The following is a 72,089-nucleotide window of genomic DNA, read 5'->3' as shown; positions in this document are numbered from 1 at the left end:
ACAATAAAGCCAGAATAAATTATATGTCATCATCTTCTTCCTGTTCTTTTTATAAGCACCAGATAGACTAAGCTTTTCTCAAGGACTGGGAGACTGAGTTTCCACATCCTTGTTACCCTGATGGTCAACATATGTCCTGGCAGGAAGAGAGCATCCTAGTGCCATACAGTAATAGAATATACTATGTAGACTTCTTGTCAAAATCAGTATGCTGTTTAGAAAGGAATGTGAACAAACAGGATAGAGCGTCAGCAAGAGTATAATTCTCTGGTTTGGGTGTTCAGCTGGCATAGTGGTGTCCTGATTCTTGTCTCTGCTATCAGAAATCTGATGTTTATTTCACAACTTCTTAATATAAAACACATGGAAAGTTCATCAGTGGCTCAATCCTATCAGTGGTCATTTGGTCTTTGACAAGATGGAAACTTGATTGTTCTTGTGCACACCAAAACCGATAAGCTGCATATTTGCTACCCTGAGCCAATGCTCTGTCATGTTTTTGACAAAATGCTGTACTTTGGTGAACTTTGTTCATTATAATACCAAGCCACACCTACATCCCAAAAGCTACCTGGCTCCCAGGTGCAACCACCCCTCACTGAGCATGCACTCTGAATTTCTCTGAGCCTCTGCCTTTAAATAAAAGCAAGAAAATTTTGCACCAATTCTAACCAAGATATGCATGACTAGAGTCACTCAAGCTCTGCCTGAAACAAATTGGCTTAAGAGAGAGAGGATGTGAGGGAAGATACCATTTCAAAGGATACTTTCTAACTGGAATAGTTTTGACATAGAGAGGACTGAGTAGCCAGACACTGCAGGATCCATTGTGGAATTGTGGAATTTTGCAGGACCAGTTAAGGAATTAAGGAGCAGATCAACAAACACATAAAGACCTTTCAAAGGAGACAGACATGCAAATAGAAAATAATTTTGAGTTTCATTTAAAATGAGTTTTGAATTGCCATTTAAAATAGAAATGGAGGATGAATTCTTATTTTAAACCTTTAAGTGCATAATTTTGTTTTTGTTTGTGGCTTTTTGACAACCATAGTGTGTTGAAAAAAATTATCCTAATTAGCAGTGATTCCATTTATTGGCTTTTTATGTCAACTTATTATATTTTTTTTCTTTAAAATCCATGAAGTCCTGAAAATGAATCAGTGTTTTGATGCTGACTTGCCTGCAAAGCTCAGTTACTGTATCTGTGTTTCAGGTCCTCAGTTTTCCATTGTGATCTACTTCTGGGATGTAGCTATTTCAACATCCATCAATTTCTAATAAAGAGACTTGTTTATGGGCCTAATAAACACAAAGAACATTATGGAATCATGAAACAGCTAATTAACTTTGTGAATTTAAAGTGCTATGTTTGCACATGAAAACTAATTACTGATTATATGGATTCCTGAATCAAACTTCCTTCCTTTTTCTCATCATATGGTTGTTAACCGTGTAACTTACATTCAACAGATTTGTAGTATTTTTCCCTTACTTTTCTAAAGAGAATGATGGAGTTCATACTTAAAAAAATGTATTATCTACATACTTTGAATGTCATGTCTCATTGTCACTTATGTTTCACACTGCTACAATTTATTCACATTTTATCTTGATGAGTTACACTCATCACAGATTTATTCAAGAGGCTTGTTGTCAGTACAACTGAAGAAAAAGTCTGCTAGAATTTAAAGCTAAATTGTGCCTAGACTTGAGGCAACATGGGGAAATCAAATAGGACTCTTCCCTCTCTGTGTGTGGCTTACTTAAAGGCTGCTCTGCCTGATGTTGAACGGAGCAGAATTATGCCACTCAGAGTGAGGGAAGGGTGGGCAGTGATAGTGATACTTTCCTTGAGTATGTGAGTAAGGAACAGCGAGGCAAACATCCCATGTCCTACCAACAATCAGTAATTGCACACCCCAATTCAGTAGCAGACTAAAAGTATTAATAACATATCAGTCTATTGCAGTATATTACAAAAACTTCGGGAATGGCTGTGCTCCAAGAATTTTCCAAAACTCCTTTACACCTTCTCATGGCTTTGTTGCTGTGTCACACCCTATTTGGTACTATTATTATAATCAAAATTGAATCTGTTGTGAAGTTATCCCTGCCCAGACATTGGTATGGAAGTGTGCAAAGTACATTATATTGATAAAGAACAAAGATACTGGACAGGGTCATTAAGTAAAATAAAGGCATTTATGAAGACTAGAGAGACAATAGGGATAGGTTACTGGCACTACTTGCAGAAGTAGAAGTCCAGACTGCAGTTCTGCTGCAAACTGATGTGGCAGAAGCATTTAGCAAAGCAGAGAGACAGGACAGCGTATTGGGTTTATGTGGCAAAGTTTTCGAAGTAGGAGGCTGCAGAGGTGACTTCTGTGAGAAGAATCAAGGTCAGTGAAGCAGGAGAGCAGGAGGTGCTCCAGGCACACAGCAGAAGTTTCTCTGCAGCCTGTGGAGAGGGCCCTGGTGGATCAGGCTGTCCCCCTGCATGCAGGTCCCACATGGAGCAGATCTCCATGCCACAGCCCGTGGAGGAGCCCCCGCTGGAGCAGGAGGATGTGGCCTGGAGGAGGCTGCAGCCCATGGAGAGCCCCCACAGGCTCAGTTTGGGAAAGACGGCACCCCGTGGGAGGCACCCCATGTGGAGCAGGGGCAGAGAGTGACTATGAAGGAGCAGCAGAAGCAAAGTTTTATGGACTGACCACAACCCCAATTCCACCATTCCCTTGTGCCACTTGGAGAGAAGGAGGTGGAAGAGGACAGATAGGGGGAAGGCGTTTTTGGTTTCTTTACTTTGTTTCTCACTTCTCTAGCTTGTTAGTAATAGGCAATAAATTTCTCAAATCTTGCTATGCTGAGACTGTTTTGTCCATGACGATAATTGTTGAGTGATGTCCCTGTCCTTATCTCAACCCTTGAGCCCTTTTCATCATATTTTCTCCCCCTTTCCCTTTGAGAAGGCAGTGTTAGAGAGCAGTTGTGGTGGAGTTCAGCTACCTAGATGAGGAAAAAACATCATGGAAGGACATTCCTCACAGGAGCTACAGAAGGAAGACTGCTACTCTCTGAAATGGCGAAAGTGTTCATTATTTGCTGTAGCATTATATCGAAGTGTACACTACCTTATTCCTTCAACAGCTGTTGGGAAAACAGTATGAAAACAGTATGGGTGGCAAAGGTAGAGAAGGTGAAATCAGCTCTGAATGAGCTTTTCAGAAATTAGCAATGGAGAGTGAGGAGCAAGGTCCCTTTATCTCAGGAGCCATAAAGTCATGAATCAACATTAACAAAACAGAGAAAAGACCAGTGGTCTCACTCCTTAAAAAATGTCTGTCACTCCTCTAAGTTTTCTGGAAAATAAGTTTCATAATAAAATTTATTTTTTCTTTTTTTTTTCTCTTTTTTTCACCAGCAAAGTAAGGATATCCCCAGAAGGTCACTGACTTTTTTTTTTAAAAGCAAAGCAAAACAAAACAAACAAACAATAAAGTTAAAGAAGATTAAAGACTGTGTGTGAGTCTGTTATGAAACTGTTGCAGACACAGAATATGCCACAATGACTAGTCTTAACAGAAGTGAACATAAAGTACAGAAAACAATTATCCTGATCAAATTCATCCCTGAAATGAAACATTACATTTTTACATTTAATCTGCAATCAGCATTGCTATATCGGGGGGGGGGGGGGAAGAAAAACACGACACATATTTTTATCTTTTTTAAAGGTTTGAGAATGTAAAACCTTTGAAGTAGAAAGTATAAGAAAACTAAGAGTATTCTGCCAAAATGATAACTGATGGAGGTTGTGATAACTCTCCCTGGAAACATGTACAGGGACATCTCAAGAAAGACTCATTAATCAGAGAACAGAAAAGTAGTAATGGGTTTGAACTGTGGAAATACAATCTTAGATTGGATATTAGACATATCTGTCAAAATACAAGCTTGTTTAAACAAAGACTCTTCCAGCATACTTAACACTGCTACACAAATCTCTCTTTTTTTTTTTTTTCATTTGATGTTAACATCTTATTGTTTTTTCTTTCTTTTCCTTCCTTCCTTCCTCCCTTCCTCCCTCCCTTCCTCCCTTCTTTCTCCCTTCCTCTCTTCCTCCCTTCCTCTCTTTCTCTCTCTTTCTCTCTCTTTCTCTCTCTTTCTCTCTCTTTCTCTCTCTCTTTTTCTATTTCTTCCTTCCTTCCTTCTTCTCTCCTATTTCTTTTTCTTTTTCTTCTTTTTTTTTTTTTTTTTTAATTTTCTTTTTCATTTGATTCATTCGTTACTTAAGTTTCTCATTAGTTGTAGGCTTTATTTTATGCATTTGCTTTAACATGAAATTCCAAAGCCTTCTGCTTATCTAAACTACTACATAGGCTTGAAAATCAAACCACACAGATGGTGAGGCCAAGCTCAGTTGCCACGTTAACCTGCTTTTACCAATACAATACTAGATCCAATCTCCTCTCCTTCCTTCTTGGTGTCAGGTTTCTCATTGCTCAAGACAATCATATACCTTGATGCTCTTCACCCATAAATGCCTTTATTGACCTCAACTGTCTTTAAAGAAATATGCTGGACCTTTAAAATATGTCTGCTCTAAAAAGAGTAAAGTAAACATCCGTCACCATAAAAGAAGGCCCCAAAAATCACATAGGCAAATTACTTCCAGAAGCAACCCTTCTGAATTTCCTTTCAGGAAGCTGTAAAGGTGGTCTCACAGGGAGTGAGATAATAATTCTAAATAGTATACAAAAAGCTAGTATGGTATAAGGACTTCATTGTAAATTAACCATTCTGGTAACTCCTTATAGTGGCAGAAGTATTCCTACATGCTTCTTGCTTATGATGAATACAAGACTTCATTTAGGTACAGTCCTTGCCTAGAACAGAGCTTTCTATCCTCCTCTCCACACACATCATGACACTCTACGCAGATCACAGTCAGAGCTATGAAGTTGAACGCTGAGGGGCTACATCTCAAACTCCATCATGAAATTCTGATTTCACACTTGAGATTGTTCCACACTTCTCTGATTACAGACTTTATATCCTAAAGACATAATCTTGGGTATGCAATGGGTTGTTTACTAGGCTCTATTGCACTATAGCACAAGACCTTGGCTGTCTGAGGATAACCTGAAGAATAATGATATTACTGAGCTGATTGGGAAAATGAGTTTACCAATCTGGGTAGCACAGAGGACTCTGGAAGCTATAAGAAGGTATAGCAAATGGTAAATAACTCTATTTAGTGATGCTTCAGTTCTGAAATAGGTTCTTACCCAGCCCCTGAAAATATATAAAAGAAAGAAAAAGAGAAAATTGTAATTGGACATGTCAGCAGATTTGTACAGTCTCCTCTTGCTAGTGGAAACGTATCAAGCAAAATATTTTTCATCTTTCAGATCATTTCAGTTTCAAAGCAGGATCAATGTTCAAAGAGATTTTTAACTATTATATTTCAGGACAAACACTACCTCTACCCTAACTGTGAAATTAATAAGGAATGTAGCACTGAAGAAATCTGCTTTGTGCTGGGGCTGCTGACATGAGTGGGAATAATTGTTGCAGCATTGCACCCAGAAGAAATCGTATGAGAAAACAGATTTGTAGCTGCAAAACACTAAATGCCAAGTGAACCTGCCTGAATGCTTAATTGCTTCTGTAGTGGTTTCACAGTGATAACTAGTTATGTTCCAACACACCACTCTCTCGCTCCCCCTCCTCTGAAGAACAAGGGGAGAAAATATTGTGAAAAAAAGTTTCATGTGTTGAGATAAGGACAGGGAGATCACTCACCCATTACTGTCATGGGTAAAACCATCTTAGCACAGGGAGATTAATACAATTTATTACCTATCTCTAGTAGACTAGAGCAGAGAGAAACTAAAAACAAACTAAAAAACCCTTCCCCCTATCCACCTTCTTCTGCCTTCTCCCCACAATCAATGCAGGAAAACAGGGTATGAGGGTTGTGGTCAGTTCATAATACTTTATCATGTACCACTCACTCCTTCATGGTCACTGTCTGCCCCTGCTCCAATGTTGCATCCTTCCCATGGGATACCATCCTTCCCAAACTGATCCTGTGTGGGCTTCCCACAGACTGCAGTTCTTCAAGAACTGCTCCAAATATGGGTCCATAAAGCACAATTAATCCTTCAGGAATGGACAGAACCAACACGTGTCCCCCACAGGTGGCAGCTTTGTCCAGCCCTCTTGCTCCTGTGTGGGCTCCTCTCCATGGGCTGCAGCTCCTGCCCGGGGCCTGCTCTTGTGGGGGCTCTCCATGGACTGCAGCCTCCTCCAGGCCACATCCACCTGCTCTACCGGGGGCTCTTCCATGGGCTGCACAGTGGAGATCTGGTCCACTGTGGGACCCATGGGCTGTAGGGGGACAGCCTGATCCACCAGGGGCCTCTCCACAGGCCACAGAGGAACTGCTGCTGCGTGCCTGGAGCACCTCCTGCCCTCCTGCTGCACTGACCTTGGTGTCTGCAGGGCTGGTTCTGTCTACATTTTCTCACTCTTCTCTACACGCTGCTGTTGCACAGCAGTTCCACCCTCCACCCCCTCACCCCCCTTTCTTAAATCTGCTCTAACAGAGGCACAGCCAGTGGTGTCACTCATTGGCTCAGCTCTGGCCAGTACTGGGCCAATTTGGAGCTGTTTGGAACTGACTCTGATCTGACATGGGGCAGCTTCAGGGCTCTTCTCACTGAGGCTACCCCTGCCAACCCTCTGCTACCAAAATCTTGCTACATAAGCCCAAAACAGCTTCTCAAAAAATTTGTTTACTAGGCAATAAATTACAGTACTGCCTTCATAAAAATTGTCTCCAATGAAAGAAGATGAATTCTCTCCTAATAAAAGCTGTATTTCCTTATTAATTTTTGAGGTTTTGTAAAGTCCAAATAAGCTTCAATCCTGAGTAAATCAGAAATACCCAGCACTGGACTGTGGAAGTATTACCCAGTGTGTGAAACTATATACCCAGTGGAGGTATTAAAACATCTATAGCTGTGTTATGAACCTATAAGTTACAAATATCTTTTCTATAATTTGATACATGGCTTCAGGGACCTACCAATGAATGATTCAGTGTTAGTAGTTCAGAGGAGGACATCTAAGCTGTTACAAATTTCAAGAGTCTTTTTAAATTTTGAGATGAAAACATGACAGCTTCAGAGTAGACATGGGGACAGCAAACACAGATAAACCTGGTTTCCTTGCCTTCCGCTCCCAACAATTAGAAGGGTGGCATGATTAGGCTCAGAGGGTTGCAGTCAATTGGTCGTAATCTACCTGGAGGCCAGTAACAAGTGGAGTAATTGTCGTGGTTCCGCTCGAGTGGGCAGCCGAGCACCACCACAGCCGCTCTCTCACTCCCCCTCCTCAAAGAGGAATGGGGAGAAAATATGTGAAAAAGGGCTCAAGGGTTGAGATAAGGACGAGAAAATCATGCAATAATTATTGTAACGGGCAAAACAGACTCAGCAAAAGAAGATAGCAAGATTTATTGCTCATTACTAACAAGCTAGAGAAGTGAGAAACAAAGGAAAGAAAACAAAAGCACCTTCCCCCCCATCCACCCTCTTCCACCTCCTCCCCCCGAGTGGCGCAGGGGAACGGGGGGTTATGGTCAGTCTACAGCACTTCTTCTCTGCCACTCCTTCTCGGTCACTCTCGTCCCCTGTGCTGTGGGGTCCCTCCCACAGGATGCAGTCCTTGATGAACTGATCCAGCATGGGCTTCCCACAGGCAGCAGCTCTTCCAGAACTGCTCCAGATATGGGTCCGTACCACGGGGTCCATCCCTCAGGAGAAAACTGCTCCAATCTGGCTCCCCTATGGGCAGCAGCTCCTGCCAGGTCACCTGCTCCTGCGTGGTCTCCTCTCCACAGGCTACAGGTCTGGCCCGGAATCTGCTCCAGCAGGGGTCTTCCACAGGTGGCAGCCTCTGTCGGTGCAGGGCCACCTGCTCCACCATGGTCTCCTCCACGGGCTGCAGGGGGACATCCTGCTTCACCATGGTCCTCACCACAGGCCGCAGGGGACTTCTGCTCCGGCGCCTGGAGCACCTCTCCCCCTCCTTCTACACTGACCTTGGCACCTGCAAGGCTGTTTTCTCACTCCCTTCACTCTCCCGGCTGCTGTGTGGCGCAGCATTTTTTTCCGTCTCAAATATGCTCTCACAGAGGTGCAAAACAACATCGCTTATTGGCTCAGCTCTGGAAAACAATGGGGCCCTTCCCAAACATGGGGCAGCTTCTAGATCTTTCTCACAGAAACCACCCCTATGGCCCCCTGCTACCAAAACCTTGCCACGTAAACCCACTACAGTAATGCAGGGATCTTTATTGATTCTCAGAACTGTTCTGCTTATGCTTATTATCTTTATCAGTGATTTCTTTATTAGTGGAGGAGATGATGGAATGCACTCTTATCATTTATGCAGATGCCATCAAATTGGAGGAGGCAATTACCTGGGAGGATAGGTCTGCTTCTAGAGAAATGGGCCAACAGAAACCTTATGAAATTAGCAAGGACATATGCAAATCCCTGTACCTAAGGAGGAAAACCCCTTGTGATAAAGGCAAGTTGTTGCCTGACTGTATAGGGAGCAACTCTGCAGAAAACCCCGTGGAGTTCTGGTAGACAGCAAGATGAGCATAAGCCAGCAATGACCTGGCAGGAAACAGGGGCAAAAGCCTCCTAGACTGTGCTAACAGGAGCGGAACCTGCACACCAGGGAAGGGATTATCCTTCTCTACTCACACTTTGGACATCTCAAATACTGCATCCAGTTTTGGGCTCATATTACAAGACATCAATTAACTGGAGTGTGTTCAGCATAGGACCACCACAGTGGCTTGGTGCTGGGGCACTTGCCCTGTGAGTAGAGGCTGAGAGAGCTGGGCTTGCTCAGCCTGGAGAAAAAGCTTCAGGGGGAGTGAGCAGCAGTGTCCTATCACATAATGGGAAAAAATATTACCGTAATATCTATGTGGAATATTTATTTTCACTTTAATTTCCATTAATTTAATATTTGTAAGTATTTTAGAAACTAAATGCCATAATGTTAGACCACAAAGTTAAGAAAGAGGGGGGAAGAAAGTTGTAAAGCTATCAATATCAAATTATACTAATTATATTAGACTAAAACAGGGCTTTATCACATGTTAATTTATCAGATTAGAATGTGAATGTGGTAAGTAATAATGCTGTTTTGACAGTGAATGATAAGGAGATTTTGGTAGAATATTTATGAGCTTGTGTTTTTTTCTGGATTGAATATTTTTAAGGTCACCATGACACTGAAGAATTTTGACAAGATATTGTGATCCGAAAGATGGATTTAGATATCAAAGTGATGTAAATTAGATGAATTCATGAAAGACAAATATATCAAGGGCTATTAAGCACAAAGATATCAATTCTTACTCAAGAAGTCAGACAGCTTAAAGCTGAGAGGTTATACCCAAGAAGTATCACTGTCTGCTTGTGCTATTCTTAAATTCTTTTTTATAAGCACCATAAAATAATTACAGATGAAGAGAGGATACTATATTAACTGGAACTTTAGTGTGACCTAAAATGTACATTCTGATATCTGAGATAATATGACTACCTCTAAACTTAAATGAAGATGTAGATTAGGTGATGGAGGTTATAAAGGGGCATATACAAACAATATCTCTTTAGAGCTTTGTGGAAAGTCCCTCTTAAAATATGTTAAACATTTTCTTTGACCAAGCCAAGAAAATTGCAGATCTGACATGATAATAAACTGATAACAAGATTTTGCCTTGGATTATTTTTTTTTTTCCCCAGGCATAGAAATGTCCGTTTTCCTCTTCATTTGTGTGACTTTCTGTAGTAATTAAGATATTAGAGGCCAGAATGTCAGCCTAAACTACAGAAAATATTAAACTGCAAAATATCAGTTTCATTACACTGAAAAATGTTTTATTTCAATAAGTACTTTAATAAATACATTTCACTTTCCTTTAAATAATGTAATTCTAAATATTCAATTCAAAAGTTCACATTTAAGGAACATATTTTATAAAGAAAACAAAACATTCTACATTTTAGGACTGATCTTACTCTGTTTTTTGGTATTTTTAGGACTATAATATAGGACTTTTTATATAATTAACTGTTTTAAATATTCTTTCACCATCAGAAGTTTTTAGAAAAGAGATGTCAAACTAGTGGTCATATTTATTACAGTGGAAAAGGCTTGCTTAAAAAAAAAAAAAAAAAAAAAAAAAAGTGTGCAAAATAGTATGAACTTTTGGCTGTGACAATAAGGCAAAGATGAGCTATGTGAGAGGAGATTAATGAATGTGTCCAGAAAGCAATGAGAAAGAATGACTTTAAAAATCTCTTTTTCCATGTGGTAGTGTGTCCTGTTGAAGTAATGATTAGCATCTTAACCTTACTGAAATTAATAACAAAGGTTTTATCAAATCAAATGGAGAATAGTTTTCAGCCTAATTGTGATGTCATAATGTCTATACGATTGGCACAGGCTACTGCTTTTGCAATATGAGAGCCTTTCCCAGTAGTGGAAATTCATTGTAGACTAAAGTCTTCATATATAATATCCTGGGACCAAAAGCAGCCCAACTGTACCAGCACACTGCTGTATCTGAATTTTGAATCCATGGTGGGAGTGCTATGCCAAATCATATGGCCTTTTTGTCTTAGACAGAAGCTAAAAAGGTTTCTGTGCATTGCACTCCACTCCAATACTCAGTTTAGTCATGCCTTACATGTGAACTCTTAACTACTACATTCATCATATTTAGGACATTTCATAAATATCAAGTAACATACGTGGCTCTTTACAAACTCCTAAAATCTCTGTTGTATGCAGTTATAAAGACTGACCACACTAGTATGTTTTGGCAAACACCTCACTCAAAAATAGCTTAAATGAATCACAGAATTACAAAATGTTTGAGTATGGAAAGGACTTTTGGAGATCATCTAGTCCAACCCCTTTGCTCAAATCAGGACTGGCTGGAACAGGTCTGCATCCAGTTGACCTCTGAATATTTCCAAGGATGGAGACTCCTCAATCTCACTGGGCAACCTGTTCCAGTGCTCAGTCACCCTCAAAGTAGATATATACATATTTCTTAATGTTTAAATGTAATTTCCTCTATTTAAATTTGTGCCATTGCCTCTTGTCTTCTCCAGGCTAAAGAATCCCATATCTCTCAGCTCTCTTAACATGTCTCTCTTCTCATGTGAAAGACACTCCAGTCCTTTAGACATCTTAGTGCCCCTCTGCTGGACTTGTTCCATTATGTCAATATCCTTCCAGCACTGGGCACAGCACTCTAGATGTGTCACACATGGTCTGAATAGATGGGAAGGATCACCTCCTCTGACCTGCTATCAGTGCTCCTGGGCCTAATGAAACCTGGGATGCTTTTTGCCTTTACTTCAAGATCCCATATTCAACTTGGTGTCTGCCAGGTCCCTCTCTGCAAAGCTGCTTTCCAGCCAGTTGTGCCCCAGCCTGTGTTGGTGCATGGGGCTATTCCTCCCCACGTGCAGGACTTTGCACTTCCATTTATTCAACTTAACAAGGTTCCTGACAGTCCACTTCTCTAGACTCTCAAAGTCCCTCTGAATGTCAGCACAACCATCTGGTCTATCAACTGCTCTTCCCAGTTTTGTATCATGTGCAAGCCTGTTTTTATAGATTGTCCCACCATTTACGTCAATAATGAAGACGTCTAATAGGATTGAATCCAGTACTGACTGTTGAGTTGCATCATTAGTGAGTGGATGCTGTCTGCCAACCATTCACAGTGCTTTGAGGCAGGCAGTTCTGCCAGTTTTCCATCCACCTCACTGTTCACTATCTAGTTCATACTTCTTCAGTTTGCCCTTGAGTGTGTTATAGAAAACAGTATCAAAACCTGGCTGAAGTCAAGATAAATATCTACTACTCTACCCTCATACAATAAACTAATTATTTTGTTATAGAATGCTACCAGGTTGGTCAAGCATGATTTTTTTTTTTAAATCTATTTATTTATTTATTTTAATATATGCTAACTACTCTAAATTACCTTATTGTCCTTACTGTATTTGGAAATGATTTCCAGGAATATTAACTCAATTGTTTTCTCAGGGACCAGGATAAGGTTTATTGACCTTCCCCTCCTTCATTTCCTGAAGATAGGAGTGAAGAAAAGAATTTGGGTTGAGGATTTTGGAATGAGAATAAACTATTATCCCCAATGCTACAGTATATTTCAAGACAAAAAGCAGCATTGTAACTAAACCTGAAGCTTCTGCTTATCTTTTTAAACTGTAAAATGTTATTTATTTCAGATGAATAATTTGAGTCAACATAAATATCAACATGTATAACCTACTATTTCAAATCTCTCAGATTTCAAAAAATAATCCATCGAATTTAAAATACTTGCATTATGTAAGCAAATATACTCTTTTTTTCTCTTGAAGACTATAACAGTCATTTAATTTAGTGTCATCACAAATAGCTTAGCCTTATGATATTACTGAATTCTTTTTTTAAAGATGACTTTTTCTAGAAGAACATGCCTTGCAGATAGAGAAGATTTATATGTCCTGTAGAACTGCTGCCCTATAACAACAATGGCTATTATTTCTAACTAATGCTCTGATAATGAAGAAAAAGACGAACATTATAAGATAATATATACAAATGGAAACAAAATACAGACTCATTTGTACCCTTCTGACAGCAAATAAGAGCCAGGGAACAATGACAAGACAATCCAGGGTCTAAGGAACATCCCTCCAAGAGTTTAATCTCATCCAGCTTTAGACATGTAAAAGGATAGCAAATAATCTAGCCTTTCTCTAGATCTAGGGGAAAAAAATAAATATATATATTTATTATATATGTATATATATACACACACATATATATACATATGTATCATATATATATATGTAGCATTGTCTCTTTCACAGACATATCTATTTTGGAGTGGACTCAATCACATTCTAGCTAAAATTAGAAGATATGAATCTCACCCCTCTTTTGCAGCTTCAGGGAATTGTTTGTATATCTTTATATTAAATTTAGAGCTATATGGTCAGGATAACATATTTTGTCTCAAAAGATCGGGGAAAATATGTTAAAATGTATGATTTTTTAATATAAATATAGTGCATCCAAGATGAAATGAGAGCTGTTGTTAGCAGAATCCTGCATAAACCATTCAATATGTGCCAGCAGATCCAAATGCAGGAACAGGACCAAAATTAATACCAGAGGTTGTGATGGTACCAGCTGTGCTTTCAACACTTTTATATTTACACACAAGCAAGATGAGTGAATTACAAAGGCGAAAAATAAACCGTTACATTAATAACAGGCTACAAAGCACTCAGACTGCCTAAGGAAATATGCAGTTGATGGATGATGTAGATTTCTGATGACAGATGAATTGTCTACATTTCCATTCTAGATTATGTTTCCTAGGTAAATGAATACTGTCACTGATTTGTCTCATCAATCCTGTCAGTTTGATGAAACTGGCCACAGCAGGAACTTACTTGGTGAAATTTTAAAAATATACCTGAAGCTAGCTGTACTCTCAGATATATAACTCCTTCTGAATTCTGCCCTAGTTGCTCTTGTGTTTTTCAGGAATTAACTTTGCCAAGAATAAGATATTTTACAGATATTCTATAAAGATATTAGTTAATTTTCCTGTGCATTTTGTTTATCTTTTCAGTGTGTGATATAATAAGAAGCAAAACAAAAAATAAGTCATCAAAACCAGACTAGGCAGTGGATAAATCTCCCAATCCAATCTATCTAATCTATGGATCCAAGATGATCCAATGCGATCAACTGAAGCCCTAAGATGGCACTCCTTAAACATAAATTTTGGAGACAGCTCTGTTTTATTATTCAAAATGCAAGCAAATACACTGGGGAATGCTGTTTTTGAGACAGCTTTCATAACTACCCCCATAACACGAAGAAATTCAAAAATTCAAGCACTTTGTATTTGGAAAGGGTATTTCTAAGCAGTTAATCCAGATGTGTCATTCCAGTCTCTTTGCTAGGTAGGTATGTTTTGTTTAAAAATTCATTATTTCTAGGCTTTTTTACAATTTTTTGAAAGTTGATTTTTAATTATTTTTCAGGATCAGTAAAGAGCTGTTATCTGCCCCAAAACAAACTTTGTGTTGCCTTCATTAACCTCTCAGATCCTTCTTCCCTCATTAACAGCATCTGTTTCCCTTTTGTATTTTTTATGCTGAAAGTCATCTTCCTCACTCCCAAAGATTCAGTAGGTAAATCAACACAAACCAGGGGATCAAACAAGCTGGAAAGAGAGGAGAAAACCGTAGCATGAGAAGATTCTTCTGAAGCTTCAGTACATTATCATTGTTGGTCCAGAATGTCTTCAGTTTCCGACATCGCTCTTCTGTTATTTTGGAAATGAAAATGAGCACATATTTTTCTTTTTTCTACCTTTTTTTTTTTTTTTCTTCAATATACTCAAACAATCTGCATGTTTTCACAGTATCTTTTTTTTTTTTTTTTTTTTTTTTTTTTTTTTTTTTGAGTCTTTTAAGAGGCAGAATGATATAATGATGGATAAGGAGAAAAATCAAACACTGCATTATGTCATAGAGTCCTTAACAAGATGAGACCTGATGTAGACAATAATTATTGTCTGACCAATAATTAGTTGACCCATGTTCCAGATGAAGCTACAAATGAAAATGAAGCCTAAATAAATAATAATAATAATAAAACATTTTACACATTTTCCATTAAATTAAAGCTCTAAATGCAACTCCTAGGAGTTGGGGTCATTATATCAATACTTGATATTCTCTTGAGGAGTCACAGTTTATAAACTAAGGAATGAGACCCAAATACTGTGCACAACTTTAATCTGCGGCAATTAATCTGCCTCCAGTATTTTTCATGCTCTTTAATAGAAAGCTGTATCCATATTATTTAGTTTGGATCTTTAAAGATCAGAAGCATTTCTCAGTGTGATTAAACTGTGAAAAGTATTTGAAACTAATTGCTTCTGACAACTGCCATTAGACATATATTTGCAAATACATTTTTTAATTCCTTAATAGTGAGAAATGTCTGTTATCTTTTGAACTTTTGAGCAATAAGAAAAGAACACTTTTGTTTTAACTGTTTCAGCACTAGCTAAGAGAACAAATGATAAACTTCTATCAAAGGAAGCAGTACCGGACAAGCAGAATGTGCTGACTGACTGTATATGTTGGTGACAATGAGACTATGAGAAGACAGAAGAAATGACACCTATGTTTTTACAAAAACCTGTTTAAAGACTTGCTCAATACATAAGTCTAGCAATCCCATTTTTAATATTGTACATGCAAGACAAACTTTGCTGTTTTACTACTATTTATCAATTTAATAATTCAGAATACATTACATTCTGATGTCTCATAAAATATTTTTACACCTTTTGCCAGGTGATGCACCAAACCATAGTATGCATTATGGTAAATAAGCACTACAATTAAATTACCAGATGATATTTCTCAAATGAAGCAATCATTCATTGTATTTTCTGAAATGGAATTTCTGTACTTTGTTAATTTCTTGTGCTGAACTTGTAGAAGACTGAGTTGCACAGTTACTTTAAAACCTCCCCAAATTTACCAGCTAAGGTTTGTTGACATAAGTATAAATTATTTAAAACAAAACAAAACAAAACAAAACACAAAAGTTATCTTCTTCAAAAATTTAAATGCTTAACTAATGAAACAAACAAACAAACAAAAACAAATATACACCAAAGGAAAAACAAACAAACAAACAAACAAACAACAAAAGGTAGAAGAAAGGGAGAATTATCATTCACATTTGAATTACATGGAATGAAGCTGAGAAAAAAAAATGTCATTATGAGACAAATAATGAAACAACCTTTCCAGATGCTTTTCTCTCCCCATTGATTCTAGATGACTTTGATTAGCTGCCTTACTTTTAGATGGCAATCATTAACTGGGGTGCATCTCATTAAAAGATTTCCCCTGAATCAGAAAGTTTCTATCTCTACCAAGTATTGGTTCAATACCTGATGCAGCCTTGCTCTTTACTCACAGGTCTTTCTCTTTACTATTTTGTCTCTAAACTGTTTCAAGTGATGAACCAATGGAGTGCCCTTCATCACAACTTCTATTGAAGCTAAGTTACTCTACAGACAGATTGGACATTACATGAAGAGTGATAGTGCCAAAAGAATGTAAAGTGAATCCCTTTGTCAATGTGCACTTAATAAGCCTAGATAAAATAAAATGGGCATCCTTGCTTCCTCATTTCCAGAGACCTTTAGTTAGGTCATAAGAATACTAATTTTATTTGGAACAAGCAATGATAATCCTCAATGAGAAGAAATCTATTTCATTGCCAAGCTTCAGATCCTATCCAGGTTATTCAAATAAAGCAAATATTTCAAAAGGAAAGATCTCTTTCCATCCTCTGCCCAACCTTCTCATGTCATTCTTTAAGTAGCATTTGTAATGAACCTGATGGAGAGATGTATCTTGAGTCCCTATGGATTAGGATCAGCAGGAAGGCCAACAAGGCAAGCATCCTGGTGGGGGCCTGTTATAGACCACCAAACCAGGATGAGGAGACTGATGAGGAGTTATATAAGGAGCTGACAGAAGTTGCGCTTGTTCTTGTGGGGGACTTAAACTTCCCAGATATATCCTGGAAGCACAACACAGCCCAGAGAAAGCAGTCTAGGAGGTTTCTGGAAAGCATGGAAGATAGCTTCCTGACACAGCTGGTTAGTGAGCCTACCAGGGGAGGTGCCCCCGCTAGACCTTCTGTTCACAAACAGAGAAGGACTGGTGGGAGATGTGGTGGTTGGAAACTGTCTTGGGCAGAGTGACCATGAAATGGTAGAGTTCTCCATTCTTGGAGAAGCCAGGAAGGGGACCAGTAAAACCCCTGTATTGGACTTCCGCAGGGCCGACTTTTAGCTGTTCAGGACACTGGTTGGTCGAGTCCCTTGGGAGGCGGTTCTGAAGGGCAGAGGGGTACAGGAAGGCTGGGCGCTCTTCAAGAGGGAAATCTTAATGGCGCAGGAGCAGTTTGTCCCCACGTACCCAAAGACGAGCTGGTATGGAAGAAGACCGGCCTGGCTGAACAGGGAATTGTGGCTTGAGCTTAGGAGAAACAAGAGGGTTTATAATATTTGGAAAAGAGGATGGGCCACTCAGGAGGACTATAAGGATGTTGTGAGGCTGTGCAGGGACAAAATTCAAAAAGCCAAAGCTCATCTGGAGCTCAATCTGGCTACTGCCGTCAAAGACAACAAAAAATGTTTTTATAAATACATCAACATAAAAAGGAGGACTAAGGAGAATCTCCATCCTTTACTGGATGTTGGGGGGGGAACTTAGTTACAAGAGATGAGGAAAAGGCTGAGGTGCTTAATGCCTTCTTTGCTTCAGTCTTTAGCAGCAAAACCAGTTGCTCTCTGGATACCCTGAACTGGTGGAAGGGGATGGGGAGCAGAATGTGGCCCTCACTATCCATGAGGAAATGGTTGGCGACCTGCTACAGCACTTGGATGTACGCAAGTCAATGGGGCCAGATGGGATCCACCTGAGGATACTGAGAGAACTGGTGGAGGAGCTGGCCAAGCCACTTTCCATCATTTATCAGCAATCCTGGCTATCGGGGGAGGTCCCAGTAGACTGGCAGCTAGCAAACGTGATGCCTGTCTACAAGAAAGGCCAGAAGGTAGAACCAGGGAACTATAGGCCTGCTAGTTTGACCTCAGTGCCAGGGAAACTCATGGAGCACATTATCTTGAGTGTCATCATGTGGCACTTGCAGGGCAACTAGGTGATCAGGCCCAGTCAGCATGGGTTTATGAAAGGCAGGTCCTGCTTGATGAACCTGATCTCCTTCTATGACGAAGTGACGCGCTTGGTGGATGAGGGAAAGGCTGTGGATGTGGTCTACCTTGACTTCAGTAAGGCCTTTGACGCCATTCCCCGCACTATTCTCCTCAAGAAACTGTCTGCTCGTGGCTTGGACTGGCGTAGGCTTTGTTGGGTTAAAAGCTGGCTGGATAGCCGGGCCCAAAGAGTTGTGGTGAATGGAGTCAAATCCAGTTGGAGGCCGGTCACTAGTGGCATTCCCCAGGGCTTGGTACTGGGGCCAGTCCTCTTTAATATATTGATCAATGATCTGGATGAGGGGATCGAATGCACCCTCAGTAAGTTTGCAGATGACACCAAGTTAGGTGCGTGTGTCAATCTGCTCGAGGGTAGGAAGGCTCTGCAGGAGGATCTGGATAGGCTGGACTGATGGGCTGAGGTCAACTGTATGAAGTTCAACCAGGCCAAGTGCCGGGTCCTGCACTTGGGACACAACAACCCCAAGCAGTGCTACAGGCTGGGAGATGAGTGGTTGGAAAGCTGCCTGGCAGAGAAGGACCTGGGAGTATTGGTGGATAGTTGGCTGAATATGAGCCAGCAGTGTGCTCAGGTGTCCAGGAAGGCCAACAGCACCCTGGCTTGCATAAGAAGCAGTGTGGCCAGCAGGTCTAGGGAAGTGATTGTCTCCCTGTACTCAGCTCTGGTGAGGCCGCATGTTGAGTACTGTATTCAGTTTTGGGCCCCTCACTACAAGAAGGACATTGAGGTGCTCGAGTGAGTCCAGAGTAGGGTGACAAAGCTGGTGAGGGGTCTGGAGAACAAGTCTTATGAGGAGCAGCTGATGGAGCTGGGATTGTTCAGGCTAGAGAAGAGGAGGCTCAGGGGCGACCTTATCACTCTCTATAAGTACATTAAAGGAGGCTTTGGCGAAGTGGGGGTTGGTCTATTCTCCCATGTGCCTGGTTGAACTTAGTGATATAGTATAGTGGAGGACTTGTTAGTGTTAGGTCAGAGGTTGGACTCTATGATCTTGAGGTCTCTTCCAACCTAAACAATTCTGTGATTCTGTGCTTCTGTGATTACCCCCATTGTACCCCTATTTTTTATTGCTTTCTAATACCTATATAGAAGAACATAACTAGATGTGTATACAATGCTAGTACTGATACCAGAATCTACTTCAAACTAATTTTTATTTTTAACCTTTCATTAAATAAGTCATTAACATGTTGGACAAAAACCACTAAAATGGTTTCATCCCATGTAAATCTGAATTTACCATGTGTATATTTGAATTTTTCAAGTATCCAGTGTCTGATCACTGATTCTAGAATAAAATTTTGTTTCAGTTCAGTAGAATTTTCTATGAGCATTTTAACTAATAAAGCTCAAATTATTTATTAATCTATGTCTTTTCCCATCTCATTGGATTATAATATTCACATGTTCTTTCCTCTAACATTTTTTCTAAACCTCTGAGTCATTCTCACAGGGTATTTCTACACCTGCCTTCAACCCAGCCTCTATTTCTCTTCCTTCTATATTCCTGACTGTTAAAACTTTTCTCATTTCTATGTCTTTTTTCTTTCAGAAAAGAAGATATAAAGAATTGTAGAGATGTGAACTGACTCGTCAGCTAGTATTCTGACCATCCAGCCATTTTCGCTTAGAATGAGTAACAGCCAAATTCTTTGGACTTTTCTCCATAGAAACATTAATTTGACCCTTTATTTTAACCAGCTGAAGACATTTATGAAATGTGTGGTAACTGGTATCTCTGAAAATTATATGTTAGATTTGCTTGAACTTGAAAATAGGGTGAAGTGACAAAAAGATCTTAGTATCAGGCAAACCCCATTTTTAGACAATTGGACTAAAAACCAAGCAAGCAAGAAAGCAAACACAAAAATAGCTTCCCAAAACAAACCACTCACCCTGTAAAACAAACAACAACAAACCAGTTAAAAATCACCAGAATTCTCTGTTAATAAAGCAATTAACAGTCAATTTAGCAAGAAATATGCCAGGGTTTGGAAATTGTTATGTATTTAGGAGAAATAATTTTGATGCTTGCATCTTGGTTTTGGCTGGAATAGAGTTTTCTTCCCAGTAGTCAGTATGGTGCTGTGTCTTGGACTTAGGATGAAAATAATGGTGATTACACACCAATGTTTTAGCTGTTGCAGAGCAGTGCTTACAGAGAGACAAGGACTTTTCAGCTTGTCATGCTGCCTTGCCAGTAAGGAGGCTGAGGGTGCAGAAGAAACTGAGAGGGGACAGACCCAGACTAACCAAAGGGATATTCCATATGATATGGTGTCATGCTGAACAATAAAACTGCAGGCAGTTGGCTGGGGAGAGGTTACTGGTTCTCAGAGGCTGGCTGGGCATTAGTTGCATGGTGGTGAGCAATTGTATATTGCATCACTTGTTTCTTCCCCCTCCACTTTTTTTTTTTTTTTTTTTTTTTTTTTTTTTTTTTTTTTCTGTTAAACTGCCTTTATCTCAACTCACAAGTTTTACTTGTGTTCTCCTCTTTCTCTTCCCCATCCCACTGTCCCACTGAGAGGGGCTGGTGGATGGAGTGATTGAATGGCTGTGTGGTGCTTAGCTGCCTGTCAGGTATAGTTTAATATTGACAGAATGGAGACATGAAAAAATGCAAAAGATTGATTTGAAGAAATCCAAAGATTGAACGATAGATTCCTTTAAGAATTGCATGGAATAAACCCTAAAGGGAAGAGGCGCCCAAGAATGGTGGTTAATATTCAAGGATCCTCCATTCGTGAGACTGGTCCCTCTCAAGAAGCCAGATGTCAGTCAAAAATTCCATGAGGCCTGAATGGAAGAACAAGAGCTCCTAGCCAAATTCAAACATAAAAAGGAAGTATACAGAAGGTAAACATCAGGGGGAAAGTCTAGAGCCAAGAAGATATACCCTTGTGTAAGGGAATCCGGTCAGGAAACACCTGAAGAAAACTGGAATTACATAAGCCGCTGCGCCCTGATTGAATACATCTACAAGTGTTGAGGCAGCTGGCTGATGTCATTTTGGGCCATTTTCAATATCACTGGAATATCCATGTAATATTGAGTATTCATGAATATCCATGACTGTGAGAGGTACTCAAGACTGGAGGAAAGCAAATGTCACTCCTTGGGGAGCTGGGAGTTGGCCTCTTCTCGCAAATAACTAGCAACAGAGAGAATGGCCTCAAGTTGTGCCGGGAAGGTTCCAGTTGGAAATTAGGTGAAATTTCTTCTCAGAAAGAGTAGTCAGGCAAAAAACAAACAAACAAACAAACAACAACAACAAAAAACACCTTAAACATATAATATTGAAGAAAAAGCACTAAAGCACTAGAACATTTTTTTCTTTTTCCAAACAGATTCCAATTCTCAACATTTTCATTAATATGAACTTTATCAACTACACACATTAGTTCTGTGCATAGTTACATATGGGGTGAAAGCACAAGACAGTCTGACCTAGGGTAACATGCATTTGCCTTCACCTCACTTGCAGAAGTTATTTTTGTTTGTTTCTTTTTATGTCTGTTTTAACATAGAGTCTAGAAACCTGGCATAGTATAAACTGACTTAATTAAGTTCCATTTATGTCAGCTGCATCTGATATTGTAACAGACTCAATTTATTTACTGTGAAGTAATCACATTCAGATTTCTGGAACATAATTCGCAATACTTTCTTTCCAAAGGATTTAAACTGTCACCCATCCTCTCCCCTGCCCTCCGCCCCCCTTGGGATAATAAGAGGGTTGGCCTCTTATTGCAGATAACCAGTGATAGAACTAGAGGGAATGGCCTCAAATCATGCCAGGGAAGGTTCTGGTTGGAAATTAGGAGACATTTTTTCTCAGAAAGAGTAGTCAGGCATTAGAATGGGTTGCTCAGAGAGGTGGTGGCTTCACCACCCCTGGGGGGTTTTAAGAAGAGGTTGGACTTGATACTTAGGGACACAGTTTAGTGGGTGATATTGGTGGTAAGGGGATGGTTGGACCAGATGATTTTGTGATCTTGGAGGTTTTTTCCAATTTTAATGATTCAATGATTCTATGATTCTATGATTCTTTATCCTTCCTTCTTATTTATCCAAATAAAAGGCTTGATGCAATGTAGCATATTAGATTAAAAAAAAAAAAAAAAAAAAAAGTGAGAAGTAAGTAATTTCAATCTATTTGACCAAACAATAAAGTTCTTGCACTTTTTTTAACCTGTCTTTAACGACAGTAACCAATAGAAAGTACACACTTCTCCAATGCTTTTGTGAAACTGATAACATGTGGATCCTTTTTGCAACTTTAAATTTCTTTCACATCTTATGTGTGCTGTCTTATCAAGTCAGCTGCACAATAGCTGTGTGAAAACATCAAATTAACTGGATTTCAAACATTTCCCAAAGCCTGCTAATCACATCCTTTATGAAGCAGTCTCTTTGTAAGCATGCTTAAATTTAATAAATGCTCAAAATACATAGTTTTACCTATTGAGTTATAGAATCATAGAATATCCCGAGTAGGAAGGGACCCATAAGGATCATCAAGTCCAACTCCTGGCACCACACAGTTCTGCCCATGTGATACATAGAGTTTAATCAGAAAAGAGGGTGGAGTAGATGGCATTAATTCAGTATGACCATAACAATTCCTTGAGCTTTGCAATATGACCACACATATCTCTTCTATACATGGTGATCCAAGTGGGGAGCTGTGCAAAGATGAACTGTCAGGGAAGCTGTGGTCATACTAGCTTTAAGTGATATGTATGAAATTATCTTCCCTACTGACTAAGACTAATACTGAAAATGAAATAAATAAATAGGTTGATAAATAGATAAATAAATAGCATTTATTTACAAGAACTAATTCCTTTTATTCACAAGAACTAATGCCACCTTTGCCTTTCAGTTAGTCCATCCTAACAGTGAGCATCTGGGGACACTCTACCACAGTTCCTTCTAGGAGTCCTTCTAGACTAGACCAGTTCCTTTTGTTGGCCATCTTCCTTTTGACTTCCCATTGCAAGGGATGATAGTGTGAACTTGGATAGTCTTGCAGATTACATTTATGGCAAATAGAGACCAGGCCAACTCACTAAAAAGCTGTAAGAAAGAATATATCACTGAGTAAAAATCCACAGTGAAAGAGTGACTGCTTGCCTGGTTAAAAAAATAAAAAATAAAAAAATAAATCATTTCTACCAATGAATGTGCTTAAATGTAACTTTTTAGCAAACAGCTAACTCAATCTCCCTTGTGGGAGCCTCCTCCCAGTGCGATATCTGTCTCCATCTCCTCCATTTTGTGTAATTAAGCAAAATACAGATCCTTGGGAATCTCCTGACTTTACATTTCATTTTTAGTTTCCATTATTTCAAATACACTGTTTTGGTCTTCTCTGTCCTTTTCCACTCTGTTATTTTCTGTTAAAATCATATCCAACTGAATATCCACTGTATGCAAAATATTGTCTGTTTGATGGCTATTTGGATGGATATGCCACCCTTCCCACATCTCTTATTCTTGTCCAGTCTGTTTTTTCCATTCTTCTTCCTGCAACATCATTTTTATTTATTTTTTTATTTTCTAAGCCAGTTTTATTTCAATTCTTTTCAGCTTTTATTTCCCACATTTCTTCCTTGGTTGTTGTGATTCTTGTTCTTTATTATCTGCCTTTCATCAATGACTTGAAGCTCTTGTTTTGTTACAATCTTATCAGTCTTTGTGGAATACTCTGTCATTTTACTTTTTTGCTTCCTTTTACCCTTACTATCAAACAGAAGAATTAACATAAGAGACAGCACTGTATATCCATCCTGTTCTTGTCTCTCATTTTTGACATCTTTATTCCAGAAAACAAGTATGTCACTGCATTTTTGCCTTTGTTAAGAATATGTCTTTTCAAGGAACAGCAAACCCACCAGCTTGCTCTAAAATCGTCCAATCTAACCTCCTCCAGTTACATTTATTATTCAAATACAAAGAGACCTAAAGGGCCCAGAATCCTCAGTCTTGATTGTTTTGGATTGATTTTTAAGTAGACATTGCAAAAATACAGTCCCGTATATATATAGTCCTTTGAAGGCCTAAGAAGATGAGCATCGCAAGAGAGTAAAGGACATGGAAACACCTTACAGGCACATGCACACATATGCATCCATACCTACACAATCAGAGTCAGAGCTAACAAACCCCATTATCACAGTCAAACTTTGTTCTCAGAAACACCCTGTGTTGCAGCAAGGAGGCAGAGGAACTCTCAGCAGATAAGACAACATGAGTACAATCCCTTTAAACATTTTATGCATTGGCTTTTGTTCCCATCTCAGCCTACTTGAAATTGTGAGTAAAGTAGCAGTAGATAACAATTAGAGAGCAGGCTATTTGCTACTATATGAGAAAAAATGCTAACCCTTCCACTTCTCTACTTTTCTGAGTAAAGGCTTCCTCTCCAGACAATATGGTGAAAAAGTACATGACCAGTAATATTAGCAATTGTAAAAGTAATAGTAGACTTTATAGACAAAAGAAACATCATGGTTAGCATGTTACTAAAAAGGGGGAAAAAAGGTAATTTATGAGGGGGAAAAAAAAAAAAAAAAACACATCAGTTTTGTTGAAGGAAAAGAGCACATTAGTTTTCTGGATTTATAATCTCATAGCACTAACTGGTCAGAGGAAAAATATCAGGCCCCTGGTGATGGACAATAATGTTCATTTTTGTTTGTTTGTTTTGTTCTTTTTTTTTTTTGTGTGTGTGTGTGTGTTTTTTTTCTTTTATTTGTGTCTGAGAAAAATGGTGTTCTTTCATTTAAAACACAAAGTTGTATTTAAAATCATAAAATTCCTATGCCAATTAGATTTTTATTTTTTTTTCCCCAGGATAAACTAAATTGCTCCCTCTCTTTCCGTCATGGCCCTGCTGATGTCATATCTGCATTTGCACTGGCAGCTGTGCTATTTTATGTTGTTTGTGTGACAAGTGAGGCACATATCCCAGCGGTCAAATACACGCAACTTCAAAAAGCAGCAGAGGTCCTTCAAATATTGCACCTGAGCTAGCCAAAAGTCCTCAGGGATCCTCTGCCATATGTGTTTACAGGTATGGTTAAGAGTTTTATTAAAGGGCATTATTTATTATATATTTCATGATTTCTCAGAAATTGGCTTGTGCTGTTCTATTTCTTTTTGTTGATTGTGCTGTGTTGGTATGCCTGACATTAACATTATTTAGTAGTCTTCCTTTAACACACAAAAAAATCTTGCATCCATCTTTAATAGACCATTTTCAGATCTCAATATTTCCTTTCTAAGTACAGTATCTTTGCTCTTCAGGGCAACTGGAGCTTTATTTCATATATGTATTACATATATTATATATTTATTGCATTATATGTATTACATATATTACATATTTACAATAGTAGCAGCACTCCTGAAAGATGTTCTTCAGATAACAAGCATAAGAATCTCTTGTACCCCAAAGAGATTCTGGTCTGCATTAACTGTTCTTACAGTTACACACAAAAGAAACACCTCGGAGGCAAGTCCGAGTAAAACACTGAAAAAAAAATGAACTAATTGTGCATCCCAGAAGCCGTATACCCCACTGTTATAATGAACATCCTGGCCCTTCATATTTCACTTTTCCATCCACTGAGCTACCAAACCTGTTTTCAAACATGGCTGAATTCTCTCTATGCCAGGAAATGTGCCTGCATATATAGACCTGACTGTGGATATGTATTCAGTAAGAAAGGTGAGGAAAAGAAAGGAGAAAAACAAGTTTTACTCTTTGGCTTCCAGCAGTGCATTACATTCATCAATATACATTCCCAGTATAGCACAGTATTTCCTCTTCTTAGTCCCTTTACTTTAGGAGGAGATTTGTCAGAGAATTTGTCTCTGCAGCTAAAATCACAGCAGAGCCTTGTCCCTGTTGCAAGGCCAGTACAAAAGAGTACAAAGCCCTTCCATTCACGGAAATGCAACTATGTTGCCAGGCTTAGGATCTTTTATAAAGGTGAGACAATAACATAGTGATGGAAATATTGTTAGGCTACAACACCATGTTCTGGAAAGACTGGGAACAAGAACAGGAGAATTAGCTGCAGGACTATACATTGTTGTACTATACACCATTTAGTACATCGTTTAGTATTCTCTACTACTAATATAGGATACTACCTTTAGTATCCTCTACTTTTTTTTTTTTTTTTTCCTGACTTATCACCAGAAAAGGACTATTCATAAACTAAGTACAAACCAATGCAAATGACTAATATAAAAACAACAACAACAAAACAGCTGTAGTTCAAAAGGACAATGGCTTCTTTTGCTACATCTCCTAAGTAGAGCCCATCATCATGTCCAGTGTAAAGTCAAAACAGGTATACCTATGCATATTTCTTCAAATCTTTGCATCTGGGTACAAAAGAAAGACAGGGATCTCCTGGAAAGAGTCCAGTGGAGGGCAACAAAGATGATACAGGGCCTGGAGCATCTCCCCTATGCGGAAAGGCTGAGAGACCTGGGTATGTTCAGCCTTGAGAAAAGAAGACTGAGAGGGGATCTTATTAATGTTTATAAATACTTTAAGTGTGGGAGACAAAGGGATATGGTCAACCTTTTTTTCAGTGTTATGTGGGGACAGGACAAGGGTCAATGGCCAAAAGTGGATCAGAGGAAGTTCCACACCAATACGCAAAAGAACTTCTTAATGGTGAGGGTGACAGAGCACTGGAACAGGCTGCCCAGGGAGGCTGTGGAGTCTCCTACACTGTAGATATTATATATACATATATATATATATATGTAGATATATAGATATAGATATATACGTAGATATATAGATATAGATGATATAGATAGATATAGATAGATAGATATAGATATAGATGATTAGATATAGATATATAGATATAGATATAGATTAGATAGAGATAGAGATAGAGATAGAGATAGAGATAGAGATAGAGATAGAGATAGAGATAGAGATAGAGATAGAGATAGATAGAGATAGAGATAGAGATAGAGATAGAGATAGAGATAGAGATAGAGATAGAGATAGAGATAGAGATAGAGATAGAGATAGAGATAGAGATAGAGATAGAGATAGAGATAGGCACCCACCTGGATACCTTCCTGTGCAACCTGCTGTAGGGAATGCATTTTGGCAGGGGGGTTGGACCAGATGATCTCTTGAGGTCCCTTCCAACCACTAAAATGCTGTGAGTTTGTGATTCTGTGATACTCTATACACTTATAACAGTCTTTTCATCTTACCTATTTTAGCTTTTTCCACCTAATATTCTTATGCATTGCCATAATAATCTACCACTGCAGTTTGTTTCATGACCTCCTCTGGCATCACCAACCGTAGAACTGGTTTCTTCTGTATGTAGAAGATTTCTAATTACATTTAACAAACTTAATGGAGACATTACCATACTCCTTCATCAGCCATCAGAAACAAATGATTCTGAGAACTACTTCCTAGTATGTATATATATAAGTATAAATAACTATTTTATCATTAATTCTATTTTCTCAGCCAAAGTGGATGACTGACCTGCCAGAACAGGAACTGCATATAAAAAATAATAATAACAATAAAATAAGAAGAAGAAGAAGAAGAAGAAGAAGAAGAAGAAGAAGAAGAAGAAGAAGAAGAAGAAGAAGAAGAAGAAGAAGAACAAGAACAAGAACAAGAACAAGAACAAGAATTAATCATAATTTTTGACTGTACAAACAATAGTATGAGAATGATAAAATTTTATTATTATCTAATTACTATCTAGATTGTTGTATTCTGTTATGTTTGAATAGCAAACTTTCAGTCTTAAAATGTAAATTTGCAGTATTTACCACAATAAATAGTATTTCTGGACAAACTGGCAAGCCTTGTCTACTGCTAATGATCATCTTGCATTAATACGAAGGGTAAAGAATTGAAAGTTTTGGTACAATATGCCCCATTGTTAACACAGTCATGTCTATGAAACTGTACTCGAACAACATTATTTTACATCCAATGTGAAAGAAATACAATGGTATCACAGCATGACCTTATGAAAGTATTTCTCAGATTTATAAAACTAATTTATCAATTTATTCTTTTTGAAATCACTCTGTAAAATAATTTATAAGTAGACTTCACAAATACTAAACTAATTTTGCTATTTTTTTTGTCACATGACCTTCTTTCTCCAAATAACTAAAGAATAATAAGACCCACAAAAAGAAATCCTCACTTCGAAAGTTCACTTTTTTTTTTTTCTGTTTGCAAACTTAATGTAGCCTTTGTGAGTGTGTTTTTGTTAATTATTGCATACACTGATTTTCATAAAAAATATGATTTAACCTTCAGTAAAAATATAAATATAAATTCTTTTTAACACCAAGCTCCACACATATTATTTCACTCATGATTCAGTATCTTACTTTTTGAAACTGATGTATTGGTCCTTTTACACTAAAATCTCTGAAACGGCAAATATTAAAGTGCAATAAACTAACTTGAAATGACACTTTAATAGATTGTAATTGGCATGTACAAATGTCTCCTGCAGGAGTGGCAAGTTCTACAAGACTGAGATATTGATCATTAACACAATGATCCATGTCAAAAGCACCTCAGTTTATCATAATTTCATTTCCCTAATGACATAAGTAAGCATTTTAATTCAGCAGATACTCAATAAATCAGTGTGATACTGCATCTGAATGCTGTCAGAAAGAACATGACTTTGTTGAAGGAAGAGGTAAAATAGCTTCAGCAAACCCTATGAGAATAGCAGAAAAGTATGCCATAATCATGATAAGATGGTACAGTTAATAAATGTCTCTATTTTAACCAAGGAATTCCAGATTTTTTTCATGACAGTACAACTCAAAATTTGATTCTTTGTCTTTTTATTTTTTTATTCTCAGGGAACCACTTGAAGTTGTATAAATCGGTGTATCTAAGTGATAACAACAGAGCTGTGTGTAAATAAACATTTTTATCCTTATAACTGCTGCTCAGTCACTTTGCAAAATGGCTTCAAGGGTGAAAAAAGAGTTGAGGGTAAAAAAGCTATGTCTAAACATCAAGAGTAGGAAAAAACAACAGTAGTAGTAGGGGAAATCCCTCTGCTCAGATTTACACTACACTATCACTTTAAAATGAGGAGATAAACTGCACTGTGATCTGTGCTGAGGAAAGAAGAGGCAAACAGACTGATAGCACAAAAGGGTGTACACAGAGGTGTGTGACCAAAGTGAAGGTTTGTCACCAGTGGTGCTCTGACAAGTATCCATCATTCAAGAGAGGACAAGTGTTAGCCCTGCCAATAGGGAACACTCAGACATAAGAGATTGTATGAGAGAGTGAAAGCCACAGCAAACATAACAGGCATTAGTTGAGTAAAAACACATTCTGTAGAGAGTGAGTGAGCTGTTCAGAGAGAATCGTCTTGTCAGAAAGCGATGATTCTCTGAAAATACTCACTTTAACACCAGTTTACAGATACTGAGATTATATGTTTCAGCAAGTAAAACTAATAAAAATTATTTCAACCTTTTGGGAAATGTTATCTTCAGACTCTCCAGTTTTACATGATGTTTTTTTCATTGATTACAACTATGTAGTGTTTTTGTTTTTTTTTTTTTTTTTTCTCTCTCTCTTTTTTTTTTTTTTATTGTAAATTATTTACATAAGGAACCAAAAAAAAAAAAAAAGGCAGTCAGCCCTAAATCATCTTGTTATTGCTGTGTATTACCAACTTTTTAAACATAAATTCTGATAATTATAAAATCCTTTGTTTATTTTTCTTGTTTGAAAACTATTAAGCTATGGATTCATAATTAAAATCAGAGTACATGTATTAGATAAAATTGCCATTAATATCAAATGGCATTTTTAAATTCTGGTGAAATCTTTACTTGCATTCTTTTTGAATTCAGTTAAGAGCAAAAGTTTCTTGAGGAACTTCTAGAGATAACCTTGTTAGGATCTCAACAGTGGACCTAAATACTGTTAAAAAATTTCATACAAAACAGCTCAGAAAACAGTTAAACATAACATGCTAAATTGTATTTAACATGCTAAGCTGTGAAGAGCTGAAAGTCTATTGATTGAATTGTTCCCACTGAAAAGACCAATAAGCTCTTTATGGACTTTCAATTGTATTATCAACATGAAAAAAATTGTGAAACAGTTTCAGAAAGAAAATGGCATTTCTAATCTTGCACTGCTGAGGACAGAGATTTTCAATTTTCCGCATTATACTAACTTCTTTAAGTAAGCTCTGCATTTAGGCTGGCAGGATGCATGAGCACCAATTCTCTATTGCTCAGAAATTGTAGTTAACTCTAACAATACATGTTTCCCAGCTATTGATTTCTGTGCACTTGGATATTCAGACATAGAGAGGACCTATAAACTGTTGTCATCACAAGCTCTTTATATGATTTTAGTTCTTTGATAGAAGCCTTTGTAAATATATATATATAAATAAAAATAATAAATAAAAATAAAAAAAAATAAAAAGGAACTTATATGGGTGGTATTTTGTTACAAACTTATTATTCTGAAATGAAAATAATTTATTTATGAAAACATAAGAAAAATGGCATGCAGTTCATTTACATTCTATAAGTGCCAGGGAAAGACTTGGAACATCATTAAGTTGGTACTTTCATTTTAATATGAAAATATAAATGTGTGAGACCTTTATTTTAAATTGAACTTCTCTTTCTTTCTTTTTCTTTCTTTCTTTCTTTCTTTCTTTCTTTCTTTCTTTCTTTCTTTCTTTCTTTCTTTCTTTCTTTCTTTCTTTCTTTCTTTCTTTCTCTCTCTCTCTCTCTCTCTCTCTCTCTCTCTCTCTCTCTTCCTCTGTTTCTCTCTTTCTTTCTCTCTCTTCTTTAAGATTTGTCTTTTTACCTCTGTAGATGATATTTAGCTGAATTGACCTGAAGGTATAAATATATATCTTTTTTTTTTTTTTTTTTTTTTTTCTAAGTATGTGAAAGGGAGTGTTATAAATTCTGAGTCAATTTAGCTTTATAAAATTTATTTATGGGGTCAATAAATTCAAGTAAACAGCACTTGGTGTGTGGGGAGTCAGGGCTCCTCCAACACACACACACACGTTACATCACGTTGCTGGTTTTTATGCTCCTATGCTAATACGTATTCATTACTACTTCTAGAAAAGGCAGGGTTATCATTAGTTCCCAGAATCTGAACCCTCCCACTGGAGCATGCGTATCAGTCTCCGGTGGTCCCTCTGTGGGTCTCTCATGCTGAAGGCTCATAGTCTTCCTCCCATGCTTTGTCCTTCTCCTTTGTACATCTTGGCTGGATATCAGAGACTTGCGCAGCATCCCATGTAAGCTTTGTCTTTTAGTTGTCCTTCAGCTTTCCCCTTCTCCTTAATCTCTTGGCCCGATATCAGAGACTTGTGTAGTGTCCCATGCAATAGTCACAATAGTTAGCTATTTCAAAACCCCCCAGATATCAGAGACTCAAGGCTTACCCTTCAATTCCTCTATTGACATGAATTGCTGGAACATTCTTTACAGGAGTAGATTATATTTAGCAATATTGTTTTCCAAGTTGTCTTTCTTTTTTTTTTTTTTTTTTTAATCTATATTTTTGAAAGGTTTAAATACATTGCTTCAATCAAAGACTGAATTTTAATTTTTTGAGGCAGCTCCTTTTCATATTTCATTCTTGCAATTCAGTGCAAATATTTCATAAAAACTTATACCAAATCTATTGGAAATAAAATATAAATAAATTATAAACAATTAAAAAAAATATGACTGAGCTTCATTTCTCTTCTCTGCACACATTCTAGCAACTCAATATCCTTGTAGTGAGGTGCCCAAAACTCAGCATGATGTTCAAGGTGAAGTCTCACCAGTGCTATATGCAAGGAGACGATCAAGGGAAATTGAAGTAGTTATGGTATAAGTAGTTATGGGATAATTAACCCCATAAACAGTTAGGAATACTTCTTTCCTGCAAAAAGTGCCTGCAGCTCTTCATGAAGTAGCATCAAATAATTCTGAATAACAGACTGTAATGTTGCCTTGCAGGGAAAGAAACAAAGCAGAAAACTGTTTTTCCAAAGATTTTTTTTTTTTTTTTTTTTTTTTTTTTTTTTTTTTTTTACTGTGCATTAAGAGCATGGTCTGGCTGATGTGCTGTAAACTGCCATAATTCTTGAACATGAGATAATTTATTTATGTGCCCAATCACTTAATGATACCTGGAAAACCACCCACAGAATTCAAAATCTACTGCTTCCCAAAACAAACAAACAAACAAAAAACAACAGGCTGCTTCTGAGTGAGAATATCTTATACTTAATTATACTTACTTATAACTTGTTATACTTTATTATAAAATTGTTGCCTGTAAGACCTTCTGATGCTGTTGGCACAATGCCCTGGTTTCAGCTGGGATAGAGTTACTTTTCTTTCTAGTAGCTTGTATGTTTCTGTGTTTTGGATTTCATATAACACACTGATGTTTTAGTTGTTGCAGAGCAGTGGTTACACAAAGCCAAGGAGTATTCAACTCCTTGTGCTGCCCTGCCAGTGAGGAGCCTGGGGGATCACAAGGAACTGGAAAGGGACACAGCTGGCCCAAATTGGCCAAAGGGATATTTCACCCTTTGGTGAAATGACACCATATGGTGTCATGCTCAGCAATAAAAGCTGGGGGAGGTTCCTGGGGTGGTGATGGTGGCAGTGGCAGCGGCGGCGGCAGCAGTGGTGGCGGCAGTGGTGGCAGCGGTGGCAGTGAGGGTGGCAGTGAGGGTGGCAGTGAGGGTGGCAGTGAGGGTGGCAGTGAGGGTGGTGGTGGTGAGGGCAGTGGTGAGGGTGGTAGTGAGTGTGAGGGTGGTGGTGAGGGTGTGGGGCTGTGAGAATGGAAGTGGGATCTGCCCCTGCTGGGGAACTGTCAGGGCATCAGTTGTTTGGTGGTGAGCAATTGTATTGTGCATCACATGCTGTATTTATTCATTTTGTTGTTGTTGTTTATTTTCTATTTCTTTTCAAACTCTTCTTATCTCAACCCACAAGTTCTTGCACTTTTCAGTTTTCTCTCCTGTCCCACTAAGGGTGGGGAGTTAGTGAACTGCTGTGTGGTGCTTAGCTGCCTGCTGGCTTAAACCACAACACACAAGAAATTAAGCTAAAACTAGGCCAATGGAGAAAGAAAAGGACATTGACAATGGTACACTGCTTCCTCAATATGTGGTTCTTACATCAAGAAAGACCTTTGTATAGTCTCTTTTGGTAATCTTAATCAATTTTAAAATTCTGCTTTAACACTACTTCGTTTTGTTCTTGACCTCATTCTCACTCATTAGAGTTAGCTCTGAAAATAATTCTTCGATGCCAAATAACACTTGTAGTCTGTTGTTTACAGATGTCCAAAAAAAAAAAAAGGCCATATGGTTGATTCTGTCTGTGCCATTTGGGAAGTATATTATACCTGGACTCTCTTGCTAAAGAAATGTCTTCAATTTTTCTATTTGCTACTGTTCTATTGAAGAAAGAGATTTCCATTTCCAGTAACCCCAGACGAAAATCCATGGCCTGTACTCCAAGAAATTAAACTAAATCAAGCAGTGTTCTTCATGTATAACTGCAAAATATGTGAACTTCACCCCAGATAATTTGCTCACCAAATGTCATCCCATTTAAATGGAAATATACAGAAGTATCCAGTCACTCTGCAACATCATGTATATCTTGTCAAGCAGAGCCCTCAAATATTATCTACTTTATTTCCTTCTCAATAACTTCACTAATGCAAGTGAAACTTCCATAAGCAAAATAATGAACAACATATCTATAAGAATATGAATTTTCTTCTCATTTTTGAGAAGAAAATCTTTCATCAGATTGCAACATTCAAAGCAATACATTTAAGTCCTGTAGATACATAGCATTTAACACCTGTAATAATTCACTGTTATCCCCTTTCTCAAGAACATTTCCTACCTACCGTTTTGGGGATATATAACATAAAAACAAACTTCAAGCCAAGTGGATTAGAAAGATAAACCCATCCTTAAGTCCCACTGATTTTCAAGTTCTTACCCTAGAACAAAGTCTCATATCTTGAATATCACTAGCTACAAGAACAGAATGAACCTCTGCCTCTAGCAGTAAGTGATAGTGAAGAACTACAGGGAAAAAGGAAAAAAAAAAAAAAAAGAGAGAAAAAAAAAAAAAGAAAAAAAAAAGTGTTTTATGCTATCTAACAAAGAATAGAAAAAAAAAAAAAAAAAAAAAAAAAGTTGTTTGTTGTTTGTTTGTTTGTTTTGCCTGGCCATTACTATTCCCTCCCAGCTCATCTCATTTACCCTTCTGTCCCTCTCTGCTTTCTCTGTATTTCATTTTTTAACCCCTGATTACAAATTAAAATTTTACTCATTTATTTTTTCCATAAACTTTACAAGTGCCTCCTGATCTCCAAAAGGAAATCTACTTGAAATCCATTTGTCTCCTCATATCTTTTCTCTCTTTTGCCGGAGGCAGTGGATAAGACATAACATAGTTTAATAGTTAAACAGCAAAAATACCTTTAATTCTGACAGGTTTAGACCACATAGTGTTATTAGACCACATAGTGTTATCAGAATCCTTGTGTCTTCTCTCTGTTATTTCCTTTAATTTGTGATTGGGAGAAACTAACAATTCAAAAGAAGAGCTGACCCACACTCATGCCAATATCCCTAATTCAACCTGGTTATTCTTTCTCTCTTTTTTTTTTTTTTTCCTGAGACTACTGTTTTTTTGTTGTCATTGTTGTTGTTTTCCTAAGCTCCTATGCTGTATTTCTGATCTCTCTTCATAATCATATCAATTCATAGTGGTTTTGTGCTAATCTCTATCAATCCTTCTATATATTACCTTCCTTAGACCCATGGCTGGTAATCACATATTTTAAAACAATAAACGACTGATGTTTCATCAGTCTTTAAAATCTTTTCAGAATTATCAGATAGTTAAAAAAAAAAAAAAAAAAAAAGAAAAAAGAAAAAAGAAAAAAAAATTAGTGGCTAATAATATGATCATTTTCTTTTGTATAGCTGAAAGATCAGTTTATTCTATATGCTTTCACACTGTTGACATTTTGCTAACAACATTTTCTTTTCTGTGGCCTTTTTCTGAGAACAAACGTGTTTTTTTGGCAAGGGTTGTTATTGCTTTAATTATTTGGGTTTTCTAAATGCTATTAGGACATACAAGCACCAACTAGAGAAAATGCAAGAAAATCCAAAAGAGATCCTTTGCAGGACGATCAGGATTTCATTGATGGTAAATGTAATTCTTTATGTTTTCTAGAATTCCATACTAATTTGCCTACACTGATCTCATTTTTGTTTGCAAACATCAAGTACTGTCAGAAGTCTATGCAGCAGTGTAGCAGTTTTCAAAAAAAAACTTTTATTGTTTGTAAGTTATGAAGAGGCCTGATATGGTTGAATCCCTCTTTTATCCCTTAGAATATATTTTTTATAAGTAGTAGATAAATTTTCTTTACCATATAGTCAGAAAATAACAAGAATAAATCCTCAATAAGTAAAACAGCCTCAAAAAAATATGAGGGACTTTTTGGCAGTTTGGTTGGTTTAGTTCATTTTGGTTTTCTTTGTTTAAAAGGAAACCAGTCCATACAACTTAAAAAGATTAAACTTCTCCTCTACAGACAAGACCCAGAGCTGATACCAAGTAGGAATTAAGAGTGCTTTATCAATTTGGACCTGGTGAAAAGATCCCATTACATTAAAAAAAAAATAAAAAATAAAAATAAAAAAAATAATATTCATTGTCTCACCTTGTGCCTTGAATTCCTGCTAAGAGTAAAGATGAGATTGAAAGCATACACCTGACTTAGTCTTAATTGACAAGTGTCTGAAATACTGTGTGGAGACCAGTGAAGATTTTTTACTTCTTTTTTTAAAAAGGGAAAAAAAATCAACAGTATCAGACGGTGTGTAGTAATTTTGGATTTTTTTGTCTCTTGTCAACTTAATTCCAGTTAAATTATTTCAACAAGTTCCCCACCTTCCATTGCATAATATGAGCATCATGAGATAAAGAGTTGTTAGGATTTTATGTGGTTTTTTTTGTTTGTTTGTTTGTTTTTTTCCCAGTTAATGACACATGTCTGCTTAGTTATTTCACTGCTAATACAACTCTATATTAGCAGTGAAATCAGTTTCTGGCTGACAGTCTAGTATTAGCTTTTTTTTTTTTTTTTTTTTTTTTTTTTTTTTCCTAGCAAATTGATCCATTTCTTTTAGGGGTGCAGCAATCCTGTTCCTGTATGGATAGTTAAGCAAACCTGCCGTTGTGCCATTAGCATTATGCAAATTAAGCTAAATCTCTTAATGCAATGACACGTTGACTATAAAATGTGCTGTGGAGGGGAAAAAGAAAAGAAAAGAAAAGAAAAGAAAAGAAAAGAAAAGAAAAGAAAAGAAAAGAAAAGAAAAGAAAAGAAAAGAAAAGAAAAGAAAAGAAAAGAAAAGAAAAGAAAAGAAAAGAAAAGAAAAGAAAAGATGACAACAAAGCAAGCATATTCAGGGAAAAGGAAAAAAAAAAAAAAGAGAGAGAGAAGCAGTTAAATAGTTAAATTCACTTTTTTTTTTTTTTTTTTCCTATGTCATAACCATACTATGTAAACTTCCAAACAGGCCTTCAAAGTCATACATTAGCCTAATTACACTATAATAAGTTTTCATGTTGTTAGTGCTTTCCATTAATTTCTAAATCTTACACAAAGTTGAGTTTCACTGGCAGTAAACATCTTCCTCTACACTCCCTGCACTCAAATCAAAACAATTTTAGTTCAAAGGATTGTCCTTAAGAGCAGTATGTAAGGAAGAATTTTTACTTCCTCTTCTGCCTGGTTTTTGCTTGCTGGCTCCACTATGGCCTGAATCTTTGCAGACATGCTGCAGCACCTGTGCCAGTGGAGGGCTCTGACACTTCTGTGGGGTAGTGGTGGTGACTCTGTGTAGTGCTGCCACAAGCCTCACTCAAGTCTTTATTTTCTGCTAAAAATAAAAATCAAATAGCTTCTAACAACAAAAAAAAATCCTTTCCATTACTGCCATTTCACAGATAAAGTTAATTTTTTCAGTAGCATAATTTTTACAGAACAGTTTTACCCTTATTGATCTTGGAGAATTACATTCTCACTTTAAAGCAGTGAGTATGGAACAGTAGAATAAGTCAGATGCACTATATGGTATTATCTGTGGAGCTGATTGACCAGCCTTGTAGTGCAGGTTACCATCTGTCTCTTTCTGATATTTTATAAGATAAAGACAATTATGATTTTACTCTACCTTCAAGCTCCTTTCTGTTTATTAATGTCTTTCCTGCTGAGAAATAACCAAAACTCTAGGCAAGTGCTGAGCAAAAGGGGATAATGCCATCCCTCTATGTACTAGCCGTGTTCCCACCGGTGCAGACCTGAGGGTGTTAGTCCTCTTTTTTTCCCAGGTACTTCTTTCTCATACTCAGCTTGCTGTCTGTGACAGCCTCAGGGGCTTTTCTGCAGAGCTGTTCCCCAGCACTCAGTCCTCTGTCTGCATTGTTGCAAGGGACTCCTTCCTCCCCAGGTACATTGACTGGCATTTGTCCCTGTTGAATTTCATGAGGTTCCTGTTGGTTAGTTCCTCAACCCTGCACAGGTCCCTCTGTATGGCTGCCCTACCTGCTAGTATACTGACTGGTTACTACAGTTTGGTGTTGTCTGCAAACTTAATAAACAAGTACTATTTTACCTCATCAATTATGAAGATGTTAAACAAGATTGGCACAAGGAGAGACCCATGTGTTGCTTCACTTGTTTTGGTCTCTGAAAAGAGAGCTCATTAACCACTTACTCTCTGTGTCCAATTATCATGCAATCCATCTAGTTGTCCATCTATCTATCTACACCATGGATGGCTCATCCCAAAATGGAAAGAAGAATATTATAGAAGGCAGCATAGAAAGTCTTAAAAAGTGACATGATAAATGACATCCCTTGCTCTCCCTTCAATCACAGTTCCATCACAAGCCGTTTATCTTAGAACACAACCAAATTAATCAGGCATGATTTACCCCTAAAAAATCCAAGATTTTCATGGGGACTGAAATAAAACTGGCCTGTCTCTGGTTTCTCAGACTGATCGGTGGATCTTTTTTGGAAGATCAATGACAAATTTACATTTCTCCCAGTCATCAGAGATCTACTTAATCTCCACATATATCTGATAGAGAACTTGCAAGGACCTTGTCCAATTCCCTCAATTTTCTTTGACTCAACCCATCAGATCCCATGTACTTGCAAAGGTCCATGTGAATCTTGCTATCAAAAGGTTTTAATATAACGTTAAAGTAGAAGCATACTTCTGAATATTTTCTCAAAAATGTTAGATTATCTCACTTTTCCAGTGATTAAAACTGAAATATGAAGCTGTGACTTTTTGTTGTTGTTGGGTTTGGGTATTTTTATTTTATTTTATTTTATTTTATTTTATTTTATTTTATTTTATTTTATTTTATTTTATTTTATTTTATTTTATTTTATTTTATTTTATTGTTTTTCTTTTGCATGTTTGTTTGTTTTGTGCATTTTTTTGCATTGTTTTTTTTTTTTTGTTTATTTTTGGATTAGAATTGGAAGTGTATCATAGAATGGAACCTCATGAAGTTCAACAAGGACAAGTGCAGGGTCCTGCACCTAAGAAGGAACAACCCCAAGCACCAGTACAGACTGGGGGCTGACCTGCTGGTGTGCAGCTCTGCAGAGAGGGACCTGTGAGTCCTGGTGGACAGCAAGCTGACCATGAGCCAGCAATGAGCCCTTGTGGCCAAGAAGGCCAACAGTATTCTGGGATGCATTCTGAAGAGTGTTGTCAACAGGTCAAGGGAGGTGATCCTCCCCTTCTAGTCAGCCCTGGTGAGGACACAGCTGGGGTACTGTGTCCATTTCTGGGCTACCCAATGCAAGAGGGACATGGAGTTCCTGGAGCAAGTCCAGAGGAGGGCTACTTAAGATGATTAGAGGCCTGGAGCACCTGTTAATTAGTTAATTCAAATAAAATAGTGAACTATTTTTAATATTAGTTTAATTTTAGAATGATAAGACATTTCAGAAATTATGTGATTTTCCCCATATAACTACGACTACAAAAAAAGAAGAAAAATAAAAACACCACTGTCTTACTTGGAATTCCTGAGAAGAAAAACAGGGACCACATGGTAACAATCAAAGAATAACTTCTGTGTCACTGAACTTATAGTGTGAAAATGAAATAACATGAATGTACTGATTTAAATAATAATGTGTCAGGGCTCACGGCATGATAAAAACTCGTGCTGTGAGTATTCTGCCTTAACATTTTCCATGCCAGATTTTGTTATAAGAAAAAAAAAATTAAAAAAAAAAAAAAAAAGGCAGGTGACATGAAGGTAAAAAGATTTTTTCCATAAATCTGTATTACAGATATAATGACAGGCTGCAGATTTGACAAAAACATTTGAGTAGTACATGAAATTTTTAATGATTTATTTCTGAGATTATTTTCTGGATTTTTTAATTGCTAATAAATCACTTGCACAGAGGAAGAAGGATCTATAATGAGATGAGAGCAGAAAACCCATTGTTTTAAAGGCCTTGGTGCAACTCAGCTTTCAGGAGAGGGTTGACAACAGTGATTACAATTCCCACCCAAGGAACACAATCCTTTTCAATTATTAATGTTTCAATTGTTTGGTGTAACTGATACACATGTTACCCACCAAAGAGCTATAAAAAGTCATTTGGTCGACATTAAATCAACTGATTAAATCAACTGCGCTGTCTGGCTCTGAGTTTCAGAACAGGTTCTCTTTTTTTTTTTTTTTTTTTGTGTGTGTGTGTGTGTGTCTTTATTTCTTTTCTTTATTTCTTTTACTCTGTAACTGTGTCATACACACATATTCTGTGTACATATTGCCTTACATATTCTGTGATTTTCTCACAAATAGATTTAAAATTTTAATGCCTTCTAAAAGACATTAGAGGACCTTGTTAAGCAACATTTAAATAATACATTAATTCTTATTATAAGGAAGTTTCATGGGACAATATAATCTCAAATGGCTTCCAAGAGAGGTCTCTTAGATATAGTTTGTTACAATCTAGGATCAACAATTTTACCATTTCTAGATTTTTGACACACTAAATAAGGGTGGATGTGTGAATCAGATTTCAACATCAAATTTTAAAAGAAAAATAAAATAGACAAATTAAACACAAAATATTTCTCTCCTTCAAGTCCCTCCTCACACATGCACAAAAAAGAAACTTCCATATTTTGTATTTTTAAAGGTAATTTCTTTATGTATTAAGTTTTTACTGTGGCAAATCTTGAGTAGCGCAGCCTGAATGGAACACAAAAAGGTGCTGAGTGGTTTCCTTAAGGAAAAGCCCTCCCTTCCCTCTCCTCCCCCCCCCCCACCCCCCCGCCCCTTCACGCATATGTCTAAAAAAAGTCATTTTAAAATCTTACTAGCCTTATATTGTGACTTCCTCTTGGCATGTTTATTGAATTATTTTCCACAGACATAGACTACTTTCTAGTAGACTAGAAAATACCACTTTTCTGGTATCTTGTGTCATTTATTTCACAGAAACAGCCTTATTTAATGTCCCTAATTACTAAAACTACTTTGAATAAAGAGATATGAAACTTATCTTTCTTGGCATCCTCACTTGTTCAAGGACAAACCCCTGCAGTCAGCAGTTTTGTTGTTGTTGTTTGTTTTGTTTGTTTGTTTGTTTTCTTTTTTTTTCTGAGAAGGCCAGTAAGGCAGACAGCACCTGATAAGGACAGGCTTCTAGATGCAATGTGGAATGTGCCACTGGAGTCTGGTCTCTGTGCAGAACTGCATTAAAACAGTAATACTTATTCTTCTTTTATACTACAGCAGCCATTTTAAAGGACAACACTGCTCACTTTTCTTGAGAAGGGGGGAAAAAACAACATTAAACATAACTCATTACATAATTGATTTGTTAGACATCTGGTCCTAAGATTTTTTTTAGTGATACTACTACTACTACTACTAAAAATATATATCATTAAACAAACACTAGGTATACCTTTGTGAAACAAGTTTATCGTTTCTGACTGTGATGGTACATCAATGAACAAGGCACTCATTTAAAATAATTTGCAAAATATTGTATCTCGATATCTGCATTATGTGGAGTTACTCCCAAGAAGATTCAGTTTGAAGAAAGATGGTGCAAATAAACTTTTTGCAAAATTAACAGAAAAAATCTGGTTGGGTTTTGCAGGTAAAATGTTAACTGTTTGCTGGGGGAAACAAAGTAGTAACTCAACCTTTACTTAAATTTAGTGCTGTCTTGTTATGAAACCATTGCCACTGCATTGTTTACCCATCCATAGTCATAGATGCAGAAAAAAATAAAATGAGGAAAGCCTACATAAAAAAGTAAAGATGATCTTTAAATAAACTAGTTAAATGTAGCCTAAATACAAGTCGTGAACTTTGGTAAAAGAGTCGAAATTTGTGCCAGATTAACATTTTAGGGGGAAAGGATATGTAATAATCTAATCCAACAAACCTCCTAATCTACCATAATTTCCTGATGTTGAGTCAGCCTGTCACTTTACAGAGACATGTGCAGTAGTTGTTTCTGTGAAGACAAAAAAAAAAATGAAAAAGGGTTGTTGAAAGAATGGTGTGACAAAAGTACTTCTACAATATACAAGTGTCCAGCATATGCATAAATGAAAGAAAACAGAATATCATTCTACAAATCAACAGGAAACATTAAACTTTGTTGAAATTAATTTAGTGGAGAAAGAAAAGTTGAGAAAGAAATTCCGATAACTTACCCACTAAATTGATATCTACTTAAGGATCTGTAACAGGTAAGAAATTAAGTGATACTTGAAGATGCAAACAACATCCGTCTAAAGAAAATGGAAATCATTCATCTTGAAACAATCATTGTCATAGTTTGTTATCGACTACAGCTGGAAAAATAGCTGTTATACATACGCAAAATTGCTGAACTGATGAATTTGCAGCAATTGCCTTACAGAAGTTAATGTAATTTCATTCTGAACATAGTAAAATTGGTAGGATTTCTCTATGTCTGCATATCCAAGAGAAGTGAGTACAATAAAGGCCAACGTACAGAAGGTCTGATCTCATTAAAACTTCAGTAAGTCAAAATATTTCAAAGGTATTTGTTTGGCTGTAATAACTATGACAATGTCATTGTTTCTCTTCATACAGGAACGAAAGTTCACGTTCTCTATCACAGAGATGATTTCCAGGATCTTTTGCTACAAATTTAAAGAAAGTACTTGTGAATCCTAGTATTATTTGGTTTCCTTTTTCCATAAGTTCTCATATTTAGAGATATGGGTTGTGGCACCTAGACTGAAATACAGGGTAGAAAAACTTGCAGCAGGTAGGAAAAAAAAAAAAAAAAAAAAAAAAAAAAAAAAAAAAAGTTAACACAGACACCCAGTGGAGGAAACGAGAAACATGTTGAATCCTGAAAATCATTGAAAATACTGGTCTGGACAGCACAGCTAGAAGAAAAGCTTTGCTCCTCAGGGCAGTGAGAATGGGGAAGATTTACATTTCTTCATCTACCTGCAGAAAGACTTTGTCTACCTGCAGAAAGATCTGAGAAGTTAAAGTAAATAATTAAGAAATTATCTTATTTCAGCATGCTATTTTCTTTCAATAAAAAGTTAACGTTATAATTTTAATAATTTTTATAAGCCTTTGCTGTCTTGCGTTCACTCTTGAAAAAAGTTGTAAGTTTCCTTCTAAGTTTGAGCTGAGTGCAGGTTATTTTTACGTATGATATATTTGTTGACATGATTTCATATGTAGTAACATAAGGAACAATGCTTATAATGCTATAAATGGAAAGGATACATGTTGAATCTGCTAACAAGATTGCTATTTAACACAGTGTTGCTGTTATCACTTAACTTAATGCCTACAAGATAGAGACCATCTATTGCTAATGTAATAAACACCACAATCCATGCAATTTATATTTTGCAGGAACCAGATAATCAGTGACATTATAGAACGTTAACAGTGAAATATTACAAAATTCTAATGTGACTGTCATGACAACTGAAGCACAGATAAAATAATGAGATTATGTACTTGATTTGCTTGAAGACATCTTGATAAGGATCAAGGCAGAGCAAGACACTGTTTGAATGAGAAAAATCTGAACACAATAAAGACAAAGAATGTTGCTTGCAAGGGCCAAAAATGTTGTGCAACAGAGATTAATTGTTTTTTTAATGAAAAAATATAAATTGAAATACATACAAAACAGAATGAGAAATACTGAAATTAAAGAAAAAAATATTCTGGTAACATCTAATTTCACTTTTAGTCTGTGGTATTGTATAACTTGTGGCCATCACTTCTCTCTTCTTAAAGTTCATCTGCTCTGCTCCATTGAGGTGTAAGCATAAAAGCATTAGAAAAAGTCATCATGGCTTGGAATGATCACCAGCCCACATCTCCCTGAAACAGTATTTAATGTCAGGGACTGTAAAACTAAAAGACCTTCTAGGTCACTGAGCTCTATTTCTGTATTTATTTATTTATTTATTTTTACTTCTAACTCTCTACCATATAATTTATTTTCTAAATGGCTGTTGTTTCATCCTGAAAGCAAAAGAGGTTTATTTCTTCCTGATGGTTGGATGGTCTGGATGTTCGCTGCTTAAGTAAGTAAAAGTATTTTTTTCACTGTCCTTGATTAAATTCTTGTGCCAACACTTTATACAATTCTACTTTTTTGCTGATATTTATTTAATTTACATTTAAACACCACAGTAATATCTAAATATAAACATAATCCTTTGCATACATCTTGAGGCATGTGCTGAAATCGTGCATATTTATTTTAGTTCTTGTATCTTCCCAGCGTTCACTTTAGAGTGGAAAGACCATTATCTTCATTGACTATATCATTTGAGAAGAACATGCCTGTTTGAGTGAATGATCATGACGACCAGAACAACATGTAATACTCCAGATGCCATTTTATAATAACTTTTTCAAAGAAAAATATCACTGGCATGTCCTTACCTTTATTGGTGGAACATCTTGGGTTTGTGTGTTGCATAACTACCTCACTCTTGCAACTGAAATCTTTCAATGAAATTGCACTTATTTATGTATTTGTTTGTTTGTTTATATTTGAATGCTCATTATACATACAATAGACTTATCAAAGTATTTTGAAGAAAATAGGAAAAAGAAAATAATTCACTGAGGTACTTATTTAAATATGTATTTTACATACTGATGACTGCATATAAATATGTAGAAAATCTTATATATTTAACAAGGCTTTTATATACATCTCTAGTCACAGGTTAGATAATGAGAATTCTAGGATCCTAATTATACAAATCAGAAACTTCATGTCTAATAGACTTGAATCAAAAATGACTACAGAGTGAAGTCAACAAGTCCTTGAAGAGTAAGAATTTAATAAAATATCACCATGACCCACTAGAGTTTAAAGAGGCTGTGATGTAGCTTAATCTGTCCTGAATGCTCACCAGTATATAATACAATGTCTAATATGAAATCTAATGTCTTTCTGTTCTTTTGCTTCATAACAGTGATTATATACTCCCCTGCAAATATGATCTACATCTAGTTTGGGCTTCATTTGCAATTGCAGCCAGACCAAAAGTTATCATGATCAACAAGTTACAAAACATAATAGCAATCATTTATAGTCATGTAGAAAGACCTTTTGAAAGGCAGTACAAACCTCTTAAGACATTAATTACACAGAGACAAGTGACCCATGTGTTTCAACAAAAGGAAATCCTGACCTCCTGATCATAAGCCTGGAAGCTACCTGATTAGAACTAACTCAGACCCTGAACTCATGCTGAACAAACTTCATCTATATAGTTATATACGGATATGAGTCTTTTGTCCTATTCAGTAACTGATCTGTCCAAGTACTAATGACAAATCAATAAGCCATTTATCACCCTGGAGATAATATTGCTACATTAAATGCAAAGATGTCTTATTAAGGCACCTTCCAGAGGAAAAAGGAAGGAATTAACAATTTGTAACTTCAAGTCACTGCTTCCTCAGATCAGCATTTCTAAATGAATGTATTGAACTTAGAATCACAGAGTCACAGAATGACTGAGGTTGGAAGGGAACTCTGAAGATCATATAGTCCAATCCCCCTGCCAAGAAGGATCACTTGGAGCACATAAAATTTATAGATTTTTCAGAGAATTTAGTCACTGCACAATCTGACCTTTTCACAAAGGTCACAGCATCAGCTGTGTTCATCTTGCAAAGTGGAGGCTTTCCAAGAAAACCCTACACTTCCCTGTGGTCAGCCAAACCATGATGGATACACTGTACATGAGGTTGAGTAATCCAGTATTAAATGCTTTGGCAGGATTCACACACACTAAGTCCTACAATAAGTTGGAGACAAATGAACCTTCTCAGAAAAACTGCTCTAACTACTGCGGTGTTCTTTTTATCAAGACAGAGCCCAGACAGTAGGCTACAACTGTGCTCCTGACTGGTATGTCTACTTCACACAGCAAAGAAAATAATGACTGAAGACTTCAACATAGAGTCACACTAGATGTCTTCAAATTTGCTGCATTTAGTGAGAAGTTTAGCATCATTAATTGACCCAGGAAGACAGCTGTTACAGGGAAGCTATTTTTGGTCTCCTACCTGAATCATTTAGAGATTGCTTAGGCATCTTTGCACAGCAGTGATCGTAGATACTTTAAGTCTACCTTAGGAACACTTCCTTCCTTTTTGGAAGAACTGAAACTGAATCTTTGGCCTGTCTGACTTATGTTTGTGCAGCAGCAGATTTAGGATACAAAAGTGATTTCAAGCTGCTTTGACCCCACAAATGACATGTCATTTTAGATGCCCAGTTCAGAGTCATCTCATCAAATATATTCTGCTATTTGAGGTAAGGAAGAACATCCTCCCCATTTACCAAGTACAGTAAATATATAAAACAGATTAGAAGTCTCATTCTTCAGTAACTGGTGTTAAATAACACACAAATTGATGTGTATCCACTTCAGATCATGGAATGGTTGGGTGTGGCTAGAGGCAGACTGAACATGCAACTGCATTTTCAATGTTATTAGTAACCTAAATACACTTTTAGATTTAGTTTGTAAATTGCATGCACAAGGAATAATGATTACTTTCAAAACACCCTTTAGCATCTTTATTTTAAATTATATTCCAAGCCAATTATTAATTGCTACCAGTGATTAGAAAGTTACAGCATCACTTTGACATTTTATTTGAACATTTTTTTGCTAAGGAGAGTGAAAAGAGGAAAAAATTACAAAACAGCACATTTGCAGATACTCACAGATACAATACAACTAGTAGGAGAAGCAGCACTATAAAGCAATTGTAATTTCTAATGATCTAATCCAGACATGAGTTATTTTTAGCCAAAAAAACATTCATTCATATACAGTTTCTGAAGACAATAAAGAATGGGCTTAACATTTTGTGACTTCTTCTCAGCAGACTGTTAACCTGAAATTCATAGTGAGCCTAACATTGATGTAGTTAGCAAGCCAAACACTGATAGAGAAAGACTTTAACTCTAAAAGTCTGCTGTGGTAACATGTCTACAGTAAATTACAAAGAATTTATTTTCCACTGTGTGTTTTCTTTCCCTCTAGTGGACAAGAAGTCCAAAATAGAATGGTATGAAATTAGGAAAGTAGTTATCTAAAATATTCTAAAAAAGTATGCACTATTTCATGAGCTTTATTTTGCACTGCCATAAAAAAGTGTCTGAGAATTTGGCTGACAGTATCTAACTGTCGTGGTTTAACCCGGCTGGCAGCTAAACACCACGCAGCTGTTCGCTCACCCTCCCCCCTCCCTCTCTGGGACGGGGGAGAGAAATGGAAAGTGAAGCTCGTGAGTTGAGATGAAGACAGTTTAATAAGACAGGAAAATAATAATAATAATAATAATAATAATAATACAATGATGATAATAGTACTACTACTAATAATATGTACAAACAAGTGATGCACAATGCAATTGCTCACCACCCGCTGACCGATGCCCAGCTTAACCCCGAGCAGTCCGGCCCCCTCCCCCCGGCTAGCCACCCCTATATATTGTTTAGCATGACGTCAGATGGTATGGAATACCCCTTTGGCTAGTTTGGGTCACCTGTCCTGGGTCTGTCCCCTCCCAGCTCTTACTGCACCCCCCCAGCCTGCCCGTTGGCAGGACAGAGCAAAGGCTGAGATGTCCTTGGCTTAGTATAAGCACTGCTCTGCAACAATTAAAGCATCGGGGTGTTATCAGCACTCTTCTCATTCTAAGCCAAAACACAGCATTCCACCAGCTACTAGGAAGAAAATTAATTCTGTGCTAACTGAAACCAGGACATCTATCCACCCCTTATTCCATACCATTTATGTCATGCTCAGGTTACACTCTTTTCCATACATTCTAATTAGTCACCTATAGTAATCATGGTAGTGATAACATACAGTATAATATACTATTTAACATGGTGCAATTCAGTTCATGGGCTATTCTCACCCAGTATTAAATCTCCTTGAGGTACACACCGGACCTCTCCGTTCTTTTGCATCACCCACCAAGTATATCCAGGTCCCTGAGCGAAAACAATTCCATGAATAGGTTTGCCTTTTCCTGAGGCAGGAGTAGCCCAGACTGTTTTACCCAGCATATTTTTTACATGCACTACAGGAACTTTATCCCCATCTACAGTACGTAACAGGTTTGATTGGGCAGGTCCAGCTCGGTTGGTAGATCCCCTAGTATTGACTAACCAGGTGGCCTTTGCCAAATGCGTATCCCAGTTTTTGAACGTCCCAGCGCCCATTGCTTTCAAGGTAGTCTTTAACAGGCCATTGTATCGTTCAACTTTCCCGGAGGCTGGTGCATGATAGGGGATGTGATACACCCATTCAATACCATGTTCTTTGGCCCAAGTGTCTATAAGGTTGTTTCGGAAGTGAGTCCCATTGTCTGATTCTATTCTTTCTGGGGTGCCATGTCGCCATAGGACTTGCTTTTCAAGGCCCAGGATGGTGTTCCGGGCGGTAGCATGAGGCACAGGATATGTTTCCAGCCATCCGGTGGTTGCTTCCACCATTGTAAGTACGTGGCGCTTGCCATTGCGAGTTTGAGGGAGTGTGATGTAATCAATCTGCCAGGCCTCTCCATATTTATATTTCAGCCATCGTCCTCCATACCAAAGAGGCTTTGACCGTTTGGCTTGCTTGATTGCAGCACATGTTTCACAGTCATGAATAACCTGTGCTATAGCGTCCATGGTCAAGTCCACCCCTCGATCACGAGCCCATCTGTATGTTGCATCTCTACCTTGATGGCCTGAGGTGTCATGGGCCCATCGGGCTATAAATAATTCACCTTTATGCTGCCAATCCAGGTCCACCTGAGCTACTTCAATCTTAGCAGCCTGATCCACCTGCTGGTTGTTTTGATGTTCTTCAGTAGCCCGATTCTTGGGCACATGAGCATCTACGTGGCGTACTTTCACAGCCAGGTTCTCTACCCGAGCAGCAATATCTTGCCACAATGCAGCAGCCCAGATAGGTTTGCCCCTACGCTGCCAGTTGTTTTGCTTCCATTGCTGTAACCATCCCCACAGGGCATTTGCTACCATCCATGAATCGGTGTAGAGATAGAGAACTGGCCATTTTTCTCGTTCAGCAATGTCTAAAGCCAGCTGAATGGCTTTCACTTCTGCAAACTGACTCGATTCACCTTCTCCCTCAGCAGCTTCTGCAACTCGTCGCGTAGGACTCCATACAGCAGCCTTCCATCTCCGATGCTTCCCCACAATACGACAGGACCCATCAGTGAACAGGGCATATTTCTTTTCATTCTCTGGCAACTGGTTGTACAGTGGGGCTTCTTCAGCACGACCCACCTCCTCCTCTGATGATATCCCAAAGTATTTGCCTTCTGGCCAGTCCATGATCACTTCCAATATTCCTGGGCGACTGGGGTTTCCTATTCGAGCCCGCTGAGTAATCAGTGCAACCCACTTGCTCCATGTAGCATCAGTTGCATGATGCGTAGAGGGGACCCTTCCCTTGAACATCCAGCCTAGTACCGGTAATCGGGGTGCTAGGAGGAGCTGCGCTTCAGTACCGACCACCTCCGAAGCAGATCGAACTCCTTCATATGCTGCCAATATCTCCTTTTCAGTTGGAGTATAGCGGGCCTCAGATCCTCTGTATCCCCGACTCCAAAACCCCAGAGGCCGACCTCGAGTTTCCCCAGGTTCTTTCTGCCAGAGGCTCCAGGTGGGGCCGTTCTCCCCGGCTGCAGTGTAGAGCACATTCTTTACATCTGGTCCTGTTCGAACTGGCCCAAGGGCTACTGCATGGACTATTTCCTGCTTGATTTGTTCAAAGGCTTGTCGTTGTTCAGGGCCCCATTCAAACTCATTCTTCTTACGAGTTACTTGGTAGAGTGGGTTTACAATCAGACTGTAATTTGGGATGTGCATTCTCCAAAACCCCACAACACCTAGGAAAGTCTGTGTTTCTTTTTTGTTAGTTGGTGGAGACATAGCTGTTATTTTGTTGATCACATCCATTGGGATTTGACGACGTCCATCTTGCCATTTTATTCCTAAAAACTGGATCTCCCGTGCAGGTCCTTTGACTTTATTTTGTTTTATGGCAAAACCGGCTTTCAGAAGGATTTGGACTATTTTCTTCCCTTTCTCGAAAACTTCCTCTGCTGTGTCACCCCACACAATAATGTCATCGATGTACTGCAGGTGTTCAGGAGCTTCCCCCTGCTCTAGTGCAGACTGGATCAGCCCATGGCAAATGGTAGGGCTGTGTTTCCACCCCTGGGGCAGCCTATTCCAAGTATATTGGACTCCCCTCCAAGTGAAGGCAAATTGTGGCCTGCACTCTGCTGCTAGAGGGATGGAGAAAAATGCATTAGCGATATCAATTGTGGCGTACCACTTGGCTGCCTTCGATTCAAGTTCATACTGAAGTTCCAGCATGTCCGGCACTGCAGCACTCAGTGGTGGCGTGACTTCGTTCAGGCCGCGATAGTCCACTGTTAGTCTCCACTCGCCATTAGACTTTCGCACTGGCCATATGGGACTATTGAAAGGTGAATGAGTCTTGCTGATCACTCCTTGGCTCTCCAATTGACGAATTAGCTTATGGATGGGAATCAGGGAGTCTCGGTTGGTGCGATATTGCCGCCGGTGCACAGTTGTGGTAGCAATTGGCACTTGCTGTTCTTCGACCCTCAGCAACCCCACAACAGAGGGGTCCTCTGAGAGACCAGGCAAGGTAGATAATTGTTTAATGCCCTCTGTCTCTAAGGCAGCAATACCAAAAGCCCACCGGAACCCTTTTGGGTCTTTGCAGTATCCTCTTCTAAGATAGTCTATGCCAAGGATACATGGAGCATCCGGACCAGTCACAATGCGGTGCTTTTCCCACTCATTCCCAGTCAGACTCACTTCAGCCTCCAATACAGTCAACTGCTGAGATCCCCCTGTCACTCCACAAATATAGATGGGCTCTGGTCCTTTATAGCTCGATGGCATTATAGTACATTGTGCACCGGTGTCTACTAAAGCCTTATACTTCTGTGCGCGTGATGTGCCAGGCCATCGAATCCACACAGTCCAATAAACTCGATTGTCCCTTTCCTCCCCCTGGCTGGAGGCAGGGCCCCCCTAATCCTGGTCAGAATCTTCCTCGTTTCTGTGTTTGAAGGACTGTCTGCTGGAAGTTGGAGCAGCAAACTTTTCGGAGAATCCCTTTTTCCTGATTGTTTTCTTTTGCAACTCACGTACCCGTGCCTCTAGGGTCGCGGTAGATTTTCCATCCCACTTTCTCATGTCCTCTCCATGGTCTCGTAAGTAAAACCACAGGGTGGCACGGGGTGAGTACCCACCATATCGTCTTCCTTGTGTGGGTGAACGCCTACCCCTGACAGCTGAGACACTGCTTTGTACAGGTGCGAAGGAGAATAATCTCTCTTCAAGTTGGTGAACCTTTTCAGAAAGTTTCTCCCAAGTGTTCTCCTTTGGTCGGTGGGCACTGGTTGGTTCAGGTGGGGAGGACAATAGATTCTCTTCAAGTTGGTGAACCTTTTCAGAAAGTTTCTCCACAGCTGAGACGCAGGCCTGTAAGGAAGAGGAGAGACTTTCTTCGTACTGCCGGAGTTGTTTAGCCGCTTCACCCACTGTGGGTTCCTCATCCTCTTTCCAGGCCATTATTGCCAATGAGCTGGCATATGATGATGGTGCACTCCGTACAAACTTCCGCCACATGGGTCGTGTACACTTGACTTCATCTGGATCTGTGGATGTTTGTTTGAGGTCTGGATCCTCATAAATCACTTCCCGTACGGCTAATTCCCTCAGGTACTGGATTCCCTTCTCCATAGTGGTCCACTTGCCTGGTAGACATAAAATATCTTCCTTGAAGGGATACCTTTCCCTCACAGCTGAGAGGAGACGCCTCCAGAGGCTGGTGGGTCGTGCTCCATCTGCAATTGCTTTGTCAATGCCGGCGTCTCGAGCAAGGGATCCCAGCCGCTTGGCTTCCCTGCCGTCTAATTCCACACAATTGGCTCCAGAGTCCCAGCACCGGAGCAGCCAGGTGACAAGCTGCTCACCTATACAGCGACCAAAATCTTTTCGCACATCTCGTAGCTCGCGCTCGTTTAGGCTTCGGGTAGTTACTGTTGTTCTTTCGGCATCCTCATCTTCCTCCTCCTGAATCCTTGACGGCCCAGCGTCGTCATCATCTTCGTCATCTCTATACTTAGTTTTGGCAGAAGCCTTACCTGGATTGGCAGAAGACTCTCTGCGTTCTAAACGACTTGAATTTCTATACCATATTTTCACCTTCTCTACAGGGGCAGCTTGCACTGCTACTGCTCGTTTCTCTGACTTTGTTACAGGGTCTGCCACAGGGGTTGGAATGCCCTCTGCAGGGTCAACTTGCACTGCTACAGCTCGTTTCTCTGACACGGCCACAGGAGCTGGAGCGGCTACAGGAGCTGGAGTTGGAGCTGGAGCAGTTGCAGGAGCTGGGACTGGAGCAGCAGTAGGAGCTGGAGCTGGAGCGGCTTCAGGAGCTGGAGCTGGAGCGGCTTCAGGAGCTGGGACTGGAGCAGTTGCAGGAGCTGGAGCTGGAGCGGCTGCAGGAGCTGGGACTGGAGCGGCTGCAGGAGCTGGGACTGGAGCGGCTGCAGGAGCTGGGACTGGAGCGGCTGCAGGAGCTGGGACTGGAGCGGCTGCAGGAACTGGGACTGGAGCAGCTGCAGGAGCTGGAGCTGGAGCAGCTTCAGGAGCTGGGACTGGAGCGGCTGCAGGAGCTGGGACTGGAGCGGCTGCAGGAGCTGGGACTGGAGCGGCTGCAGGAGCTGGGACTGGAGCGGCTGCAGGAGCTGGGACTGGAGCGGCTGCAGAATCCACCGTAGGGGTCACAGTGGCCGTTGGATCTGTCACAGGGTTTGGAGTGGCCGCAGGGTCTGTCACTAAGTTGACAGCAGTATCAATGGCAGCTCGATAGGCATGAGCCAGGCCCCAGCACGTTACAATGATTTGTGTTACTTTGGAACTGCCAGAATCATTACACCTTTTTTTCAAGCATTCTGCCAGTTTTTGAGGATTTTGCCATTGTTCAGGGGTGAATTTCCAACACACTGGGGGTGCCAACTGCTCTAGATGCCTGCCCATATCCACCCATACTCCCTGCCACCCACAACTATACTGCCTCCGGGCAGATCTCCGGATGAGCTTCATAAGTAGTTGTTTAACTTTAAGCAGAACCTGAAGTGCATTCAGGAGGCAGAACAACAGGACTATGCTGGTCTGAGTATCCCAAGGATATTCAATATCTTGGAGAGCTATTGTAATAAACTCGGAGGATAAGAGGGTGGTGAAGGAGGAAGGGAGAGTGATCAAGGAGGGTACAGGGGTGGTGAAGGAGAAAGGGAGAGTGATCAAGTAAGAAAAATTATCTTCCCCTTTCCCCTCCACAGATTGACTCCCTAATGAAAAAAGGCAACAGATACAATTGCTAATAGTTTCCAAAATACAGTTTCCAAAGTATAGAATCGAAGATGTTACTGAGTACAAATACCAGGTTAGAGTCATGGCCAGATATTTCATCATCTCATAAGCCACTGATACAACACACAGTACCATAATGGTCTGAAACCAGGGCCCGGAGAGGATAAACAACATGACAGAGAGCACATACGGAAAATAACGTGCTATAATACTCAATTTGGAAAACAGGCGCAGCACAGTTGAGATTAAAGCAATCAGCATTATGACAAGTGACTATTAAGCAGGTCTAATACTTATACCAATTTTAGTTTAACACACTCTGGTCAGATCTGCCGTTATCTCAACCTTTCGAGCCCCACGTTGGGCGCCAAAAAGACTGTCGTGGTTTAACCCGGCTGGCAGCTAAACACCACGCAGCCGTTCGCTCACCCTCCCCCCTCCCTCTCTGGGACGGGGGAGAGAAATGGAAAGTGAAGCTCGTGAGTTGAGATGAAGACAGTTTAATAAGACAGGAAAATAATAATAATAATAATAATAATAATAATAATACAATGATGATAATAGTACTACTACTAATAATATGTACAAACAAGTGATGCACAATGCAATTGCTCACCACCCGCTGACCGATGCCCAGCTTAACCCCGAGCAGTCCGGCCCCCTCCCCCCGGCTAGCCACCCCTATATATTGTTTAGCATGACGTCAGATGGTATGGAATACCCCTTTGGCTAGTTTGGGTCACCTGTCCTGGGTCTGTCCCCTCCCAGCTCTTACTGCATCCCCCCAGCCTGCCCGTTGGCAGGACAGAGCAAAGGCTGAGATGTCCTTGGCTTAGTATAAGCACTGCTCTGCAACAATTAAAGCATCGGGGTGTTATCAGCACTCTTCTCATTCTAAGCCAAAACACAGCATTCCACCAGCTACTAGGAAGAAAATTAATTCTGTGCTAACTGAAACCAGGACACTAACCTATACCATCATTTTGAATGATGGTTAAAACTGTTCAGTTAGTAGTTGCTTTTTTAGATTTTTTTATCTACCAGAATCAGAACAAAAAAAAATACCCAAATTTCTGATTTTTTATGGGAAAAATAAAATAAAATAAAATAAAATAAAATAAAATAAAATAAAATAAAATAAAATAAAATAAAAAAATAATAAAACACGTTGCTTTGAATTCTAGCCTGATTACTGCTTTTCTACAAAAATTTGTGTGAAAAAAAAAAAAAAATTATTACTAAATAAAAACATTATTTTATTATGCAAATGGAAAGATTTGACATGCAAATATCATTTAGTTTACATCTCTATGACCTATAAAAAAGACATCGTTTTCTGTTGATGGTCAGAACTTATCTTGAAAACTGCATCCCTGTCTTTGGAGGGATATTGCAACTTATTTTATTTATTTTTTTAAAGTAAGAATATCTTTTCAAACATTTTTTTTCTTTTACAGAATGCTTTTGACCTTTTAAAAAAGTATTTGTAGGACTATGATTCAACTTTAAACTTCGTACATTAAACTTCCTACACTGGCATATTTTAAACTTAATACTTAACATTAAAAAATAGTTCTATTTCTAGGCATGTAATTCAGTTGCATTTTTTATGTGTATAGTTACTTTTCTATAAACAAATAAATTATTTTCTTAATTAATAGTAATTTAAATCTGAAGCAGTTCTATATAACCTAAACTCTAAAATCACAGTATTGTAATTTTTAAATATATTACGTTTCACTTATCAGTTGTCTCTTGAGTCATAATAACTGAACAATAATATATTGAATATATCTTGAATAATAATATATTCTCCAGAACTATAATGTAATACTAGATTTTCTCTGCAATTAATAATAACAATAAAAATAATAATAAAACAAATAAAAAAGAGGTACAAATAGATACAGGAAGAGCACTACAGGTTTAGAGTTATTTTTATTTGTTGTGTTTATCTTCATCAGATTTGCTGAGTATCATTTTAAACCTCACTATTAGTTATATAGTTTACTTAGTTTAAAATTGCTTAGTTTAAAATTACATTAATATTGCATTTTGTATCTTTTTGTTAAGGGCCACGTTTTATTCAAATGTTAATTTGAATAAATGTTATGCTTTATGTTAAGGATAGAAATCAATGTTATTAACTTTCTTTATTATGCTATTAACTATTTGCTTCCACTAGTAGCTTTCTGAAATGCTCTTCATACAGATGGAGACTGTTCATCTTTTCCCTCTTAAAAATAAGGGAATGATTGAACTGTAGCTCCTATGCACACAAGACCTTTTTTTTTTTTTTTTTTTTAAGACTTCATCCATTTCAGTGAACTTACTGATTACTCAAGACTGAATTTTTAAGTAAATGTGTTTTTAAGTAAAAGCAGTTAATGTTGAAGGTGCCAATGTGGTTTCAAGGCCTTTCTTTATTCAACTGACACCCTGATGTGGAATAAGAAATTCTCACTTCTGATTATCAGTAGGGACAAAAAAAAAAAAAAAAAAAAAAAAAAAAAGATAAAAAAAAATTTGAAAAAGAGGATGAGGGGAAAAAATGAGGACATGTTAAAACTTTAAAAAATTTAGTGGACCAAAAATCATTTTGTAAAACACAACTAAAAGTAGTACTTGGAGTACTGTGGGTGTCTGTATACGATGGAAAATAAGCACAGTGAATAATATCTGCCCAGCAATTTAGTGTCCATGTGCCAGCATAAACAAGAAAATAATCTTCCTGTGAATCAACCTACAGTCATGTTATAAAAACACACATGAGTAGTAAAGGGCACTGGAAAAGGTCATGATTTTTTTCAGGAGAATGTGTTTTTTTTTTTCTCTTTTTCCTCTGAAAATGTCAGTTTGTCAAAACCCAAATCATTTGTGTGGGAAGATTTGTTTTTGTGAATTTTCCATTTCAATTTTCTTCTTAAATTAGTTTTGACATTGCTGAAATAGCACATTTTATCTGTTTGATGAAAAGTTTTGGTTTGGAATCCTATGACTATTTAAGGATATATATTTATAGTGAAGATGAAAAAAATGACTATTTAAGGATAAATATTTACAGCGAAGATGAAAAAAAAAATCAAACAAATTAGACTCCTTTGAAATTAAAAGGGATTTAGTTTTTTTCATTTATCTGAGGAGATGAGTGGTTTGTTCCCCTGAAAGAGTCTTTTAGCTTGAATCATAATGGAAGAAAAATCCCATAAAATAGGAATTACTTTTTGCTTAGTCTATGAGGAAAGAGATTATGATTCTCAGAATCACCGCTTGATGTGACTATCCCTTAGTTTTGGATTAGACCTAGAGAGTACAGTACACACACAATTTGTAATTCAATTAGTTGATTTATTTATGTATTGATTTATTGATTTTTAAAAGGGGGAAATCAGTGAACATTACAATTCACTACATCCAATAAATCCATGAAGTAATGAATGAGATTGTACACATGCAATCTTTATTTGGGTGGCTGCTCAACTTGCAATAATAATCATTTTTAAATGTCTTTTCCAGATTGATCTGTACAGCCCATATGCATATTTCCAGCAGTTCAGCTCACTAGCATATGGATAAATTGCTTCTGACAACAAAAGTAGGAGAAAAAGGACAATGAACTTCTTTGGCTTCGACAGCAGCAGAGCTGCTCAATCTTTGCAAAAAGAATGTGGAATTTATTCTGCCAATTAAACATTTAAAGAGTTGCAAATGTACGAGAAAAATGAAACTAAGTGAATGGGAAAACATTGGCAACTTCAAATTAAAAACATTTTGTCATGCTCAGCTACATAATGTTCACAATGGTTCATTTCATTCTTCTCTGTTTATGTGAAATGAAGGGAATGTTCACCCCATGAACTATGCAATGCTAAAAAAAAAAAAAAAAAAAAAAGAGAGAGAGAGAGAGAGATTTTTAAGAGAGCAATTATCAAGACAGTTATTTAGCCTGTGTTATACATGTAATGAAACTGGAAACTTTCACTGTTAAAGATTCTGTTTAACGGTAGTTATCCTATCCTATCCTATCCTATCCTATCCTATCCTATCCTATCCTATCCTATCCTATCCTATCCTATCCTATCCTATATGATTCATGCAGATACCTGGAGATTTTTTATACACAGAGACAGAAGATTCGGCTTGTCCCTTCATGTGGGCAGAAACTCAAGAGACGAGAAAAAGTCAATTTAAAAGAAAACAAGAAATATTCTGAAGAAAAAGTTGAAAGATTCCTCTCAAGAGGGCTAGAGGAAAATCAAAGCCAAGAAAATTTTGACAGTTAGATAGGTCAGTAACTAAATCCAGAAATTTTATACACATATTTCCTAAAATTCTGAGACAAATGCAACTTGTATTGAAATCCATGTATCTGGTTCATAGCTCCTTTGATTCAGTTATTCGTATTTCCCATTTCAAAGTTCATTATGAATATTTAAAACAAATGTAATGTTAACTTTGCACATATAAATATTTGTATACCTTCATGCACAAATATTCATAGTTTATTTGTATCCTGTCAGAGTAGAGCAAAAATGCCAGTTATCCACCAAAATCGAAAAGCAAGACATACAAAAACTTAACATGAAAAGTACAGGGGGAGAAAACAGGAAGATCAGGAATGAGAGAGCTCTGCGTCCAGACTAGGAGATTGCTTACTGATTACCATCATGGGTAAGAGAGATTTGACTTGGAGAAAAAATGATTTAATATATTGCCAACTAAAACAGGTAGTGATTAGTGTAGTGAGAGGCAAAAAGACAGACATTAAAATAACACCTTTTCTCCCCACTTTCCCTGTCTCCACTTCTTCACTCCTGGCTCCTTTACACCCTTTCCTCCTGAGCTGTGCAGGGAATATGGTCAGTATATATGGTCAGTACGTACAGTCAATACACAGTGGTTTCTTCTGCCCCAGCCGCATGGGTTGTGATGAATATCTTCTCTGGCACCTGGACATCCTCCTCTTCCTCCAGCATGGGACAGCACCAGCCTCTCCTCACAGAGAAGCCCTGTAGCCCTGCTGCCAGCACCTGGGCATGGATACACAATACAGACTCCAACAGTCTGTTGATTTATGAAAGAGCAATCACTGTCTTTAATTCAACAGTTTCATACTGCAAATATACTGTTCTACGCACTTAGCTTAAAATTGGTCACAACTAATTCACTGCAGAAAATCACACAAAGCTCTGCTATCAATAACACTTTAACCTTGTTATCTAAATCACAGTCTGCTGGGATGAAAGAGGCTACTTGCTCTTTTGAAAACTGCTCAGTTGTAATCAGCTTGTTAACATGCAACAGAATAACAATAGTTCTTTCAAACCTTTAAATATAAACATTGTGGATATTATTTTTTTTCCAGGGGTAAGAAAGTTTCCATGTCCCTAGAAGGGGGTTTGTGATAAATCTTTCATAACACTATTCCATTGCCACTTGATCTGATCTGGTACAAGAATCAGTAGACAAGGCAATCTGTTGAATTTTTAAACAAATTGAAGAGTTTGTTGTTGGTGGTGGTAGTGGTGGTTTGTTTGTTTCAGAAATAACACCTTATCATGGTAACAGCAAGGGGAAGTTTCTGTGGATTTTTTATTTTTTTTTTTCTATAGGGCATACATGGATTTTTGTGTGTTTGTTTGTTTTGTTTTGTTGTTGTTTGTTTGCTTGTTTGTTTTCAATTCAATCAACCTTTTCATTAAGAAATGTTTACTTTTTCCTGGAAAATTTCAATCTTTACATTTTCAGTCACAAAACAAATCACTTGAACTAAACCTTAAAATACTTATCTTGAAAACGGTCTTATTGCTATGAACACCAGAGTTCTGGTAGCTCATTAACTGCTCTCTCATTTTGTTCTCAAATGATAAATAAATAAATAAATAAATAAATAAATAAATAAGTAGATAGATAGATAGATAGATAGATACAAAATGGTGGACAGATTTGAACAATGTGTACCTAGTATACAGGAGAGTGCAAAAAAATCATATCTTATAGCTGTCTGAATTAGCAGTTTAACATAGTCAAAGATATGAGAGTATCTATATTGTCGTTGCCTGAGATTTTGATTTCACTCACATGGAGCTTGATAGCAATGTTTATTTAAATTGTTTCCAACTCTGTGGTATCACCTTTTATTGTGCCCACCACAGTGTGTTTGGGGGATGTTAAAAGGAAATATTACCATACTTTAGGCCATTATCATTTTAGGCTTGATTCAAATATGTTGTAATTTGAAATCATGGCCTTTAGGACTATGTGTCTGCTATATTCCATTCTGAAGTATAGAGGTACCAAAAATGATGTTTATTTTAAGACCTACGTAAGTTTTTGTCACATGAAAAAAATGTAATTTTTTTGGTGGTGGTGGTGAGTTTTTGTTTGATTGGTTGTTTTTGATGGATCTGGAAAAGTTTTCTGCCTTTTAAAGTATATTCCATTGTCACCCTAGAGAATCTGCTAATGCAAACATAGCAGGCTCTTTTACTGAGAGCTAGTCAAGGAGAAAAAATGATGTTTGATGCTATATTTTTTGCTTGATTTCTTGAGTATAACCAAAGGATGTCTACATATTAGAAATGTTTCCAAACATAATTATTTATTAGAAAATAAATTTTGGCAACTCAGGTAAAAAGAAATAAATTATTTTCAACCCCAACTATAAAGTCTTACTGAGGAATCATAATAAAAGTATGGAAGTTTAACAGCCATTGGAAGTGATTAGAAAAAAATAGACATCGTGGCAAAACCATGATCCATTCTTATTTTTTCATTATTTGCTATTATGCATGTAATCAGAAGTAATCAGCTTCTTCAGTTGAAATATACTATATGTTACACAGCCACGACTGTAATTTGTTTCCAATCAGTATGTTTGAAGTGCTGTTAATAAGGGATTGTTAATAAAAACATTCTGAGAAAAGACAAACACTCAACCAGGTTTTATAATATTCATGAATAGTGTAGTAATTAGAATTATAGACTGATACTTTCCTTCTTTTTTTTTTTTTTTTTTTTCCTCTTTAGAGAAAGCAATGGCATGGATTGTACCAGTAACATTTCTGTAAAACTGAAGCACATTTATAAGGAACACACAAAATGCGCTTTCAATCTAAGACTTAAATTATCTGAGGTCCCCAGCTGAAGCCTCACTGAAAGGACCCCCAATGACTACCTGCTGACTAACAATTCTCCATTGTCTTTGTATGATATGGACATATCATTTCCTTGTCAATGGTTTAAGATTACCAAGTTATTACATTCTCAAGTATCTTTCCCTGTAATGGTAGCCATCTTATGTCACATAGTATTTGAGAAAGGCAGCTGGAGATACCAGCAGTGGATTCATCAGACTAACTATACATGTTTCCATCTCATTTAGTCATCCAAGTTCCCAAAAGAAAGAAAATTAGATCTTTCTACAAAATGATTGTTCTTATCCAGATGAAAGAGTTTCAGTCAATTATTCCCTTAAGTTGTTTATTTCTCTCAATTGATTATACCAGCTGTGTCTTCAGTTAAGAGAGATGAACCTTACTGCCACTATCTCATATCCTGTGTAGTTCAACACCTTTCTAGCGAGAACTGATTTGTTTTGTTTTGGTTTTATTCGATTGCTTATATATATATCAAATATTTTATGAATATAAAAAAGGGAAAGAAGTGGAATTATTCCTAAAAAGTGCTTTTAGGCACTACCTCCTGTAGGCTGGGAGGTAGATGTTTTTTGCAGCAGAAACAGTTGGCTACCTCTGAGCTCCTGATGTGGAGAGGTCACTTGTTTGCACATGGGCAAGTGGGAAAAACGCAGCATAGCAACTCTCATTGTCTATGAAGGCTGGAATGGCATGGATGTTCAGCACATAGTCTGGTGATCTCCTCAGCCTCTCCAAAACAGTGGCATGCAGGACCTCTGCAGCTACTGGGAGGTGCTTGCCTCTGCCTCTCACCTGGGTAATGCCTTTTCTGTTTCAGAAGACAGTCACCTGTTTCATTTCTTAATTTGCTTTCTATTAAACTGTCCAGTTTGCACAGGAAATCAACTGAGGTCTAAAAGAGGTAGTAAAGGTGAGTAAATAGGGTGCATTTTGCTCATACACCCTGTAAGCAGCTGTGTCATCACCTTTCTGTTTTTGGCAAAGGTAATGTCAATGCATGTTACTCATCATTGCATTAATACAATTTATATCTATATCCTCCTATCCTACTAAAGAAACCAATGAATTTACAACAGTGAAAAACTGGAACATTACTACAATGAATCATTCTCTTTATTATGGTAACCCATCAAGATCTGGCTCAACATTACAGCAGAAATTGGAAAAATGAAGCCTCTGTGTTAATTAATCATTGATCCTTTTTTTTTTTTTTTTTAAGGATCTAATTAGTACTTAAACTTAATCTGGAGAGGGAATAACTTCCAGATGAAAACTAGTGTACAGCAGACTGAGACAGGTTTCTGTCTTAATTGTTATTTTAGAATAATATATTTATCTTTTCTAGTTCCATATTTACTATTCATAATGGAATGAAACAAGAGTGAGCACTGGAGATGATCACTCGGATCTCAGCACATACAAAACATAGATCACTCTTAAGTTGGATTTTTGTTTTGTGCTGTTTACCTGTCTGCAGGAGAAAACACCTAAACTTTGAGGTCACTGAGCTGGGAAGCCATGAAATCTGGTCAGTCTGGGTAGCTTCAGATAAAAATTAATCTAAGCCACCTAAAAGATCAAAGATGGATTTACAAGTAAAAGTCAAGTGTTTTTTCTTTGTATTACAAATATCCAAAGATATGTAACGCATATTCATAAAGCTATTAAATTAACTTTAGCAGAATACATAGTTGTTTCTCTTAGTCATGTTGATTAGACATCATGTTGTTTGTTTTCTGGTCACTATCAACATTTACAATATAAATATTTTACTTTAACATAAATATATAATAAGGATTAGTACCAACTTTTTTGATACAGAATTGTTAAAAGACCAGCTAAAATCTATTTTAAAACATGGTACACATAATGTACACATTGAGATGGCTGGCTGCTTTTTCTGCATGTTTAACAAATAAGAAGCAATGGCACACCATGTATAAAGCAGCTTATAGGCCACAGAGAGTAACATGTACTATCAAGAAAAGAAAAATCAATAATGCATGCTTGAAAACAGCATGAAAGTACTCTTTGAAAATGATGAACGTAATCTACAGAGGTCAGGAAATATTCTCTTCTTTCAAAAAAGGTAAAATAAGCTTTCTGTGCAAAAGCTTAAAGAATGCATAAAACAACAATAGCTCCATAACCAAGAATATTTCCTAATGAGAGGTTGCAAGGTGAGTAACAGAGCTTTTCAAAATCTAAAAGCAGTGTCAGAAGATTAGGGGTATTTTATTTTGTACATACATGAACTAAGCCTAAACTAAACTAATTTTATAACAGAAAAAAATGAAAGAGAATGAAGAATGCTCATGTCCCCTCCTTCAAATACAGAATTTCATAAAAATTGCAGATTTTGATATGCAACTATAAAGCAGATTTTTGTGTTTTTTCAAAGCACTCTGAGGGTGTACTTATATGAACACAGAAAAAAGGTGTGATTAAATTTTTGGTATTTAAATCTGAGAATTTCAAAGCAGAGATGTGTAGACAACTTGATGATTTATATTTTTTTCACATTGATTGTATTTAATTATTATTCCTTATCATTCCAAATCCTGTTTTCTGTGAAATTGTGAAGCAAATTAAGCCTGTTATCAATTTCTAAGGGGATTTTATTTATTTATTTTTCTAATAGATATTATCTTGGAAAAAATATTATTACATATGATATTATAACCGTTATAAAGACTGAAAATTTACATAACATGAAACATTTTCAGTACATTTAACTGTACTGAATTCAATAAAGGTAAGTACAAATGACATATATTAGTTCAAATTATAACAGCAAAAGCAACATTGGCAGTACATTACAAATAATAAAGCTTCAATAATAAATAATAACAATAGTTAATTATATGTAATGACAATAGAGAAAAAGTCTCTACAAAAAAATCTCATAGTAACAGATATGTTTTGTCTATTCCTTAGATTTATTTAATGGAATACATGCTAATTAGAAGCTTGAATTAAGCATGTTAATCAGCATACTGAAATATCTGTTCACTGCATAGTGCTGTGAAAAGAAAATCAAGAGAAGTTATTTGTGCATCATTCATAATACGGGAGTGTATATATATAGATTTACATATTACTGAATCTGATTGAAAGGTATAGTGTAGATTAGATAGTATGAACAGTACAGGATATCACTTTCAGTGACTTGTTCTTTTCTGAAGAGATGAAAAAATTGATTGCAAGATGCAGCTTGCTGTGTAGAAATACTCAGTTAAGTTCACTTATATCTGATATCTCATATTATTTCTGAGTATTAAATTGAATTAAAATGAATTTTAAGATGAACATACAGTTCTATTTAAAAAAATTCATGAACTAACCAAGAACATAAAAATTCAACTTGAAATAAAAACTGTTTAGGAAGAAACTCATACTGTGAGTTGCAGGGAAAAAGCTTTTAACAACCCAACTGAAAAAAATTCTGACCACTCCCTTCCTAACCCCTCACCCCCCCCAAGTGACTAAGAGTTGCTGTATGTAATTTAGATTTTTTAAAGCATATTTTCTACTAGTGGTCTTTTTCAGATTAATTTTATGTGAAATTAACAAATTCTACATTTAAAAATAAAAAGTTGCCAGAAATTTATTTTTTATCTTCTAGAGGGGTAAAAACACCTACCCCCTTCCACACACACCCCAAAATCAATTCCATTTGGTTTCAGTGTCAAAGTAAAAGGCGGGTCAAGATATAAATTGCTCATAGAGGAGCATGCAGATGATTTTAGAACATCAAAAACAGTCAGGAAAAGTAATGAGTACCTCAGAAAATATAACTACCATTTGAGGCTCCATTTTTAAGCAAGTATGATACTCTGTTCTTTATCCTTTTGAGTTCTGTAGACAAATGTGCATAATGCATTGTATGTTCCCCTTTAAATACATTTTTATTTTCCACTATCTTCTATGTAAGTACTTTATAATTGTCTTCTTACAGAGTATTTCTGTTTAATTATTCTAATTTATTTTTAGTTTTTCCTTATTCTTCTTTTCTATTTTGCTCTCATTCATTTTTAATCTTCATTTTTAAGACTGATCTTTGGCTTATCTCAGACTATCAATATTTAATTCTACTAAAGAGAAGCAAGGATCAGTGACTAGGTCACATGCTATGGTGTTCTTATTCAAATAGGTCAGCTCCTGTTTGCCTTTAGATCATGTGAAAATGTCATTCAAATGAATAATTTTTGGCTAACCGATAGTACTTCCATCTCAATTTAAAATATTATTTATTTGTTTGTAAATTCTAGATTTCTGTCTAATTTCCCTTTATTTAAATGGGAAGAAATATTCAAATGTTACAAAATGCTGCTTACACACAACCAATATTTTTTATCCCCCTTTTTTCAGTATTTTTCCATACTCATTGGTCCTTCTCATACATTTCGTCCTTCTCCCCATAATAAATCTTGTATAATTCTCAAATGTTCTTCGCATAACAACTTCAAACCCCACTCCTCAGACTGTATGGTAATCAAGGGAGCCTCTCCTGTTGTCTCAGGTTGGTGAGTGTCACACTAGGGACTTGGGCTGAGGTTCTCCTGGGATCACGTGACAAAGACCCTGTTTAGGGACTCCCTTTACTCTCATGATGTTGCTGGGACCCACTCCAGTTGCTGTTCCTCTGGGTTCCTTTGGATTCATGGAGATGAGCCCTAAACCAAGGACAGTCAAACCTCAGACTTTCTATTTGTACAGGAACAGAAGAGACAGAATGTTTCAGGGCACCCCGTCTGTGGAATTTCAGGATTCCTTTTCAGGGACCTATTCGTGCAGCCAGAATCAAATGTCATGCTTGCTTATAGGAATAAGAACACATAGTCATCCTGGCCGTTGACATGAACTACCATTTTCTAAACTGGTTTATTCTTTTATTTCTCTTTCTTACAGCTACCTAGAGGCATAGATGTATATCTATAACAGCAAATGTGTACAATTACATATATATAATATTTATACAGGTAGACATATAGATACATATATACAGACATATATACACTTAAAATGTACATGGATACACAAGACAGATGTGTCATGACTAACTGTCTCTGAACAATCTACAGAAAATGATACCAGCATTTCCTGATGCTGCAGAATGAGTGATAAGTCAAATCCACATTATTCTGCAAATGTGACTAACCATCTAGAAGTGTAGGAAAGGAGATTAAGGCAGTTGGATTGGGAAGAGACTGGTGTGTTAGAAAAAACTGATTAGATTAGGTCTGGAGAATGATAACAAAACAATAACCATTCTGTGGTAGTGAAACCCTTTTAGGTTGAGATGACTTCTCATTTTCTTCTTTTCTCTCTTTTTTCTTCTGAGTGGTAAAATTACCAACCAGAATTACAAGGAAGGTTTTGGTCACTTACCCATTTTCCCAAGTTATAAATTAAACAAACAAACAAACAAAACAACAACAACAAAAGAAAGTTATGTTAAAATATTTCTACTTGATTCAAATCACAAATTTCAACTCAAACTCCATCATTTTTTTATTTTTTCCCCTAGGGAGCCAGGAGAGAGATAGATGTACCACCATCTTCTAGCTAAGTGAATTACCTCACAACCTCTGAACTGGAGATCATGTCAATTTAAAAGTCATACTGTGGTTCTTTCTACTTTGCTGACACTAGTCTTTTTGCATAAAACACCTGAGTGCAATACAGTCAATACTGGAAATGTAATACAATGGAGGAGAGATTGAGAGTGTAGAATCCAGATTTTCTACATCCTGAGTGGCTTAACCCACAAGATGTGCAATCATCCTTAAGCTTGCTGCCCAGATCGGACACAAAAATAAGTCAAACATGAGCTAGCAGTGTTTCCTTTGTATGCTCTCTCCTGGTGTTTCCAGGTGATTACACTCTCATTTTTGCTTTTATGTGGCTTGTCATAGGGTGGACTACCTGATATACTTTCCTAACTTGACTTTAATTGGGTACATATCTTTACACTGTGAGTATTTTTTCTTATAATATTTTGGATTTTCTCCTTCATCAATTCTATTCTAGAATTTCTCAAGTTTTATTTTACCTACACTTAATTTTGCATCACCCAATAATGATCTATCATATCATACCTGATCACACATTTTAATGCCTCTACATCTTCACTCTCACTAAATACTTTAATTTTCATTGTTTGTGGTATTTTAAGGGGTCTAGGAGTTGTTGTGGCTTCGAAATGCTTGAAATAAATCCTCTTCACTGAACACAGGGAAAACACACCATAGATTTCTGATTCCTCTTTGTAGATGTTCTGTCTCCAAGCTAAGCCACTAGAAATGCACTTCCCAATATGTACCTGGCAAACATTAAAAGCAAAAATCATCTGTCCTGATCTAGATATCTTCATATGAGTGAATCATGGTTGAAGAAGAGGAAAAAGCCTTATTTCAGGAAGTGGCTTCTCTATTCTTAAGACAGACATGTAAGAACCATTTAAAAGGTTCTATTTCTTTCTGTCAACTGTTAAAGGAGCCTAGACAGCTAGTTAAAGAGTCTAGATCCCTCAGTATAGGTGAGATCAAATAGTAAAATACTCTGAAACTAAAATGAGCACAGCAGAAAATATATCTTTGTAATTATAAAATTTTAACATAATTATAGAAATACATACACTTTTATGTACTTTTTTGAGGGTGGTTATTTATATATTATTTTGTGATACACCTCAATATGTCAATAGATATATTTTAAATAATCTTTAAGAAATAACAGAAGAAATAATAAAGGACAAATTCTGATGGTTACTTATTTGACAAATTAGATTTCCTACATCAGACAGTTTTCACCATTTGATGTACTGAAAGTTGGACTTTACTTAATGATCAAGAAATAATATTTTTGTTTAATTACCATATTTTTCATACAATAAGCTGAAAGTACTTTGAGATAGGAAAGATATTTAAGATCATGTTAAAAATCTGGCCTTTTATTATTTTTAATTTTTATTATTTTTTATTATTTTTATATTTTTTATTATTTTTATTTTAGAAAATATGTTTGTCCATATAATGTAAAGTTTTATAATATTATAATGTTGTAGAATCCTAGAATCACAGAGCCATATAATTGTTTGGGTTGGAAAGGACCAGAGAGATCATTTAATTTGGAACCCTCTGGCATGGGCAGGGACACCTTCCACTAGATCAGGCCCATGCAGCTTGGTCTTCAACAGTTCCAGGGACAGGGCATCCACAGTTTATCTGGGCAACCTGTTCCAGTACCTTCTGAGTAAAAAATTTCTTCCTTTAATCTAATCTAAAGCTACCTTCTTTTAGTTTAAAGTCATTACCCCTTGTTCTTTTACTACACACCTTTGTAAAATATCCCTCTCCAGCTTTCCTGCAGGCTCCTCTTTAAAATCTGGAAGGCTGCTCCAAGGTCTCCCTGAAGCTTTCTCTTCTCCAGGCTGAACAACCCCAGCTCCCTCAGCCTGACTTTGTAGAAGAGGTGCTCCAGAACCTTGGTCATCTTCTTGTCCCTCCTCTGCACATGCTGTAATAGGTCGTGTACACATTGGGGTCCCCAGAGCTGAATGTAGTGCTTCAGATACTATACACTACAACAATTTCTATGTTGTGGAAAATTTGGAGAGTGTCTGTTACAGTTCTTAAGAAGAAGAAAAATAAATTTAACAATATTAAAATTCTCCATGTATTGAAAATCTTTACCATTATCTTGCTCTTCTTCCTGTTTGTAAACATGTTAGGAACACTTTAGCATTTTTCAATGATAAAATAGGGTGAATGAAAAATATGTCATGTAAGACATCTCTGTACTGATTAATCCACAAATGATTATTTCACTTTTCTCATTTTTTCCTTATATTTTAAAAATGAATAATATTATCTACTGACACTCCTGTGATAAGGTGTCAGGAGAGTAATATGTATATAAATGTTTAACACAAAAGATGATATTCCATAGTGTTTGGTTCAGGCTTGCTGGAAAGTGGGAAGTATAATTTCTGTTTCAGGAAAAAAAAGGATGACAGAAAACATTTTTACTCTGATTTATCTAATGGAATTTATAACTTCAGTTTAACTGCAGGGCTTATTTTAGTAGTAAAATGACCTGAAATTTCCATATTGTCAATAAAAAGGAGGTTGCCTTTTCTCACTTACTAGTTGAACAACTCCCTGGAGAGTCTGGCTGTTCTCTCTGGGGACTGCAGGTTGAGCACCAATTATTGACTTAAGCTCCTCAGTTAAGTGCTTAACAATTAGGTGGGGGGGGAAACAGAATGTCTTCTCATTTCTTACACTGTTTTTTGGTTGAAGAATAGTTATCATTAAACAAACAAACTAACAAACCTTACAAACCTTCCACTTTTTTTTTTTTATTTTTTTATTTTTTTTTTATTTTTTTTCAGGGGGAAGGGGAGGATGGGGGAGGAAGGGTTTTTTGAGTAAGGACTAATAATTATAAAATTGCCTGAAGAAGGGAAATGAGAAATATCTCTGTATCAAATAACTAGAACAGTTTGAAGCATCAGTGTAACATCCTTTCCCATCAAGTTATGTGAATTATATTTTTTTCCCACTTTTGAATAAAGCCTAAGCCAAGTATTTAGAATTTGCAGGATCATACCCATGCAGTATTGCATGATCATTACTGATGAATTATCACTGAGCTAAGAGAAACTGAACTTACATGGAATCATAAGGCTAGAGAAATGTAATTTTTCTTTAACCAAAGTACAGATGTATATATTGACATATAAATTCTCCAGTTTCCTTCCTTCCTTCCTTCCTTCCTTCCTTCCTTCCTTCCTTCCTTCCTTCCTTCCTTCCTTCCTTCCTTCCTTCCTTCCTTCCTTTCTTTTTCTTTCTTTCTTTCTTTCTTTTTCTTTCTTTCTTTCTTTCTTTCTTTCTTTCTTTCTTTCTTTCTTTCTTTCTTTCTTTCTTTCTTTCTTTCTTTCTTTCTTTCTTTCTTTCTTTCTTTCTTTCTTTCTTTCTTTTCTTTCTTTCTTTCTTTCAGATTTGTCTTTTTACCCCCCCCCTCTCTCTCTCTCACTCTCTTTCTTTCTCTCTCTCTCTCTCTCTCTCTCTCTCTCTCTCTCTCAATGGTTGTCAATTTCAATGGTTGTCAAACTGGTCAACTGCTTTTTATTTTCACATCCTTCACAAAATGTGGCAAGTAATGTCTCTCAAGGATTTTATCAATGAGTGTCCACTTCAAATGCATTAGAAATAAAAGTAAAATCAAAACACTCAGACATGCAACACAAAGCATAACCCACACATTTCTAGATTTCTGAACTGATCGTAAATTAAACTAGTTTTACAGTAGTATCCAATGAGCTGGAGAAGATGGAGGGAAGGAAGGAAGGAAGGAAGGAAGGAAGGAAGGAAGGAAGGAAGGAAGGAAGGAAGGAAGGAAGGAAGGAAGGAAGGAAGGAAGGAAGGAAGGAAGGAAGGAAGGAAGGAAGGAAGGATAACCTAAAGTTTTTTTCTTCTGCAGAAAAAAAAAAAAAAAAAAAAAAAAAAAGCATTAAAAATATTTAAATTGAATCACTTAACATGAAAGATATGACTGTGTTCATCATGCTCCGTTTTCATGTTCTAATGGCCACAGAGAGCAAACATTTATTTAACTGCAATAGCAGCTAAGCTTGTAAACGATACCACAAATTATAGCAGTCTGCATTCAAAACACTTAGTTTGATCCATCTTATTGTATTTGTTAAGAACTTGCAGGCAGATTGGTTTTTATGGTCACCACAAGGGAAAGCTCCATACTCAAGCAGTCATTGTGTTTGTTGGTGTATAATTTCTGAAAAGACTTGTGAATTTTATTGCTCATCTAAACTTGTTCTAAGTCCAGACTTCTTAATTTTCTATAAAGTGGTAGTCAATCACTTTACTGGTCAAGTAAAAATTGACAGGGTATTCATAGTGAACGAGAAAAACAACAATCTTTCTATCATGTTTTATATTTCTCTAATGGTAATATTATCAGTATTAAAATGCAAACATCAGAAATGTTTTCTAAAGGAAAGAAAATCTACCCACACAACCTTCAATGAGAAATCATTCTCAATAATTACAACACATGTAAATATACATGCCCCAAAACCAGAGACTTTGTAAGAGCGAGTACCTGGTGAGATCTATCCACCTCCATCATTCCTGAACTTTTGTGAGACTGTTATGAATGAATAAATAAATAAATAAATAAAATTACAACATAAGATTACAACTAAGATTTAAAAAATAAAAATAAAAGACTGAAACTTCCCTTTTCAAAGGAATTCGTTTCTCCTTTACAATCACTTCTTTCCAATTGCACATAGAAGACTTTGGCCATACAACAGACAGCACTGAAATACAGGCTACTCTCCCAGCATATTGATTTGTATTTGGTAAACAAGATTATCAAATACATTTGTACACTTCAAAAAATACAGCATTGACTGAATGAAACCTTATTAGTTGCGTATTTGGTGTAAACATTCAAATAAGTGTGTGGTATATCAGAAGTAATAAGGATGCTGCTTTGCATATGATATACAAAGGAATATAACTTTATTCTTATTGGGGAGGAGAAACATTTTTATTTTGTAAATTAAAAAGATTAATTTCAAAGGGTGAAAAATTGTAGGATTGATTGTGAGTGTTTAAAACTCTGCATATGTCAGAGTTCTCCTCTGTTGCAGCATGGATGGGTTTCCACTAAAATATTCGGGGATTTTTTAGAGGACTGAGGGAGAAATTAGGAAATCTGTTTTAGATCTGCAATGTGCTCTGAACTTGGGGAGTTGTTTTGAAGCAGACAGTGTTGTTGCTGCCACATTTTCATACAGCAGTGAAAATACTGCCCCAAACTTGAGCTACTCACAAACAGTGATGAGAAGGGTAGAGGTAAATACAAATACAAATAACTGTCACAGGCCAAGAGGAAAAAAATGAGGTTCTTAATGTGTTTCTGAAAGAACTTTCAGTGACTTCCCATGGACATAAGAAGACAATCTAACATGAACTTTCCCTCAGGTTCTTCCTTTTAACTCTGTATATATAAAAGAGTTCCCTTTAAGAGGTAGAGCTATGACCTAACATAAAACTCCGCTGACTTGTTGACTTGTTTGAACAATAAGATTATCAAGCAGGGGAGTGAATGAGCTGTTGGCTATCAATTACTGATTTTCAAGTCAGCTTTCTTTTCTATCAAATCTTCATTACAGATGGGAACCCAAATTCCAAATATTAATATTCTTAAGTAGTAAAAAAAAAAAAAAAAAAAAAAAAAAAGAGAGACGAATGATGTGGGTTGTTTTTTTTCTTTTTCTCTAAGAACAGCTGAGTTGTTCATTGTTCATTGCAAGACCTATACAAATCCATTAAAAATTCTACTGCTGAAAATCAAATCCTTTGCCCATATATCACTGTTCCATGTAAGACAGATAAATGTTAAACATATTCTTAATTCTTACTTCTCTGGGCAAGTAGAAGCTCATTTGTTCTTATATTCTCCATTTCCTAGGTATAATAAAAGAACTAGATGGAGATCAGTATTTAGGTTTATTCCAGTTTCTCTAACAGCTATTCGAAAGCACATAGAAGTGATTCTATAACTTGCTGTTCAAGAGCTAAGATGTTTTCCATTTTTTGTGCTAATAATCCAAAACATCTAATTCAAATTTCATTTTTGTGTGAAAAATTGGCAGTGTGGAAATCAAACGTCTTGCACTATAAGCGTGGAAGAGGAAGTGACATTGGGAGATAGGCATGTATTTGTATGTCA

The sequence above is a fragment of the Aythya ferina genome, assembly GCF_964211825.1.
Source record: "Aythya ferina genome assembly, chromosome: 1".
NCBI lineage: Eukaryota > Metazoa > Chordata > Aves > Anseriformes > Anatidae > Aythya > Aythya ferina.
The sequence above is the reverse complement of the archived record's forward strand: the minus strand, read 5'-3'. Positions refer to the sequence as shown.